The following is a 60,948-nucleotide window of genomic DNA, read 5'->3' on the forward strand; positions in this document are numbered from 1 at the left end:
TGGCATCCTCAACCGGCTACACTTGGGCTGCTCATGCACAGATCTGCAGAAATGCAGAAAGGGCCTTTTATGGGTACACTACCAGAAAGGTCAGGATTACACATAGCACTCGTGGATGGTCTCTCCTCAGGGATTTGTGTCCTTTCTGAATCTGAACATACATTTTCCTCTAATGCCTTACTGTTTTCTTCCAGCTCGGCTTTTACACGTAAAAGTATTTGAACACCACTTTTGGAGTCTGAATGACAAGGTCTTGCTTGGTCATGACTGACCTTACAAGAAGATGCCTCAGTGACAGTTGCAGAACTAGCACTCATAGAGAAAGGCGAAGGCCTCATTCTTTCCTGCCACTGCGTGTGTAAAATGGCATGATGACAATTTTATTTTTTTCTGCAGATAACTTTGCCTGGATTACAGGTCTTTTTTCTTTACCAAGGTAAAACTTGTTTTGTTTTTTTTACATATTTGCTACCCTGACTTAAAAACACTGCACTTTTACATAGGCTTTACCAGATGACGTAGAGGGATTACTATCACCATGACTAGTGCTAGCAGCTGCTTGATGCTCCTGGTCTTCTGTGTACTGCTGTGAATCTATTTTGATAACACAGTACAATGTGACTGCAGATTTAGACCAAGCCTGTCTGCCCTATTATTTCTATTTCAGCAATGACAATTAGCAATGGAGCAATGGACCTCTCCTGAATGTCACTGGAAACTTTGAAGAACACTGCTACCCCCTCCTCTTTCTTTTCTGCCTAAGATGCTGCCCAACTGCTCTAGAGACTGTGCTACCCCTTCTGTGTCCCCCTGTGAAATGGTCCCTGGATCGCCGCAGAAGGCGGTACTTATAGAATCCAAAGCTCAGAGAGCCGAGATCGGACAACGTAACAATGACGTTTTGCCTCGTTATCAATTCAGAGGACACGCAAAAGTGGCTCGGTACTCGGATCTGCGAAGTTCATTTGGGCTCGGTTCTCGGGGAACTTCTCTACTATTGATACTTTTTTTTTTACATGAAATGTTCTTATGCTTATTGTCCTGTACATACAATGCAGTACGCATAAGAACATTTTACTTGCAAATACATGTTCTGTGCTATCTAGTGTCATGCATCCGTGTAGTCATCACTGCACATACACCTGCCCTGTAGCTAGTGCAAATTATACGACTAAGAAACATGTACTTAACTGAAACCCAGAATGGCATCTGCGCTAGCACGGCCTTACTGTACATTGCCTACGTCCGTAAGCCCCTTTTCAACCCCGTCCTGCCCTTCAAGTTGTAGGCAGTTGCGTCATTTGCACTCGGACATGGATTGCATGCATTTGCGTTCACTGGCGCAAGTTCTGTTCCGGCAGAGCTATTTCACGCAAGATATGGCACGTAAATGGACTTATGCCCAAAGAAGAACCGGGCTTGTTTTGTCTTTATTCTTAGGATGTGGGCTGTCTTAACTTCATAATAAGTTACACAAGCAAAATTATTTTATTTTTCATAAGGAAAAGAGGATGTCTGGGCAGCACAGTGGCTTAGTGGTTGACACTTCTGCCTCACAGCACTGGGGTCATGAGTTCGATTCCCGATCATGGCCTTATCTGTGTGGAGTTTGCATGCTCTCCCTGTGTTTCCGTGGGTTTCCTCCGGGTGCTCCGGTTTCCTCTCACACTCCAAAAACATACTGGTAGGTTAATTGGCTGCTATCAAAATTGACCCTAGTCTCTCTCTCTCTCTGTGTATGTGTTAGTTAGGGAATTTAGACTGTAAGCCCCAATGGGGCAGCGACTGATGTGAGTGAGTTCTCTGTACAGCGCTGCAGAATTAGTGGCGCTATATACATAACTGATGATAGTGATAATAATTTCTGTGTATTAGTAGGTGAGAGGTTTATGTATGGAAAAGTAAAAAGTGTGTACCTTGTGTCTGTGTATTAGGAGGTGATAGTTGTGTCCTGATGTCTGTATATTAGGAGGAGGTGTGAGTTATAGATCCTGATATCTGTGTATTAGGAGGTGATAGTTGTGTCCTGATGTCTGTATATTAGGAGGAGGTGTGAGTTATAGATCCTGATATCTGTGTATTAGGAGGTGAGAGGTTTATGACACTGATTACTGTATATTATCAATTTTTGTAAGTACAGTACAAAATATAATTTTGTATTTCTTATTTCAACAGGATAAAAGACATAATTAGCAGGAAATTGGATATTATCCTAAAAGAGGACGTCCTCAATCATCACAGTGACCTGCTTCTATAAATAACATTACGTCCATTGTAAGGAAGAAACCTAAATCTCGCCAAACAAGAAGCACAGATGGAGTACAAGCTGGGTCTGACTTCCGCCGACTCTGGTGACGATTATGAACTTGTAGATGATACTTATACTGACTTCGACGCTTACGCCCATGGATTTTACCTTAATCCTGAGATTGTGTTGCCTGAAGCTGGAGTTACAGCAGAGGCAGGGATTGGAAGGGTAAAAGTTCATAAGAAAGGGGTTGGATTTGAATCCAAAATTATAAGTGTATCGGGTAGTGCACGAGCCAGTCTGGGGACCCTGGAGGCCAAGGTCGGAGCAGAAGTAGCAAGTCTGTCTGCCTCCACTGATCCTCTGCAGGTTCAACTTGGAAGAGTAAAAATTGATGTGGGTAAAGTTGGTGTTGGTGCCACGGCACTCAGAGCGTCGGCTGGTGTAAAAGCTAATGTGACAGGACTAGGGGCTATGGCCAAGGCCGAGGTATTAAGTGTTTCTGGTACAGCAGGACCTGTCAATGCCAAACTTGCACTTGGGTTTGACAGTGGGGTGGGAATTGGAGAAGACGGGTTGGATGTAAGATTCTTGGGAACCGGTTTGAGAGTGGGCAGAACTGTGAGTGTTTCTGCCTTTAATTCAGAGGTGGGATGTGGTGTGTCTTAATTCTCTACCCTCCGGCCATGCTGATGGATATCAGTGTTAAAATGCTTGACATCCCTCCTAATTCGTACCCCATTTCTTCTCCTACTTCATATTCTCCCCCTGCTCTCACCTGCTGACCTTTGCTTTACAAGTTGTCTGTTGTATTGTTTAACTTTGACCTATGTATGAGCATAATATTGTAGGGTTTATTGGCATCTTAAGAATGATAACATTAATTCTGACTGGTTATAAGTAATACAGAAATGAAAGTTGCTCAATCAATTTATAGGCTATAGCAGGTGCGTGAAAGGGTTATAAGTAGAGATGGGCGGGTCCGGTTCTCCGAGAACCGAACCCACCCGAACTTTGGGTATCCGAGTACCGAGCTGAGCAGCTCGGTACTCTCCCGCCAATTCCGAATCCAAATCGAGGCCGAACGTCATTGTGACGTCGTCGGATCTCGGGACTCGGTTCTCGCGATACTTCAACTTTATAAATACACGCCTCCACAGCAATCCATCGCCATTTGACAGAGGGAGAGAGCAGGGTGTAGTCATAGGCTAATTAGAGCAGGGACAGAGAAAGAATACAATATTGTTCTTGCAATTGCTCTAACCAAAATCGCTAGTGCAGAGAGGAGGATAGAGGTTTATTATTTTTTCTTCATATTTGGCACTCCCCAGCGCTTTTGGGTTGTCCCCCATAATTGTGCATTAATATTTCTGGCTGTCAAAAGTCATATCTGTCAGCAGTATCTACTCAATAAATGTTAGCACTCCTCAGTGTTTTTGGGGTGTCCTCTCTAATTGTGCATTAATATTTCTGGCTGTCAAAAGTCATATCTGTCAGCAGTATCTACTCAATAATTTTAAGCACTCCTCAGTGTTTTTGGGGTGTCCTCTCTAATTGTGCATTAATATTTCTGGCTGTCAAAAGTCATATCTGTCAGCAGTATCTACTCAATAATTTTAAGCACTCCTCAGTGTTTTTGGGGTGTCCTCTCTAATTGTGCATTAATATTTCTGGCTGTCAAAAGTCATATCTGTCAGCAGTATCTACTCAATAAATTTTAGCACTCCTCAGTGTTTTTGGGGTGTCCTCCCTAATTGTGCATTAATATTTCTGGCTGTCAAAAGTCATATCTGTCAGCAGTATCTACTCAATAAATGTTAGCACTCCTCAGTGTTTTTGGGGTGTCCTCTCTAATTGTGCATTAATATTTCTGGCTGTCAAAAGTCATATCTGTCAGCAGTATCTACTCAATAAATTTTAGCACTCCTCAGTGTTTTTGGGGTGTCCTCCCTAATTGTGCATTAATATTTCTGGCTGTCAAAAGTCATATCTGTCAGCAGTATCTACTCAATAAATTTTAGCACTCCTCAGTGTTTTTGGGGTGTCCTCCCTAATTGTGCATTAATATTTCTGGCTGTCAAAAGTCATATCTGTCAGCAGTATCTACTCAATAAATGTTAGCACTCCTCAGTGTTTTTGGGGTGTCCTCTCTAATTGTGCATTAATATTTCTGGCTGTCAAAAGTCATATCTGTCAGCAGTATCTACTCAATAATTTTAAGCACTCCTCAGTGTTTTTGGGGTGTCCTCTCTAATTGTGCATTAATATTTCTGGCTGTCAAAAGTCATATCTGTCAGCAGTATCTACTCAATAATTTTAAGCACTCCTCAGTGTTTTTGGGGTGTCCTCTCTAATTGTGCATTAATATTTCTGGCTGTCAAAAGTCATATCTGTCAGCAGTATCTACTCAATAATTTTAAGCACTCCTCAGTGTTTTTGGGGTGTCCTCTCTAATTGTGCATTAATATTTCTGGCTGTCAAAAGTCATATCTGTCAGCAGTATCTACTCAATAATTTTAAGCACTCCTCAGTGTTTTTGGGGTGTCCTCTCTAATTGTGCATTAATATTTCTGGCTGTCAAAAGTCATATCTGTCAGCAGTATCTACTCAATAAATGTTAGCACTCCTCAGTGTTTTTGGGGTGTCCTCTCTAATTGTGCATTAATATTTCTGGCTGTCAAAAGTCATATCTGTCAGCAGTATCTACTCAATAATTTTAAGCACTCCTCAGTGTTTTTGGGGTGTCCTCTCTAATTGTGCATTAATATTTCTGGCTGTCAAAAGTCATATCTGTCAGCAGTATCTACTCAATAAATGTTAGCACTCCTCAGTGTTTTTGGGGTGTCCTCTCTAATTGTGCATTAATATTTCTGGCTGTCAAAAGTCATATCTGTCAGCAGTATCTACGCAATGGATTCAAAGCAGTCCACATATGATCTAAATGAGCAACCAGGTTCTGTCACCAGTCCTGATGTTAGTGTTCCCAGTACGTCATCTGGCCAAGGCGATGTCAAACAACAGAGTGTTTTCAAATTAGTGCAAAAAACAAAAACCAAAAAAAAATTACTGTATTGAAGCGAAAAAGAAGTGTAACTGAGCAAAAGTTAAGTGACGATAAAAAAAAAATTGCAAGCATGCCATTCTACACACGCAGTGGCAAAGAGAGAATGAGGCCTTCACCTTTGGCTATTAGTGGCAGATCCCAAAAAGTTACCCAGCCTACAATTGGTGCACAACTACTGTTACGCGTCAAAGCCGAGCTGCAAGATAACAGTGAGGCATTACAGGAGAATATTTGCTCTGATTCACAAATGACAACAATCCCTGTGGAGAGTCCATCCAACAGTGGGATGTCTAATCGTGACCATTCTGTTAGTCTACCCATAAAGAAGGGCCCTTTCAGCAGTTCTGCTGATATGTGCCTGAACAGCCCGAGTGTAGCCGGTGATACACCAAGTGAGGATGACACTTTGTCTTTAGAAGAGGATGTGGGGGAGATTTGGGTATCCGACGATGAGGATGCGGTTGATTGTGTAAGTCCTGCAGCAGTGTGGCACCAGTGGGAGCAGTTCTGGCATGTGAGGTTCTGGCACCAATATGCACTTTCCAAACACAAGCAGGGATGACGCAGGGGGCAGACCACAACAGTTTGACATCTGGGCTGGTTTGAAGGATTTGTCAAAAAAATGTGTGACCTTGACCATAATTCCAACCAATCCTACTATTAACATGCAAAGGATGGTGGAGGGCCTATCAGGGATTAAACTGTATTTTTCATAATTTTCACTAATAATGTTTGGGTGTAATATACACCCAAAGACGAGTGCTCAATTGCTAAGAGTCATTGATGGAGAGGAAGACAAGCAGGCTTGTCTGTAGAATTTGCAGGCAAATTGTGCTGCGTTATATAGGTAACACCCAAAGAGAAGAGCTCCATTGCTCCATTGCTAATTGTAATTGCTGAAATAGAAATAATAGGGCTGACAGTCTTGGTCTAAATCTGCAGTTACATTTTATTGTACCATAGCTCACTGCGAAACTGGAGAGGTGGCAGGGTTTAGTGATAATCTTCCTCCAACAATACTAATTCATCCCAATATCCCAATATCATAGAAGTCTGTGTAGTATGATGTAATTGCTGATAATGGCCTTCCAAAGGGAATGACTAGTTGATTTTAGGGCAGAGCTGTCACGGTTTTTGGGCAATTCTTTTACAGCACAGCAAATATCAAAATGTTTAGCGGACTCATCTGCATCACCACTGGGTGTCTTGGGAAAGCAATTTCTTTTACTACAAGCAGTTGCCAGAGAAACTGAAGGAGAAGACGTCCCAACAAGATGTTGATAAGTCTGGGATCCTTGCAAAGAAAATTAAGTATTTCATCTACAATTAAAATATAGTTAGCACATTTACTTTGTTTTATTGCACACTATAATTTTATGTAGCACCTTTTCAAAATCTATTATTAAGGCAATCACTTGACTCAAGCTAACCGTGTCTGCACTTTCTTCACAGGTAACTACTTCGCTGGACTAAAGTATATTCCCCTCAAATGCTAATCTTCTTGCAGCTGCTGTATTCTCCTACATGCTGTTGCAGAAACCACAAATTGACCCTAAATGTTTATGGACACAAACAGCATCTCCTGCATGTCATTTTTCAAAAGTTCTGTAACACCAAGTTGATAGTGTGTGCAAAACAGGAAATGTGATGGAATTCAGCCCCGCTGTAATGCTGGACCAATATTGGGGTCGTAATCAGAAATGACATATCCTCAGGAGACTCCAAGCAGGATTAGCCATCTTTCAATGACATCCCTTAGTTTTTGGAACAGTTTGTCAGCTGTATGCCTCTTAGTGAAGCTGCTGATACACAGAGTAGCCTACTTCTCAAAAATGTGATGTACCTGGGTACATGCTGCTGCTGTCCATGCTGGGGAAGGCGAATGACCAACCCAGTGGGCTTTCACAATCATATAATATTTTGTTTGCCCAGTTACGCTTGTACACATATCTGTGGTTAAGTGTACAGTGGGTAGAATACCATTTTGTCACCCAATAATGACATTTTTAGTAAACTTTCGGTACAGGAGAGAATTAGCTTTTCTAGTAAAATGGTATAGTGATGACATTTGCTAACAGGGACATAACACCTCAATTAAATGTCTTAAACCAACTGTATTAATAGTGAACATTGGACGCAGATCTAACACTAGCATAGTACCCAGGGCGTCTGTGATCCGCTTTGCGACTGGGTGACAGGTTTCATTCTTGCTTCCTCTTGCAGAGGATTGTTTAACTGCCAATTGTTGGGGGGAAGACTGCAGGTGCTGGGATGTAGATGAGAGAAGGGAGGTAGATTATGCTGGAATGCTTGTTGTTATTTTTTTTTTAACCGAAGTTTCTGATTTTCCCAACAGTTTTCCAATAACTCGCTGAAAAATGACGAAACATGGATGAGGATCCCAGATGGTTAAGGTCCCTACCTCTACTGAGTGTGGCTTTCAAAATGCTACAAATGGATAGACAACTCTTGCCAGGATTCGTGTAAAAATAATTCCACACTTAAGAGTGGATTTTTGGTCTTATGCCCAGGCATGACAATGGCCTTTTTGTTATCACTGGCAAGAACTGCAGCAATTTTTCTTTTCAAGTGTATGAAAATCATATTGTGACATAGGAGGTGTTCAAAATTGAATAAAAAATGACTGGAAATTAGTGTTACTGAGGTTAATAATAATGTAGCTACAAAATAATACCTAAATTATGTTATTTTAGCACCAATAAATGTAATTTTTATAACAAATTGCAAAACAAAACCAAACAAAACCAAAACCAAAACCAAAACACGCAATGGCGGTTTTGCAAAACCAAAACCAAAACCAAAACACAACGGTAATCCAGATCCAAAACCGAATCCAAAACCAAAACACGGGGGTCAGTGACCATCTCTAGTTATAAGTAATGTCAGTAAAGAATGCAAAATGTAATCTAATAAAGCATTAAAGATAAGCTGGTTTAGAGTCACTGAGCCTTATTTTTGCAAGTACCCAAAACTGATTTAAGTGGCTATATTTTTTTTACAAGTTGTGTTACTAAACGTCACTCACATTGGTGTCTTTATGTGTAGTTGGTGAAATGGCATAATTATGACTCTGAGATGAGATGGTAGGAGAACGCACTTCTGTCCTAATTGTCCTGAATGTGGCGGGACATCCTGTTTAGTGGGCTGCGAAAGGGGTGGGGTGTAACAGAATAGTGGGTGAGTTTTAACAAAAATCTATCATTTGGGGCTGGGCTTATCTTATCCCACTTTGGAATTCTAAATGTTGGGAGGTATGGGAGAGCTAATTTTGGTGTCAAAACAGGTGAAGCAGGGCCGGGAACAAATGCTGTGACCATGAAGGGGGGGCATGGTATGACTGTAATTACACCATATTCATCATGCTAAAGTCCCAACAGAATGCACTGACACAGCAGAAGAGCAAAACAATTGCAATGCAGCATATATGAGAGTGAGTGCTCATACCACAGTCCCAACTAGCTATACACTCATACACCACCCATGCACCCCTGTTTTATCTGATTTTCACTGATTTTCTAGTAGCCAATCAGGAGCTTTGCTTATTGTACTTTATGGGGCTCATGTTAAGTTGAATGCAAATTGCATTCTTGGCGATTTACGCTGTTATTACCTCTGCGCGAGGGTACGGAGCACTAATTTTGAAACTAGTAGTGTGTGCGCTTGCACAGGTGTAAAAAAAAAAAGGCATTATATACGCCAACAGCACAATGTGCGCTCAACCTATCTTGAACCGCTATAGTGTGTTGTAATATTTTGTAACAGTGCTAATGGTGCATGTGGCGCCCTCATATCTGGCATCAAGAGGGCACCAACCTTGTCAACGGACATCTTACTCCATATATTTAGATGCTTTGGGGCAGTACAGAATATTTTCCGGGCCGTGGTCTGGAGCCGCAAGTTTACATATTAGTGATCTGCAAGAGCTCATTGTGTTAGTACATAGGAGTGGGTTGTATTGAATGTGTACATGCACAACATTGCATCCACTTTCCTAGTTCTATCAGTGGCGGTACTGTTGATTGAGGAGACAGGATGCCCAAAAAAGTGACATGTGATGGATGTATGGAGGCTGTGCCAGTAATGCCAATAATAATGGGTTAATTGTATATTTTGTAGGGATGTGCACCGGCGACTTTTGAGGTCTCGTGTTTTGTGTTTTGGATCCGGATTTTCGTTATTTTTGAGGTTCGGATTTGTCTCGCAAAACACTTGACGAAAGGTCTCGGTTCGGATTTAAGGTATTGGATTCGGATTTTTTTTGAAAAAAACATAAAAAGTTTAAAAATCAAGTTTTTGGGCTTATTTTCACTCCTAGGCTATTATTAACCTCAATAACATTCAATAACAAGCATTTCCACTAATTTACAGTGTATTCTGAACACCTCACAATATAGTTATTAGTCCAAAACGTTGCAACAAGGTATCTTTCTGGACTGCGTAGAGGAGTGGGTCACCACAATATATATTAAAAACCCTGAACTTTTATGATTCGCACCAATAATTGTACCTGGACTGCGTAGAGGAGTGGGTCACCACAATATATTAAAAACCCTGAACTTTTATGAATCGCACCAATAAATGTACCTGGACTGCGTAGAGGAGTGGGTCACCACAATATATATAATAAGAAAACCATCAACTGGTTTGATTCGCACCAATAAATGTACCTGGACTGCGTAGAGGAGTGGGTCACCACAATATATTAAAAACCCTGAACTTTTATGAATCGCACCAATAAATGTACCTGGACTGCGTAGAGGAGTGGGTCACCACAATATATATAATAAGAAAACCATCAACTTGTTTGATTCGCACCAATAAATGTACCTGGACTGCGTAGAGGAGTGGGTCACCACAATATCTTAAAAACCCTGAACTTTTATGAATCGCACCAATAAATGTACCTGGACTGCGTAGAGGAGTGGGTCACCACAATATATATAATAAGAAAACCATCAACTTGTTTGATTCGCACCAATAAATGTACCTGGACTGCGTAGAGGAGTGGGTCACCACAATATATTAAAAACCCTGAACTTTTATGAATCGCACCAATAAATGTACCTGGACTGCGTAGAGGAGTGGGTCACCACAATATATATAATAAGAAAACCATCAACTGGTTTGATTCGCACCAATAAATGTACCTGGACTGCGTAGAGGAGTGGGTCACCACAATATATTAAAAACCCTGAACTTTTATGAATCGCACCAATAAATGTACCTGGACTGCGTAGAGGAGTGGGTCACCACAATATATATAATAAGAAAACCATCAACTTGTTTGATTCGCACCAATAAATGTACCTGGACTGCGTAGAGGAGTGGGTCACCACAATATCTTAAAAACCCTGAACTTTTATGAATCGCACCAATAAATGTACCTGGACTGCGTAGAGGAGTGGGTCACCACAATATATATAATAAGAAAACCATCAACTTGTTTGATTCGCACCAATAAATGTACCTGGACTGCGTAGAGGAGTGGGTCACCACAATATATTAAAAACCCTGAACTTTTATGAATCGCACCAATAAATGTACCTGGACTGCGTAGAGGAGTGGGTCACCACAATATCTTAAAAACCCTGAACTTTTATGAATCGCACCAATAAATGTACCTGGACTGCGTAGAGGAGTGGGTCACCACAATATATATAATAAGAAAACCATCAACTTGTTTGATTCGCACCAATAAATGTACCTGGACTGCGTAGAGGAGTGGGTCACCACAATATATATAATAAGAAAACCATCAACTTGTTTGATTCGCACCAATAAATGTACCTGGACTGCGTAGAGGAGTGGGCACTGGGCACCACAATAAAATATATAAAAAACCTTCAACAGGTCTGCATTACACTACACATACGGCTGCTCCTCCATCCTCTCCATCATATACATGTTGGAGTTTTAGCATGTGACAACCTCTTGTTTTTGATAATGTCAGTGCATTTTGAATATTTTTCAATTTGCCCCACACCACTGAATGTACTTTATCTATGATACGCATCTATCTATCTTGACTGCGTAGTGTGGTGGCCCCGGTACACAATTTGGTACCGGGGCCACAATAAAATAAATACACCCTCCACGTGTCAGAATTCCACCAAACAAGTATCTGGACTGCGTAGTGGGGTGGCCCCGGTACCCAACTTGATACCGGGGCCACAATAAAATAAATACACCCTCCACGTGTCAGAATTCCACCAAACAAGTATCTGGACTGCGTAGTGGGGTGGCCCCGGTACCCAACTTGATACCGGGGCCACAATAAAATAAATACACCCTCCACGTGTCAGAATTCCACCAAACAAGTATCTGGACTGCGTAGTGGGGTGGCCCCGGTACCCAACTTGATACCGGGGCCACAATAAAATAAATACACCCTCCACGTGTCAGAATTCCACCAAACAAGTATCTGGACTGCGTAGTGGGGTGGCCCCGGTACCCAACTTGATACCGGGGCCACAATAAAATAAATACACCCTCCACGTGTCAGAATTCCACCAAACAAGTATCTGGACTGCGTAGTGGGGTGGCCCCGGTACCCAACTTGATACCGGGGCCACAATAAAATAAATACACCCTCCACGTGTCAGAATTCCACCAAACAAGTATCTGGACTGCGTAGTGGGGTGGCCCCGGTACCCAACTTGATACCGGGGCCACAATACCTCCTCCAAACATGCTACAGACAATTCGTCATTGAGATCCCATTAAGTATGTTAAAGACAGACAGGGTCCAAGTGTTATTAGTTGACTTTGTAAAGAAAAAAACTGTCCCTGTTGCACATAGTCGTGCAATGAAGACTTACTTTTTCATTTAAAGGCACGATCTTTCAAGTGTAGTGTTTGTAAGTCTAAGTCATATTATACTTTTGGTAAAATTGGTTTTTTTGGTTCCTCTTTATGTTAATTAATTAGTAATAGAATTAAAGTAGGAAATAGAATTAAATAGAATTAAAGTAGGAAATAGAGTGGTATAGAGTTGTAGTGTGGTATAGATAGAGTGGTCCACACAATATAATAATAAAACCCTCAACTGGTCTGAATTCCACCAAACAAGTATCTTGACTGCGTAGTGTGGTGGCCCCGGTACACAATTTGGTACCGAGGCCACAATATAATTAAAAAACCCTCCACGTGTCGGAATTCCACCAAACAAGTATCTGGACTGCATAGTGGGGTGGCCCCGGTACCCAATTTGATACCGGGGCCACAATACCTCCTCAAAACATGCTCCAGACAATTCGTCATTGACAGACCCCAGACAGACAGGGTCGTAGTGTTATTGTTTGACTTTGTAAACCCAAAAAAATGTCCCTGTTGCACTTGCACATAGTCGTGCAATCAAGACTGACTTTTTCATTTAAAGGCACGATCTTTCAAGTGTAGTGTTTGTAAGTCTAAGTCATATTATACTTTTGGTAAAATTGGTTTTTTTGGTTCCTCTTTATGGTAATTAATTAGTAATAGAATTAAAGTAGGAAATAGAATTAAATAGAATTAAAGTAGGAAATAGAGTGGTATAGAGTTGTAGTGTGGTATAGATAGAGTGGTCCACACAATATAATAATAAAACCCTCAACTGGTCTGAATTCCACCAAACAAGTATCTTGACTGCGTAGTGTGGTGGCCCCGGTACACAATTTGGTACCGAGGCCACAATATAATTAAAAAACCCTCCACGTGTCGGAATTCCACCAAACAAGTATCTGGACTGCATAGTGGGGTGGCCCCGGTACCCAATTTGATACCGGGGCCACAATACCTCCTCAAAACATGCTCCAGACAATTCGTCATTGACAGACCCCAGACAGACAGGGTCGTAGTGTTACTGTTTGACTTTGTAAACCCAAAAAAATGTCCCTGTTGCACTTGCACATAGTCGTGCAATCAAGACTGACTTTTTCATTTAAAGGCACGATCTTTCAAGTGTCAGAAAGAGAGAGAAGACACAGGAGAGGAGAGTTGTAGCTGGGGACCTGGGGTGGAAGCTCCCAGGCTCCCCCAGCATTGCCTGGAAGTCTGAGCGTGGTGACTGAGCCAGGGCAAGGAATGTGTGCCCTGGATGAGGGGGAGAACTCCATGCCACTATAGTGAACCCAAGAGAGAGGGGGACACTGCACATGGAAGAGGCCCTGGAGTGAGGGCTGCTACAAGAGGCATGGTAGCTGTAGTGTCAGATCCTGAGGCTGAGAGTACACAGAGTGACGTGTCAGAGCACAGGAGACATTATCCCCGCAGAGGAGGGATGAGCTGCAGTTGAGAGGTCTGCTGTTGAAATAGGACATGCACACTTTAACAAACCAATCATTTCAGCGACAGGGCCTACCAAACAACTTTGACTGAAATGATTGGTTTGTTTGGGCCCCCACACCAAAAAAGCTATTCATCTCTCCCTGTACAGACTAAACAGGCTCTACTGAGGCAAGATGTCGTCCTCATCCTCAACCTCTGATTCCTCTCCCCCTACAGTGTCTACTTCCTCCTCATCACACATTATCAATTCGTCCCCGCTGGACTCCACAACCACAGGTCCCTCTGTAGTATCTGGAGGGCAGTGCTGTACTTCATTGAGGAATTGATTATTCATTTTTATAAACATCATTTTTTCAACGTTGTGAGGAAGCAACCTCCTTCGCCGCTCACTGACCAGGTTCCCCGCTGCACTAAAAACTCTTTCCGAGTACACACTGGAGGGGGGACAACTCAGGTAAAATAGAGCCAGTTTGTACAGGGGCTTCCAAACTGCCTTTTTTTCCTGCCAGTAACAATATGGACTGTCTGACATGTCTACTTGGATGGTGTCAGCAAAGTAATCATCCACAATTTTTTCTATTGTGACAGCATCCAATGCAGCGAGAGTAGACATGTCTGCAATGGTTGGCAGGTCCTTCAGTCCGGACCAGATGTTATCAGCATCCCCGCCAGTGCCTCTTTTGGGAAAACTGAGCTTTTTCCTCGCAGCCATAGATGTGGAAGAAAATGAGGGTGGAGCTGTTGGCATGTCACGGTCCTCTTCAGAGGACAATCTCCTGACCAGCAGGTCTTTGCACCGCTGTAGATTTGTGTCCGCCGGAAACAGAGACACAACATACGCTTTAAACCGAGGATCGAGCACGGTGGCCAGAATGTATTCCTCTGACTTTAAAAGAGTGACCACCCTCGGATCCTGGCAAAGCGTACGAAGGGCTACATCCACAAGAGCTACATGCTTGCTGTAATCGCAATGGCTTACCAGCTCCTCCCTCACTTTCTCCAGCTGCTTCTGCAACAGCCTGATCAGGGGAATGACCTGACTCAAGCTGGCAGTGTCGGAACTGACTTCTCGTGTGGCAAGTTCAAATGGCTGCAGAACCTTGCACAACACGGAAATCAGTCTCCACTGCGCTTGACTCAGGCGCATCCCCACTCCTTTGCCTATGTCGTAGGTGGCTGTGTAGGCCTGAATGGCCTTTTGCTGCTCCTCCATCCTCTGCAGCATATAGAGGGTGGAGTTCCAGCGCGTCACAACCTCTTGTTTGAGGTGATGGCAGGGCAGGTTCAAGCTTTTCTGATGTGCCTCTAGTCTGCGGTAGGCACTGGCTGAATGCCGAAAGTGTCCAGCAATTTTGCGGGCCACCGCAAGCATCTCCTGCACACCCCTGTCACTCTTGAGGTAATGCTGCACCACCAAATTAATGGTGTGGGCAAAACATGGGACGTGCTGGAAATTGCCCATATTTAATGCCCGCACAATGTTACTGGCATTGTCTGACACCACAAATCCCCATGAGAGTCTAAGTGGGGTAAGCCACTGGGAGATAATTTCCCTCATTTTCTCTAATATGTTGGCAGCGTTGTGCCTCTTATTAAAGCCTGTAATGCACAATGTTGCCTGCCTTTGCATGAGCAGCCATTTTGTAGATGCTGCTACTGATGCAGCTGTTGCTGTTGCTGCGGAAGGGGATGCATCTACCCAGTGGGCTGTCACAGTCATATAGTCCTTCGTTTGCCCAGAACCACTTGTCCACATGTCCGTGGTTAAGTGGACAGTGGGTACAACCGCATTTTTAAGAGCACTGAGGACACTTGATCGTACTTCTCTGTACATTTTTGGTATCGCCTGCCTAGTGAAGTGGAATCTCGAGGGGATTTGGTACCGGGGACACAATACCTCCATCAACCCTCTAAATCCCACTCCACTGATGGCGGACACCGGGCGCACGTCTAACACCAACATTGCAGTTACAGCCGCAGTTATACGCTTTGCAATAGGGTGACTACTATCGTATTTGGTGGTCATGGCAAACGACTGTTGGACGGTCAATTGTTTGGTGAAAGACTTAGCGGTCTTACGACTTCCCCTCTGGGAAGATGACCGACTAACAGCAGCAACAGCAGCAGTGGCAGTAGTAGGCGTACCGCTGCAGGATTCCTCGGATGAATCCCGTATTGAGGAGGACTCAGTCTGGCTGGTGACTTGGGCTGCAGGACTGAATCTGATGGAGATTGTGGAGGAAGTTGACGAGGAGGGTGTTGCTGGTGTGTATCCAACTGGACCACGGGATTTAGGTGTCCCTGTACCGATGAGGGTCCTAGCCCCAGTTCCTGAACTAACCACTGAACTATGAAGGTTATTCAGGTGACGTATAAGGGAGGATGTTCCTAGGTGGGCAAGATCCTTACCCCTGCTTATTTGAGCTTTACATAAGCTACATATTGCCATACATTGGTTGTCTGGATTTGGATAAAAATAACTCCAGACCGAAGAGGTGCATTTTTTGGTCTTCTGACCAGGCATGACGATGGGCTTTTTCATCCCATGGACATCAGCTGTTTCCCCCCCTGGTGCCTCATTTACAATAACCACATCACCATCCTCATCATCAAGTTCCTCCACAGCGCCAGCTACATCATCAATAGCCTCCTCCCGAGCCACCTCTTCCCGTACAGTGATGGGAAGGTCAGGCTTGACAACCACCAACACGCTTGGACTCGCCTTGGGGATTTGTGATAATTTCTCTTTAGAAGGCAGAGTTGTTTGCTGTTTTGTTGCTGACAGCATAACTCTCTTCAATTTTTTGTAGGGGGGGGGAGGAGGAGGAGGGCTAAGATCCGTGGGTGAAGCTGAACCACTAGTCATGAACACGGGCCAGGGCCTAAGCCGTTCCTTGCCACTCCGTGTCGTAAATGGCATATTGGCAACTTTACGTTTCTCCTCAGATGATTTTAAGTTTCTCTTTTTGCTACTTTTTCTTAACTTGGGCTTTTTGGATTTTACATGCCCGGTACTACGAGATTGGGCATCGGGCTTGGAAGACGACGTTGATGGCATTTCATCGTCTATGTCATGACTAGTGGCAGCAGCTTCAGCATTAGGAGGAAGTGGGTCTTGATCTTTCCCTACTTTATCCTCCAAATTTTTGGTCTCCATTATATGTAGCACAAGATACTGCAGAATGTGTGAACTTGGTAATATTGCAGTACCAATGGACTTATAATGCTGGATTGGTTTTGCAAATTTGGTTATAATTATTATATATATTTTTTTTTTTTAAATTTTTTATTTTTTTTTACTTTTTTTTTATTTTTTACAAACTTGGGAATAATGGGGAAATAACTATGCCCTTAGAAGCACAGAGCACAGGACACAGCACCACTGGACTGAACAGGACACGGCACAGGACCCAGCAGCACTACGGAACTCAGCAGGACAGAGCACAGGACACAGCACCACTGGACTGATACTGCAGAATGTGTAAACTTTGTAATATTGCAGTACCACTGGACTTTTACTGCTGAATGTGTGAACTTGGTAATATTGCAGTACCAATGGACTTATAATGCTGGATTGGTTTTGCAAATTTGGTTATAATTATTATATATATTTTTTTTTTTTTTAATTTTTTATTTTTTTTTACTTTTTTTTTATTTTTTACAAACTTGGGAATAATGGGGAAATAACTATGCCCTTAGAAGCACAGAGCACAGGACACAGCACCACTGGACTGAACAGGACACGGCACAGGACCCAGCAGCACTACGGAACTCAGCAGGACAGAGCACAGGACACAGCACCACTGGACTGATACTGCAGAATGTGTAAACTTTGTAATATTGCAGTACCACTGGACTTTTACTGCTGAATGTGTGAACTTGGTAATATTGCAGTACCAATGGACTTATAATGCTGGATTGGTTTTGCAAATTTGGTTATAATTATTATATATTTTTTTTTTTTTTTAATTTTTTTATTTTTTTTTACTTTTTTTTTATTTTTTACAAACTTGGGAATAATGGGGAAATAACTATGCCCTTAGAAGCACAGAGCACAGGACACAGCACCACTGGACTGAACAGGACACGGCACAGGACCCAGCAGCACTACGGAACTCAGCAGGACAGAGCACAGGACACAGCACCACTGGACTGATACTGCAGAATGTGTAAACTTTGTAATATTGCAGTACCACTGGACTTTTACTGCTGAATGTGTGAACTTGGTAATATTGCAGTACCAATGGGCTTATACTGCAGGATTGGTTGTGAAAATTTTGTGGTAATTAAAAAATATTAAAGTAGTTTTTGGTATTTTATAAAAAAAACTTTTTTCTATTTTTTTAAACACAGGGGAATATTGGGGAAATAACTATGCCCTTAGAAGCACAGAGCACAGGACACAGCACCACTGGACTGAACAGGACACAGCACAGGACCCAGCAGCACCACTGACCTCAGAAGGACAGAGCACAGCACACAGCACCACTGGACTGATACTGCAGAACACAGCACAGCACAGCACAGCACAGCACTAAACAGCACAGCACTAAACAGCACAGAACTAAACAGCACAGAACTAAACAGCACAGAGGACCACCTAACACACCCTCCCTCTACCCTGATCAATGCCCGAGTGAAGATGGCGGCGACTAGCGGGGAATTTATAGGATCCGAGTATCGCGAGATCCGACAACGGGATTATGAGTCAGAGCCTCAGTTTCACTTTTGAATTTGGCGCCAATACCCGGATCTGTCTCGGATCCGACTCGGATCCGCAACGTTCGGGTGGGCTCGGATTTCAGAAATCCGAGCGCGCTCATCCCTAATATTTTGCATTGTAAAATGTGTAGATTTAGAAAATCTAAAAAAAAAACTAAACAAAGACCCCCCCCCCACCTTCCCTCCCTAAGGTGTTGCCAACACCAGTGCTTATAGTCACAGGAAAAGAGGGGCAACAATGTGGGACCCCCTCCCTTCCAGGAGAATGTTACCAACATTAGGATATAACAGGATGGGCTGAGGTCACTATAGCAAGAAAACCCACATCATTGGGGTCCGACTGCTATAATGTCCACAAGTGTTTTTTTTTTTTCTTGGCTGATGAACTACAGTACCCAGCAAGCCTGTCATGCCTTATGTATTTGTAAAACTACAAATGCTAGCATACCTATGGCTGCTAGAGCATACTGGCACTTGTAGAACTACAAGCACCAGCATGCTCTGACATCTGGGGGCCTGTTGGGCCCTGTAGTTAAGCTATAAAAAAAAAAAAAAAAACACTGAAAAATAAAAAATACACTCTCGGTGAGAAAATACCTTCACTACAAATAAAAAAAAAACACCCTCACACACCCTCGCTATTGACATTATTTCTCACTTACATCCAGGGGGCGCCCTCTTCTTGCTCCCAGTCTTGCAAACCAGAGGGTTAAAAAAAAACAAAACACCCCACAAGAGAACTATTGCTTACAGGAGCCACGCCAAGTGTGGCGGCCTCTGAGCCGGTCAATCTAACCAATAGGGAGCGGCAAGGCCCTTTTCTGACGTCCGTCTGGGCCCTCCCCCGTACAAATCCCCAGCTTGGCTCTGATCCCCTGTAAGACGGCTTTGATAAACTGCTCATGCCAGTGCTGGAGATTCCCTCTGTGCTCAGGTTGCACAACATATAAAGCATTAGTTTGGTGCCTGTATGCAGCGGTAGTCATCACATTCCTGGGACCAGAGAAAGATGGGAAAGAAAAACAAGATAAGGGAGGGGGAGAGACTGCTTGCACTGTATGAGTTTTAACAAAAAATTAAGCACAGAGTTCTGTCTTTGGTGAATTAGTCTGTATTCCTTCTCACAAAAATCCCAGAAACTGTATTCAGTTAGGTTCTTAAATTAAAAATATATCCAACAACCCACCAACAACTTGTCACAATCGGCACTTACCTGAACCTGTGTGATGTGTAAGTGATTAATCTCAGCATGCCAATGTAGTCTGTCCAAGGATTAAAGCACTATTTTTTTTTTCTATGATATGCTTGCTATTAATTCCAAAATTCTGCTACCACCAAGGTTTGCTTTAAGATCTGAACTCTTATAGGAAGCCTCTGGTTGCTCTCTGACCTATCTCAAATTACAATCAAAACTTTAATTCAATCAGAGTTATCGTTCGCCAATTAAATCCCTGTGTTTCAGTTATGGAGCCCTTTAATAACCGAGCTATCTAGCACATGAATTTATTAAGAACACAACAGCAGAATGTTTTTAAATTGAAATTAATATGGGGAAATAGCCACAATGCTTAAGTTATACAAAAAGTGAATACCACTGCTATGACATACAGTATTAAAATTAAGCAAGCAAGTTTCTCATACAATAAAAAGTACAAATATAGAAAAGAACGTGCACAATTCCCTATGTGTTGCAGGAGGATGTAGAAACATGGACCAATTCCTTTAGAGTAACAAAAAATGAAAGGGAAAAAGAAGGTGCTACCTAACATATTATTAGAGATGTGCACTGACCCCGAGTTTTGGTTTTGGATCCCTATTTTCTTCTAAAATCACATAATTTAGTTCTTTTCTTTGTTCCTACATTATTATTAACCTCAATAATATTAATTTCCAGTCATTTCCAGTCAATTTTTGTCCAGTGACAAGAGCACTGCTACCCCTGTTTCTGTGTGAGCAATGGTGCTGGATCTCCTGGGGAGGGAGGTACTTATGGAATCCAAAACCCACGAGATCCGACAATGTAACAATGATGTTTCGCCTCGTTTCAGATCTGAGGACGCGCAAAAGTCGGCTCGCGAGCATACTCGGATCCCCTAAGTTCGGGTGGGCTCAGTTTTCAGAAAACCAAGCCCGAGCATCTCTACATATAATAGGAACAACAACACTAAAGTAGTTGATATAGAACAAATAAGTTCTATATCTCATAAGATGGAAAGAATAGAGCGCAATCCCGTTTTTACTATGAGGCATAAAAAAAATGTTTTATTGACAACTCACATTCAAACAAACGTATAAAATCACTGAAATACACAACCTATGTGAAATACAAAGCTTGTACCAGATGGTTTAACTCATGAAGCATCCACAATGAAACAACAGCTCACACGGAATGAAGCTGCCGTTTTAGGCTTCTCACAAACCTATTCACAGTTCGAGTAGTATACAAACTCTCCCCTGCTAGCACACCGACGCGTTTCAACTCAAAGAGATTCTAGTACTCTACATTTATTTTTTCTCATGTAGATTCCTCCCACTTCCCAACAAATCTGTCTGTACATTTTGTAAAATTGTAGCTGGATTTATTCATGACTTTAATTGAAGTACCAAGGATGCAATACTTTCAAAAAAAGAACTTCCCTCTTTCACTAAAGGGTACCACTATCAGATATTGCCCCAACACAAGGGGTTCGATACTCTTGCCTGCCAAATTAGGGGATCCCCGCTGGTGCCGGGTCCGTCCGTTGGCGGTGGCCATCTTGATTCCGGTTCTGCGCATGCTCAGACCCGTCCTGTCAGATAGAACTCCTCCCCTCTGCTCCCATTCATCCAGCTTGTCATCACCTCACTATTTAAGGCACCTTGGCCAACACCCAGTTGCCTGTTCTTTGTTTGTCAACCCTGACTGTGTGAAGACTTGGCCCCCTGGCTCCAGCTTACCTGTTCTTGTATCTCTGCATGACTGAATGAGCCCTGCTCATTCCTGGATATCAGCTCACAGAGTTACCATCCTTTACAGCACTTCAGCTCGGCTGCACCAGTTTGTCTAATCTACAGCTCTCAGCTCATAGAGCTCTCCTACCAGTTCCTGTATTTCTGCACGTCTTACTCAGCTCTGCTCATTCCTGGATATCAGCTCACAGAGCCTACTATCCTTTCCAACATCTCATCTCTGCTGTTCAGTGTGACTAATCTACAAGATTTCTGCTCACTGAGTCCCCTACCTGTACCTGTATGTCTGTTTGACAAACCCAGGAACCATATTCCCTGTTGCGATTCGTGACAACCACTGTTTTTTTTATAGGCAGGGTGAGGTTGGTTCTTTTAGAACTACCCCGTCATATCTTGCTGTGTACAGATTATTGAATTGTGTCTATCTCATGCTCCATAGTTTAAAAGTGGGGAATCCTTTATTTCAAATGAGTTAAATTATTGAATTATTTCAATGTCCTAAAAGGAGACAGGGGACAAAATCTGTGTATTTAGCCAGTGCTGCCTACAGCAATTGCCCTCTGGTGGTGTACCAACGCAAGTGTACTTTTTCCAGCGCATGGGACAAAAGTCGATAGTTGCCAACTCTTCCAGAATGTAGACTTTTAACTTTCTTGGATTCCTCCGGCCTCCCGAAAAAGTGTAAGCAAATCTCCCAGGGTGGCGATGGTGAAAGGGATTGGACTATGATACGAATTATGTTACTGTGCCCAGAACATTAATGTGCAATGATGCGGTTTACATCATCACATAATGATGCAATTTGTGTCTCTGTGGCCCTCCCACCTCAACTTTACAGATCTGCCCTGTGCATCTCCCAGAGGACAGATCATCATCATCATCATTTATTTATATATTTATTTATATAGCGCCACTAATTCTGCAGCGCTGTGCAGAGAACTCACTCACATCAGTCCTTGCCCCAAAAGAGCTTACAGTCTAAATTCCATAACTTACACACATACACACAGACTAGGGTAAATTTGATAGCAGCCAATTAACCTACTAGTGTGTTTTTGGATTGTGGGATAAAACCGGAGCACCCGGAGGAAACACCTGAAGAACATACAAACATGGTCGGGAATCGAAATCATGACCCCAGTACTGTGAGGCAGAAGTGCTAACCATTAAGCCACAAATCTAAAAATTCATCAACTGCAGGATTATTATACTAACTGTGGCAGCCTACAAAGTGTATAGAGGGGCTGTCAGTATACCCCACAATATAAAATTTGAATAATAAAAAAATATACAATTCACATGATAGGCGCTACACAATAAACCACATTAAATGATTAATAAAATAAACTATACAAGCAGAAAGGATGAAAATATCAATATGAGTCCATGTGGCATTCCTTGTGAATCTTCTGTACCAATTGAAATCTTCAGAACATGCAAAATAGAATATATATATATATATATACAGTAGTAAGTCAAAACAAATAAATATCTCTTCAAATAGTGAACTCAAATCATATATAAAACATGAGGCATGAAGCCCATCAGGCCATTGATCAAATTGCACCTTGTGGTATAAATCTATGTAAACCACAAAACAAAACATCCAGTGATGTGAGTGAAAAGTTTCAAAAGCAAAAACCACCAAGTGGCATAGATAAAAATATTTTTCAAGCACCGGATTTGTGGGGATCGTCTCTGGGATTTCCCCTTATGTAAATGTGCTTACTTGACTCCTAAAGTAATAGGCGTGTGTTAATCCAATACCAAACTTCTTAAAGAACTGGAGACTTTCCACTGGTCCTACATAAATCCTCAGAGACTTTAGATGGAGGAGGACATAGTGCGTTATCTCTCTTTAAATGGTCTTTAACAAATTTAAATCAAACACACAACATGAACTTATGAAACATTTGCCCTTGAAGACAATATAGTCCATCTACCTGGATCTTGTGGTTTCCTAACACTTGGAGAGATAGATGGTGGCCAGACTGGGCATAGAGGACTATCTCATAAGCGGATACTGGTAAGAACAGTGCCTGAACGTGAAGGGCTTAAGCTCATGAATTCACTGTGGTCCGTTTTGAGTTAGGTACGTTACAGTCAAAGCAAAAATATTTTACTATCAATGTAAAGAAATGGATTGATTTCCTCAAGTGTCTATGAACTGGAAAGTCCAGTTCTTGTCCTGGTGCTTGTACAAAGTAAGCAAATAAACAACGAAAGCAAAGCTTCATCTTCCCTTAGTTCCCGTCATGACGCAATCCTGGGTATGGTGGTAGACTGTGCTGTGTTTAATTCTTTGGCTCTCAAGAGAGACTATGTCCTCACAACGGCTTCAAAGGTAACCTTTTTCTTGAGTGTCATTTTAAAACTATAGGAACTTGTTAGGAATTGTATTCAGCTATGAAATTAAGGGGACATTGCACAGAACTTATTTTAGAAACAATGCTGGGTTTATAGAACTTTATGAGACATTCTTGGTAAAAAGCAAGGTCAATACTAATGGTACAATGGTTGCTTGCTGCAAAGAGATAGAGGCCCTGATTTGTCTTTGAATGTAACCTACAAGCACCAGAATGCACATGAGTGCAGTGTATATTGTGCATTACAAGTGTTGCCTCAATAATGAAGGTCTTTCCAGATAAAAAAAACCTATTCAAAACTACCTTGAAAAAAAAAATTGTATTTCTTTTAGGTCTCTGCTCTCCAATACCTAAACCCATGGCTAGACCCAAGTCTCGGTCTCAGGACCATGGTGGAATTCAAGAGTTCCACCAGCAATTGGCTGAGTATAAAATGTATGAGCTGAGGCTGATTTACAAGTATTTCAGGGACGATCTGATCTGCATTGTGGAGTCTTTGAGCACTCAGCGCCTCCTGACGGAACTAAGATCGCGCACTAGACTTAAGGCAGAGGTAAGTAACCAAAAGGAAATATTACTAAGTCAAAAACATAATAATTTACTAGCGTATCCTGCAAATCTGCAGTAAAACCAGAGCAGCCAATCAGAAATTTGTTTTTATTTATCTTGTGCAAGTTTCACATTCAAAGCAAGTGTCTGATTGGCTGCTACAGTTTTACCGAGGTTTTTTGAATATTGTCTATTGCCGGCTAGGGGGCCGTGCACCGTCAACACTTTCCCACAGCCTTCAAAGTAGCTGTTGGCGATCTCCAGTTCCCACTATAGTCTCATTGGGTCAAACCCTCTATCGCACTGCTTGTAAAAGTAACTCCTGCTATTGGCAAGTCATATCCCGATATAGGAGAACAGCCAACACTCCTTGAACAAGTAAAAGTCCTAATGCATTTCTATACAGTGTACCAGTTTCATATTTTTGATGATCAGATCCAATAGGTAGTTATCCTTCGACTGGCCAATCGAACGGTAGAGGCTGAGGTTGATTAATCACCTGGACCTATATCTCAAACAGAAGCTATATTCAAATTTGGGTACGTTTGTATATACACAGAACACAATATATTCTATATTTATTTTCAATGTGTATATAAAACATATAGATTCACAGAACACTATGTGACAAAGGGAGGTGTTTGCCACAGGCTTCTAAAAGAGGAGTTAGGTATTTATCTGGAAATCTGCAACAAAAGGGTGCAGAGTTACACATTTGTACAGTAGTTCACCTAAGATAAAGAGATAACGGTTATATTAATAAATATATTTATTTATTCAGCACCAGGAAATAGTAAGAACACTTTTTTTCCTTTAAAAGTTTTTATTAAATTTTGCAAAAGTTTTTAAGGGGTACAGAAATAAAAAAAAAGGCGGGGGGGAGAGGGGAGGAGGGAAGGACAATAAGCAAATGGGTAAAAGGGGAGGGGGGTACATAGTGGGTAAGGAGCCACAACAATATATCGGCACCTTTTAACCAAAGAAGATACATCAAAAACCCTTTCAATGCGTTATATTGGGCACATGAATGTACAGTGTGGCCCAACCTAATGTCATCCAAGTAACCAAAGGCATATACTGTACACAACTTTAATTCTTGAGCTCTCCAGATCCGTCATACTCTATATATTTAAGGCCTGAGTTTTTGTAAGAACACTTTTTAACAAATGTCTGATTAACTTATATTTTAGAACATAACTTCAAATAAAAAACATGTAGAAGCAGATTAGTGCCAAATATTTTTACAGCAACAATATTATGGCATAAATCTGAAAAAAAAAAAAAAAGGCTAAATAAAAATCAAGACTATGATAACCCTGGAAATTCTTGCTTAGCATTGACAGCTTGAACCACTTTTATCACAGTGTACCCATTAGCCTCATGTACAGCCATAGTGATTTATATAATGTCAATCATACGCCACAAGCTCTCACAGACAACTTAATTAGCACTAAAATACTTAGAATTCGTGGAAGACAGAAGCCAAAAGAGGTAAAGTGTAAGGTCCTTCCCTAAAGCTACTATGTATCTCAGAGGTGGATCCGGTGAGCTGTGGGCCCCGGTGCAGAAAGGCGGGGAGGAAGGAACCGGGGCCCCCGACCATCTGCATCTGCCATTATCTCTATGGGCGCCGGTGCACGGCACCGACTGCACCAATGGTAGTTCCGCCACTGATGTATCTGATTAATGGACAAACTGATAGAAGATTACATATTTATACCAATCACTGCACTCAGCACTTCTGCTAAATGTCCAGACAATCAGGACTTATATACTTTTGAGATGTTTTTACACTCAAATTTTGCAATTTGTCTGGTTCTAGAACTACGCAACAATGAAAGAAGATCTCGGAGTCACCAAATATTCTAAGAGGTTGGTACAAGACATTTTCGAGGAAGGAAGAGAAGCTGTGATAGGATTTTGGCAAAGTCTTTATGCACTACATAAGGATCATCCACATCCTAATTTGACTGGAATTTTGAAAGAACTGATTCATACAGGTAAGATAAAAAAACACAATTATTTGAAATGATGTATTAGGTCATGCCATTGTGATAAGTGGGTAAAGGGAAATTTGACCTGGAATAGTCTTCAAAATGAATGTATATATTACGGGAGCTAAGAAAGTTCGGCTGTATTTTAACATATGTCCCAGAGGTAAGAATAAAATAAATTTATGCCAAACATTGGGTGTCACCTAAAATAAGGTAGAAAGATTCATAGAGGGCTTTTGTTGGATTAACTGAAACACAGACAAGAGGTAAACCAGAAAACTGTTCGGTAGACAAAGCTATGAAAAAAGAAAATCATGCCAGAAACAGACCGTGGTTGACCTCATCAGCATCATTTTGTAAATCCAACTTATTTCAATGAACTTGTTAATAAAAAGATAACTTGGTCTATATTTACCTAATATCCAATCGCTCCACAGGAAATCTTGCTAATCACTGAATAGGCAATGGGCTACACCTTTCCAAAATAAAAATTGCAAAAATATTGCATTCTGCTCCTATAACTCCCTAGACCCTGATTTAAAATTCACATATATGGAATCCCTATAGTCAGGACAACTAAGCAAATAGGTTTTATGGCCATTTTCCCAGTGATTGTTCTGAAATTGTATAAATACTGTAACTATGGCATACATTTTGGAAAAGTATATTGTTCTGTTGTATTTGAGTTTTTCCTAGCTAACGGACATCAAACAGATCACTATCCATTTTAATATTTTACCAAAATGAATGACTATATATCCTGAGAAAATAATAAAAATGTAACAAGATCTGAAGCCTTGAATACAGACTTGGTCACCTCCGGTCTTTCTGAGATTATTGACCTCTCTTGTCTTTAGGTCATACGTTGGTGCAGCAGATCCTGCTGGATAAATATGGACACCAATTATCTCCAGAGCTTAAAGGTAATTAGTCTAATTGTTACATAAAATTAAGTCATCTGTACAATGTCACTTGATAGCCAAAAAATCTGCATCAATACCCAACATTTAAGTATGCATATATTAAATGAGATTGACACTACAGAGTAATAATAATTTTGGTATAGAGGTGGGTCGTGCTTGATTTGGGTGGAGAATGCTATAGAAGTGGACTCAAATCCGATCATTTATGTGCAAAAATAAAATTTACCTTCATGATACATTTGGCATATTGAATTTTTGACATTTTTTTTCTTTGATCCTTAATGTTTTCACCTTATCTCTTTTTAGTTTATTTAAAGCCCTTTTTGCGTCCTAGCTAAATGTATAATTTCAAATATACATGTGTCACAAATCGGGATCTTAGCCGCACTTACCTCATCCGCCGCTGTCATATCACGGCTACCTGGGTCCCTTCTGGTCATCTGCAGCATTCCCGTTCTCCACACCTTCATTTGTAAACAAACACATACTGTCTGTCCTGCAGCATGGGCGCGGCCATCTTGGATGCAGTCAGGTGATCATTCCAAACCAACCAGATTCAGAAGCTGTGATCACATGAACTGATCAGCCAATAGTTGTTTGGGACATCCTATTTAAACCTGCTGCTGTGATCTGTTCATTGCCAGAACAACACACTTCTCTCCAGAGGATAGTTCTTGGCTCCAGTGTTCCTGACTGCATTACAAGTGCAGTGTTCCTGACTGCATTACAAGTGCAGTGTTCCTGACTGCATTACAAGTGCAGTAATCCTGTCTGCACTCCTAAGTGCAGTGTTCCTGACTGCATTACAAGTGCAGTGTTCCTGACTGCATTACAAGTGCAGTGTTCCTGACTGCATTACAAGTGCAGTAATCCTGTCTGCACTCCTAAGTGCAGTGTTCCTGACTGCATTACAAGTGCAGTGTTCCTGACTGCATTACAAGTGCAGTGTTCCTGACTGCATTACAAGTGCAGTGTTCCTGACTGCATTACAAGTGCAGTGTTCCTGTCTACATTTCCAGACTGCTAATTCCCCTGCTATATTCTACAATCAGCACGAACATGAGCAAGAAGTTCATCCAGGCTGCTAAGTTCTGTTTCACTCCTGCTCCAGCTAGTCCCAAGGGTCCCGAATCGGATCAAGAAATTCAGACGATCGTGACAGTTTGTTCTGGCCCAATGGATCCGCTAGGGGAACATACCCCGAGGGAGGACTCTGTCCAAATATTAGCTGAACGCATTGAGAGACAAGAAACTAACCAGGGGCAAATTTTGAGATTGCTGCAGGATGTTTCTACACGTATGGATACCTTGCAGTTATTCCGCAGTCAACCATCCCATACTCCGCCTGAGCCAGTAATACCTGCTTCACTACTTACTTCATCCAGACTCCATCTTCCCACGCCAGCTAAATACAATGGCGATCCGAAGAATTGCCGCAGGTTTCTCAACCAGTGTAGTATACACTTTGAATTACAACCCGGAAATTTCCCCACTGCACGTACCAAAACTGCTTATATTGTTTCGCTACTATCAGGGCAAGCTCTGGCATGGGCATCACCGCTCTGGGAAAAATCTGACCCAATTTTATTTGACATTGATAGCTTCCTGTCTACCTTCCGCAGAATATTCGACGAGCCTGGAAGAACAACGTCAGCCGCTTTAGATATTCTGCGCCTTCGGCAAGGGCAGCAGTCTGTGGGCCAATATGCCGTTCAATTTCAAACACTTTCCTCTGAACTATCTTGGAATAACGATGCTCTTGTTGCGGTTTTCTGGCAGGGCCTGTCTGACGACATTAAGGATGTATTAGCGTCTCGGGACTTACCTACAACGCTAGACCAATTGATTACCACCTGCAATCGGGTTGATCTTCGGTTCAGAGAAAGAACTCTAGAAAAGAGGAGGCTGAAACACCCCAAGTTCCACCCTATTCAACGGGTCCGTGTACCGTCTCCTTTCCCTGAAGGACCCATGCAATTAGGCAAAGCACGTCTTTTACCCACCGAGCGAGAACGGCGAGTTAGAGAGAAACTTTGCTTATACTGTGCCAGTTCCGGACATCTGTTACATCATTGTCCTCGTAAGCCGGGTAAACACAACCTCCTAGCTGACAATGAGGAAGTGAGCCTAGGAGTGGCTCTTCGCTCCCCACAAGGCAAGGACTGTATTATCCCAGTCACTCTGAAACACGCTCAAGGCTCCCAATACATTTCAGCCCTGCTGGATTCTGGAGCAGCTGGGAATTTCATGTCTGCCAGATTAGCTGCTGAACTAGCCATTCCACTAGAGAAAATTCCAGTGACCATCTTTCTCTCTGCGGTTGACGGTAGCCGTATTCCAGGGGGTACCATTACGCATCAGACTTCTCCAGTGACGCTCCAAATAGGAGTTCTGCATTCCGAGTCTCTTACCTTTTTGGTCATCCCAGAAGCCACTAGCCCTGTGGTTCTCGGGTTTCCATGGCTTCAAACGCATAACCCCCATATTGACTGGTCGACTCCACAAATCCTGGCGTGGGCTCCAACTTGTTTCGGGTCCTGTTTACAACGTGTTCTTCCACATTGCTCCACCTCTGATAAGGAAGTTTTGCCAGTTCCTTCTGCCTACCAAGAGTTCACAGACGTTTTCAGTAAGCAGGCCGCTGAAACTCTACCACCTCATCGGGATTGGGACTGTCCCATTGATCTTGTTCCGGGTAAAACCCCACCGCGTGGCAGAGTCTACCCTCTTTCTATCCCTGAGACAAAATCTATGTCTGAATATGTAAAAGAGAACTTGGAAAGGGGCTTTATTCGCCCATCCTCTTCACCGGCAGGAGCCGGGTTCTTTTTTGTAAAAAAAAAGATGGTGGATTACGTCCCTGCATCGATTACCGAGGTCTCAACGACATTACCATCAAGAACCGGTATCCTCTGCCCCTCATCACAGAGTTATTTGACAGAGTCAAAGGTGCGCAAATATTTACGAAGTTGGATCTCCGCGGGGCCTACAATTTGATCCGTATCAGGCGTGGCGATGAATGGAAAACCGCCTTTAACACCAGGGATGGGCACTACGAATATCTTGTCATGCCATTCGGTCTGAGCAATGCTCCAGCGGTTTTTCAGAATTTCATAAACGAAATCTTTCGGGACTTACTGTACCATACTATTGTGGTATATTTGGACGATATCCTCGTTTTCTCCTCTGATATCCAGTCCCATCGCAGACATGTTAAAGAGGTCCTCAGCCGTCTCAGAAGGAATAAACTGTATTGCAAGCTTGAAAAATGCACCTTCGAAGTTGAATCCATTCCATTCTTGGGGTATATCATCTCGGGCACCGGTCTCCGTATGGACCCAGAGAAGGTGCAGGCTATTCTTAACTGGCCTCAACTATCTACACTAAAGGCAGTACAGCGATTTCTGGGATTTGCTAACTACTATCGAAAATTTATTCGTGTCTACTCTACTGTAGTAGCACCACTCACCGCCCTCACCAAAAAAGGAGCTAATCCTGCCAAGTGGTCTGAAGAAGCCCAATCTGCTTTTCAACTTCTGAAACAAGCATTTATTTCTGCTCCCATACTGAGGCAACCAGATTTAACCTGTCCATTCTACTTGGAAGTTGATGCCTCATCTGTCGGAGTAGGGGCAGTTCTCTCCCAAAAACCAGCTGATGAGCAATGGCATCCCTGCGGGTTCTTCTCCCGAAAATTTTTACCAGCTGAACGAAATTATGCCATAGGGGACAAAGAGCTGCTTGCCATCAAATTGGCACTTGAAGAGTGGAGACATTTACTTGAGGGAGCTCGTTATCCTGTCACAATATACACGGATCACAAGAATCTGCTCTACCTTAAAACTGCACAGTGCATGAATCCACGTCAGGCCCGATGGGCACTATTCTTTTCTCGATTTGATATCCATGTCACCTTCCGTCCCGGTTCCAAAAATCGCAAGGCCGATGCTCTGTCACGTTCTATGGTAAAAGAAGAAGATTCCATCATTGTGGATCCACGGCCTATTATCAGCCCACTCAGCATCGCAGTCAGTAGACCTGACAATACACCTCCCCAGGGGAAAACTTTTGTTCCTGAGAATCTGCGGAAAAAATTGCTCCAATGGGCACATTGTTCCAGATTTGCCGGTCATGCTGGCATCCGCAAAACTCAATCTTTCATATTGAGAAGCTACTGGTGGCCTACGCTTCATCAGGATGTTCAGCAATTTGTTTCCGCATGTGGCAGCTGTGCCCAACATAAAAGTTCAAGACAATCTTCAGCTGGTCAACTTTTGCCTCTGCCTATTCCCACCAAACCCTGGACCCATATTTCTATGGACTTTGTTTCCGATTTGCCCAATTCTAATAATTTCAATACCATCTGGGTCATCGTTGACCGATTCTCTAAAATGGCGCATTTTGTTCCTCTCCGTGGACTCCCATCAGCACCTATCCTGGCTCAGCAATTTATAAAGGAGATCTTCCGTTTGCATGGGTGTCCTGAAGAAATCGTCTCAGATAGAGGAGTTCAGTTTGTGGTGAAATTCTGGAGATCCTTGTGCCAAGCACTACAGATCAAACTAAACTTCTCTTCGGCCTATCATCCCCAATCCAACGGGCAAACGGAAAGAGTTAATCAAGACCTAGAAACATTTCTCCGTTTGTACATATCCTCTTCTCAAGACGACTGGGTAGATCTGCTTCCTTGGGCAGAATTTGCTCATAATAATCATTATCACGAATCCTCTGCTTCCACTCCATTTCATACGGTCTATGGCCTACACCCCAGGGTACCTTTGTTTACTCCACTTCCTACAGCCTCAGTACCTGCCTCTGAAGTTTTCCTAAAGAATTTTTCAGGCCACTGGCGCCAGGTACGGGAATCTCTACTTAAAGCGTCCCAACGCTACAAAATTCAGGCCGACAAAAAGCGACGAGCCATTCCAAGCTTGAAACCCGGAGACAGAGTCTGGCTGTCTACTCGCAATCTACGCCTCAGAGTTCCATCTATGAAATTCGCTCCTCGCTTTATTGGACCGTTTAACATCTCCCGAGTCATCAATCCAGTGTCCTACAAATTACATCTACCATCTTACCTCAGGGTACCCAACACCTTCCATATCTCTCTCTTGAAACCACTGGTGCTAAATCGGTTTTATACACCCAAACTGGTTTCTCCTGAAGTGCAGACTGAACATGGTGACGAATATGAAATTAAAGAGATCTTGGACTCTCGGTTTCGACATAAAACCTTACAATATCTAGTCGACTGGAAAGGCTATGGTCCAGAAGAGAGGGCCTGGATCAAAGCTTCTGATGTTCACGCTCCATCTCTCATCAAAAAATTTCACCGCAAGTTTCCAACTAAGCCCCAATCTAAGTGTCCAGTGGCCACTCGTAAGGGAGGGGGTACTGTCACAAATCGGGATCTTAGCCGCACTTACCTCATCCGCCGCTGTCATATCACGGCTACCTGGGTCCCTTCTGGTCATCTGCAGCATTCCCGTTCTCCACACCTTCATTTGTAAACAAACACATACTGTCTGTCCTGCAGCATGGGCGCGGCCATCTTGGATGCAGTCAGGTGATCATTCCAAACCAACCAGATTCAGAAGCTGTGATCACATGAACTGATCAGCCAATAGTTGTTTGGGACATCCTATTTAAACCTGCTGCTGTGATCTGTTCATTGCCAGAACAACACACTTCTCTCCAGAGGATAGTTCTTGGCTCCAGTGTTCCTGACTGCATTACAAGTGCAGTGTTCCTGACTGCATTACAAGTGCAGTGTTCCTGACTGCATTACAAGTGCAGTAATCCTGTCTGCACTCCTAAGTGCAGTGTTCCTGACTGCATTACAAGTGCAGTGTTCCTGACTGCATTACAAGTGCAGTGTTCCTGACTGCATTACAAGTGCAGTAATCCTGTCTGCACTCCTAAGTGCAGTGTTCCTGACTGCATTACAAGTGCAGTGTTCCTGACTGCATTACAAGTGCAGTGTTCCTGACTGCATTACAAGTGCAGTGTTCCTGACTGCATTACAAGTGCAGTGTTCCTGTCTACATTTCCAGACTGCTAATTCCCCTGCTATATTCTACAATCAGCACGAACATGAGCAAGAAGTTCATCCAGGCTGCTAAGTTCTGTTTCACTCCTGCTCCAGCTAGTCCCAAGGGTCCCGAATCGGATCAAGAAATTCAGACGATCGTGACAACATGTACTTTAACATGAGGGAACACATCTTAATATTCTCAGAAACCTTCACAGAATGTAAGCAATTAGCTATTTTGCAGGTACAACTATATGAATAATGTTTAGAGGCTACTTTACAAAGTCATAAAACATATCTAATTGAAATAATGTACTAACCCAAAACCAATTACACATGTCTCCTTTCTTACCAAACTTCTCCAGAATCTCAGAAAGAACATAAGCAACACTTGCTGAAGAAAACTCAGAATCTCGTGGAGAACAAACCTCCGGGATCTACCCAGGAAGTGCAACACTTCTATATTTCTGAACGTTTTGTGAAATTGATTGTTGTATCTACTGATCACTTCAGACAGCGTTCTCAAAATGAGCTCGTGGAGACAGGGGAGAAACATGAACGTTATTTAAAGAAACCACGAGATGAGCTGAAACATCTTTACTTCAACAGGCTGTTCCACTGGTGTCATGAAGCACAATGTGTGCCATGTAGTGTAATGGTGAGCGGAGTACCGGGAATAGGGAAGACCACACTGATGCAGAAGTTTGTCTATGACTGGGTGACTGGAAAACTCTACCAGAGATTTGCTTTTGTCTTCTTCTTCAAATTCCGGGAACTAAACAGACTGGATAAGGTCAGCTTGGAGACAATGATCCTTCAACAATATCCATATCTACAGAGACAGCTTGGAAACATCTTAGGGGATCCAGCAAAGCTACTCTTTATATTTGATGGCTTAGATGAAAGTACTCGCCAAATGGATTTCAGTTCAAACAAGGTTTGCAGCAATTCAAAACAGGTAGAAGATCCAATCATGATTGTGGGTTGCTTATTGAAACAATCTCTTCTCAAGGGTTGCTCTGTGTTAATGACCAGTCGTCCAACCAATTTGGCAACAATTAATACTGATGTTTTCCAGCGAATAACCGAGATCATGGGATTCTTCCTTTGGGAAAGACAAACGTACTTTGAAAATTTCTTCAAAAATAAGATAATATCAGAGAAGGCGTTTCATTACGTGCAGGAGAATGAAACGCTATACACATTCTGTTATATCCCATCCTACTGTTGGATCATTTGTACAGTATTAGCAAGTTACTACAAAGTCCAACCAACAAACACTGATCAACTGGTGTTAATATTGCCCAAAACAGTGACTCAACTCTTTGTGACTTTCATTGCCAACATTCTGTCCAATCACAGCCTGGATAAAAATGGTGCCCGGGAACTGATGACATCTATTGGGTGGATGGCGGAACATGGAGTAATGAATCACTTTATTGTATTTGATGAACGAGATTTGGGATCATTCAAAGTGGACAGTGCTTCCCAACTCTTGTCAAGTTTTATGATGGAATCTGATCAACCTCCTAATGTGACCTTCACCTTCTTACATCTCACCCTCCAGGAGTTTTTTGCAGCATTGGTCCATTATCTTGATTATTGTCCTGAAAAGCTGCAAAAATCTCTAGCGAAATCCCAATCTTTTAAAGACTGTCGTGGTGAAGTATTTGTTCGTTTTCTTTGTGGTCTCTCGGATGTCTCCACAAAAGCTGTTTTGAAACCTTATCTAGGACAATTCAGCAGTCAATCATCCGAACAGGTCATCAAATGGCTTCAATCACGTCTTCCCGAATTAGATCATCTAAATTCAAATACATGGGACAAAAGGAAGGCTCTGAATTTACTTACCTATTTCTTTGAATCTAAAAATAAGGCTCTTGGATTAGAAATTCCTGGATCAAAGAGAAAATTAGATTTTACTGGTTTCCATCTATCGCCTCTTGATTGCACAGTGTTGTCGTTTATCCTTGAATCCTGCAGAAAGACAGAAGAGCTCAATTTAAGCAGATGTCTTATTGCAAACGAAGGATTGGAGAGACTTGCTCCAAATCTACATACTGTCGTAGACCTCAGGTAAGAATTAGGATGGATGTGGAAAAGAAGCAAGCAGTCCATATTATTCATATTTTGCAAGTATAATTATCTAAGTGCCTAGAAACAAGTAATGATGCATTTTTAATTAACATGCAATACTTGCTTATAGATAAGAAGAGACTTTATCTGCGCTCCCTTATGTAGGGAATGGGGGGATAGGAAATGCAGCCAAATGGAGGTAATAGAAAACCACTAGTCCTAAAGTAATTGTACAAAAAAAGAAGAAAATCTCCAAGGGGCAAAAGGTCGTGGAGGTGGCCAGGGGACGGTGATATAGTATACTAGGCAGAAAGTTGTGTATATGAGGGACATTTATTCCCATCAACAATTGTACATAGACAGTATACACATTTATTATGCACAAAAGCTTTGTACCTTCTGGCCAAAACTCATAACTAAATTTATAATCAAATACAATGCCTGCAGATAAGGTGCCAGAGTATTCGAATAGTAATAATGTAGTGAAAGAAAATAAATCAAGAACAAAATAAAAAATAAAAATATAAATCAAGAGAAAAGAAAAAGAAATGTAACAAAAACCAGAATGCATATGCAAAACACAATATATATATATATATATAACGCTGATAAATAATCTGAAAATAATGCTGGGGACACAGTTCCTATAAAGATGGCCAATGAACACATAGTAAATATTGCACTCTAAACGGTGCAGTTGTCAGATGTAAATAATGGGCCTGATTCATTAGCAGTCTTATCTGCCGATTTTGTGCGGATCATATGGATAATCACTCTGCTCATGCCCAGAACAGGGAGATAAGTAAGAAAATACGTCACTGAAATGAGTCACGGTCTTAAGTTAAGACCGCAAACGTTCTTAACTGCTCTTAAGAAGCTCTCCAACCTCTTAAGAAATAAGGGTGGGGAAAGGGGCGAGGAATGGACGGAGATCGTAGTGTATTAAGAAGAGTAGGCGTTTACCTCCAGATCCGTCGGATAGATAAGAAGCAGTACTTAGAGTTTTCCTTAAAGTCTTGCTTATCACTTGAGGAAGCTCGGGGTCATGTTTAAGTCCAAAAGCCGAATAAGCCACAACACTACTGTTGAAAAACCATAGTTTACTTAAAATAACATTAATCACAACTAAATATACACAACATACACCTGCATGCACTTCTCTCATAACAAATCACTGTAATTTGTTTTTTTATTAATATCAATGATTATACAATTTACTATTTTACCCCAAAATCCATGCTAGATACACAGTTTTAATCAATTGCAATGTAAAGTGGTTAATGTATAATATAATAACAGTAATAATAATAGCAATGATAATAATAGTTAGACTTGTTTGTCCTTTTTGGGGATTCTGCAGATTTTTGGGGTGACTTATGAGTTTTTTTTACTTTTATCTGGATGTCTAAACTGTGTGCAATATGTTGTGAGTCATAATAATGTATCTCTATTTTAAAATGTGGTTTTATTTGGCTGTGGCATACTTTTTCACATGCTTTATTGCATGTTATTTTTGCCTTGGCTTGGCTGTGTATCTCTTATCTGTGGATATTTTCTATTTGTTTGGATTAACTTTATTTTGCTCAGCTGCTTGTCTCTGTTGTAGCTCCACACAAATAAAACATTTTGGAATATTCCCCGACATGGGTCATGAATCGAACTTATGACCCCACTATTGGCAGGTGGAATGACTAACCACTAAGGCAACGCGCAGAGGGAAAAAATACATACATTATATAGACTACAATGACAAGCACAACAATACACCATGGCTGCAAATGCTATAGCTTCTAAATATAACATATGGAACACATATTAGTGCACCAAACACAAAAAGCACAACACCACAGGTACTGTGTTGGCAACCTCTAGTGTTAGTGAGAAACAATAACAATAAGATTTACACACACACATTCGTATTCTCCGACAAGAAAGATGTGTAACCAGTAATGTTTGCTTTGGTAACAAATGTTGAATGTGACTTCAAGAGCTAAGAAATCACAAGCATAAATAAACACAGGTGTTACAATACTCAGTATGAACAAATGATGAGGAAAATCCTAGAGTAACCTATTATAAGCAACACATAGGAGGAAACCCACAGAGATATGGGGAGAATATTCAAACTCCACACAGATACAGGATTCGAACTCATGACCCTACTGTTGGCAGGTGGAATGGCTAACCACTATGATAACGTGCAGATGGAAAAATGCATTCATTATTTAGACTTGAACGACAAGCACCATGGCTGCAAGTGCTATAGTTGCTAGACAGTGCTCCTAGCAAACATACAACCAAACAGAGGCACTAGTGGTAACATCAAGATTTAATGAGACACAATAAGATTTGCAAACACATTCTTATTCTCCAACATGAAGGATGTGTCACCTATGATTTTGTTTTTGGAATAAATGTTTATGCTAATTCAATGGCAAATAATTCACAAGAAAAAATAAACATAGACAGTACAATACTCGGTATGAACAAAACAAATCCTAGCGTACTCCTAGATACGGCCGTGACCCATGATTCAAATTCATGACCCCACTGTTGGCAGGTGGAATGGCGCACCACTAAGGCAATGTGCAGATGGAAAAAATACATACATTATATAGACTACAACGACAAGCAAAACAATACACCATGGCTCCAAATTATATAAGTGCTAGATATCACATATGGAACACATGATATGATTGTTTTATGTGCTCAAAACAAACATACAACAAAAACAGGCACTAGTGGCAACCTAAAGTGTTAATGAGCATAATTAAATGAACAATTGCACACACCTTCTTATTAACTGGCATGAAGGATCATGTATTTTTTTAACTTAAAATAAGAATCTCTATGTAAATGCATCTCAGAATAAATCACAATCATAAATAAACTCAAACATTACGTTAGCGTAGTGTATCCTGCATGATTCTGCACTGGGCATGCCCAGATATGGACTTTATGTCAATAAGCTCAATTGCAGGTAATTAATTTCCGCACGCACCTGGCACATACAACCCCTTACGACTTTATACGCGGGAAAGGACTATCGTAATCCATGTACAGTAAGGGCGTGTTAACACAGATGCAATCAGACTTGAAATATGCCCACAAGCTCCACACAGGTAAGGCCCAGGTCAGAATTGATCCAATGACCCCCAGCCATATCTTAGTTGCATACGGTTGTTGTGTGATAGCTTCTGGCACACATAAGTGCAATTTTTGATTCAAACACTATGCCGTATCAGTCATCACTATTAGCACAGTGGCTCAGTGGTTAGCACTTCTGAGTTTGATTCCCGAATGAGTTTGATTCCTGACCATGGCCTTATCTGTGTGGAGTTTGTATGTTCTCCCCGTGTTTGCGCGTTGTTTCCTACGGGTGCTCCAGTTTCCTCCCACACTTCAAAAACTTACTGGTTTGTTAATTGGCTACTGACGTGGGGCAGGACTGATGTGAATGACAAATATATTATCTGTGCAGCGCTGTGGAACTGGTGGCGCTAGATAAATAAATAGTGGTGATGATGATGAGTCGGCACTTACACCTGACCTGTAGTGGGTGCCTACATTAGTCCGCCCATTGGCTCCCCCGTTCCGCCTCTCAAGTTGTAGGCAGTCGTGTTATTTGCACTGGGACGTGAATTGCATACAATTGCACCCATACACGTAATGTTAGTTTCTGTTCATGTGGAGTGCGGAATCATGCAACATACACGAGACAAAGGGACGTGCGTCTAAACATGAATCAGGCCCGTAGTGCTGCAAAAAGTCTTATTATATATAGTTGTTTCTTTTATTTCCTTCTGCAGGTTGTGCAATAATGACCTCACCGACAGTTCATGTCCTCTGTTGGCCTCAGCAGTGAAAAGTAACAAGTTCCTGAGGACACTTGATCTGTCTGGTAATCAGCTTGAAGGTCCTCACTTCTGTGACTTGGTGACAACTCTGTCCAGTCCAACATGCCGGATAGAGGAATTAAAGTAAGAATAATAGATACATTTTAAGTGTGTTTTTTTTAATTAACAAAACATATTTGCCCAACTAATAACATCTGAAGGCACACACATAATAAATATGCTTTATAGATAGCATAATGTGTATCTGTTGTCACAATGTGTCCTGAATATGATCCCACTATGCTGTTAGTGATGGGTTCTGATTAGATCTGAGGTGCAGAGTCAAATGTGACCTCACAATTTCATCAGAGAACCCCGTAAAGCAGAGATAAGTTTCACTGCAGGGAAGTGTAAATGTACAAGTGGTGGTTTGGGCGATGTAAGAGATGTAATTATACAGCTTAACAATCAAAGTAGTAGTAGAAGTGTTGGTTTGGTATGGTATAGCACAATATATCTTTGACTTCAGCTGCAAGGAATCCACTGGTTTCACCCTCTCGATCTAGCAGTAGAGGAATCATAGTTAATATGCTGGCCAGTGTGAGTGGAGGAAGAATTGGTGGAGAAAGGTATAACAAGCTGTGGTCAGATCATAAAAAAAATAATCAGAATCAAGAACAAACTGGGTCAGTACCAGAAGGTCAGTCACAATAATGCTAAACACAACACTGTTCACACAACCAGAAAATAGTCTGAGCAGGTTTAAATAGAGAACACCTGATATCATAGTCCGAATGCCTGCAAGTGAACCCTGCCCAGAGATACTCTGGGGTCTCACAGCATTGCCTTCACCCATTTCCAGCACTCGGAATATGAGAATGCAGCCCAAACAGGATCCACCGCATCCACACTGGATCACCAGGGTGGGTGTCACATCTACTTTTAAAGATTTTAGAAACATATGTGCATTAAGCAATGATTTAATCATCATCATCATCATCATCACCCTAACATACACACAGACAGACAGACAGAGAGAGAGGGACTAGGGTCAATTTTGATAGTTTAATTCATTCGACCATTAATACGTCGGAGCACTAGACATTAAATTACAACATATTCCACATTACGTGCGGGGGATGAAAGAAGTGGGACCTGGTCCCACCTCAGATAGTTGCTCAAGAAACCATACTGGTGTTTATGTACTTACAAGGAGGGGGAAGATACACTGGGCCAGCATAGTATATAGGGATTGCAGCTGTAGGGCTCCAACTTTACAATTGCTTCAACCTATAGGTGGGACGGTGTTGCAAGGCCGCTCCACCCTTTCTAGGCCCCCATACACTGTTTTTCTGTTTGGGGCTTCTCGGAGCATCATTTTGTATCAAACGGCTTTGGACTGTGGGCTTAATTTTCTCACAACATATGTGCGGTGAAATGAGGTATTAATATCACCCTAACAAAATGTGGATTATTGCATGTACTTTTCTTTTAGCCCTTGCTTTTGTTCCCCAGCTCAACAGAATACCACTGTAGTGTCTAATTACATGTAGCTCATTGTAAATATGTATATTGTTTATTGTATCTTGCTTATATTGCATGGAAGCTGTTAGTCACTATAAAGTGAAGCCAGGTGGGTTATAGGCAAGGATCAGGTTGCAGGATACAGGTGAGGGGGAAGGTCAATTTGTATCCATTGTTCTCAACATGACTAGCTCAGACATTATGTCTAGAGCCCAGCAGGGGACCTTTTGTGGAAGTACAGCTCATCCCCATTCCCCCTCCAACCCCCTGATTCAGCACCCACCAATGTTTAAGAAGGATAGACCCAGGGTTATGGCCAGGGAAGGAAAACCACTGTGGAAATTAGTCCCTTGATATAAGAAGCCACTCCAGAGGATATATTTATTCTGGAAGCTGCAGTCTGGTTAGTTTTAGAGTTGCCGTTCTCTACAAGTAAAATACAACGGCAGATCCATGGGTCTTCAAGTCAGGACAGCCAGGTGACTTAACTCCTTAAGCTAGTGGGGTAAGGGACAGATAATGTGGTAAACCTGCCTGGCATTTATTTACTGTGTGTATATAATAATCTAGTGATTGTTTTTATTACAATAATTGTATTGCTTTACTTTCTAAGTGCATTTGCCTGAGTGACTGAGAAGCCTAGTAGGTACTGGGTAGACTTCCCTGGCACAGTAAGGCACCCGTAGGTGGCCAGCCAGCGTGAAGTGGGTAGAACTGGGCCAGACAGATAAACCCGGTTTCTTCACAATATATAAATCAGTTTCAAATAATTCATCATGTTTACTGAACTCTTATGCTGGCCTTATATTGGCCATTATGGCTGCTCAACCAATTGTTAGTGCCTGGCTCTCTGTCAGATATATATTTAGAATGTCCATCATGATGGACACTGCCACAATCTTGTGATCTCCCATCTCTGCACTGTATCTATCTTCTCCAAACTGGCCTGCATGCTCGCTGACAGACTCCTTTCCTTCAACCTCACCTTGTCTCCTGCACCCCCCACTGACACCGACATTTGTACACACATGGAGACTTGCTCCCCTGCTGACATCCCCCACTAAAATCCTGCCTTCTTACTAATATTGCCCTCCCACACCAAGCAAACCTACTTTAAATCCATAATTTTTACCCAGTCTACCACACCTTGTCACCTCTTTGCCACCATCAACTGATTTTTCTGCCCACCACCCTCCCTTTTTTCCTCACTGCTCATGACTATGCCACCTACTTCAAAGGCAAAATTGACACTATCCATTAATCACTATCCATCAATCACCTTCTCCTTCACTCACCTACCCACCTTGCCAAATCAATCAACCCACAATCACCTTCTCCTTCACTCACCTACCCACCTTCAGTCCTTGGTCTCCTGTTACTGAGGACAAGGTAATTACACTCTTCTCTTCCTCATCCCCTTTTATCTGTCCCCTCGGCCCAATTCCCTCCAAACTCCTCCACTCCCTCTCCCATAATGGTTGCATTCAACCAGCTCACTTCTTCAACCTGTATCTCTTCACTGGCTCTTTCCTTTCCATCTTCAAACATGCACTTATCTCTCCTATCCTCAAGAAACCTCTCTCTCCAGCTACTGCCCCATTTTGCTCCTCCCGTTTGTGTCCAAATCTACTCGGGCAGCTTGTCTACCACCACCTACACTCTTCTAAATCGTCTGCAACTGGACTTACTCTTTCTACATTTTACTGAGACTTCCCTCACTAAAGTTAACCCATGAACTACTTGTGGCTTGACAAGGGGTCACTTCTCCTTACTCATCCTCCTTGACCTCTCTGCCACTTTCAATGTCAACCACCCTCTTCTTCTCGACACTCTACACTTCCTTGGTCTTTACATCATTGTTCTATCTTGTTTCACCTCCAGCCCTTCTGAATACTCTTTCAATGTTTCTACTACTATCACATTCCCTACTCCACTTCCTTTATCTGTTGGGGCCTCTCAAGGCTCTGTTCTCAGCCCTCCACTTTCCAACCTTTTCTTTCTGATATGTCCGACTGCCCCTCTGCCATCACCACTGTGTTTCCCAATACTACCTAAAGCTCAACGTGTCAAAAACGGAGCTCATCATGTCCCTCCCATGTGTCAGTAATCTTGATCTAGTCTCCCTCACGGTTACAAAATCAAACTCTCCCCTTATCGCCAAACTTGGTGCCTTGGTCTTAACCTCAACTCGGCCCTCAGCTTCACTACACACATTCAGTCTCTTGTGCTTCCTCCTTTCAAATATTGGCAATATATGCTCTTTCTCACTCAAGACATGATCTAAACCCTTATCTACTCTCTCATTATTTCCCACCTTATCTACAAGCTACTGCTTTCTGGCCTTCTTGCCAGTTATCTTTCCACTCTACAATCAGTCCTAAATGCTATGGCGAGACTGATCTTCCACTCTCGCCACTCCACATCCCCTGCACCATTATGCAAATCTCTACACCGGCTGCCCATTATCTTCAGAATTCAATTGAAGCTACTCACCTTCAAAGGCCTCAACAACTTCATCCATTCATACAACTTTGACCTGGTCACAAGATCCACTGCCATTTCAAAACATTTCCCATGCGGGGAACTCCATTCCCCGCTAGAGCAAAGTCTATTCTTCTAGTAGTGACTATATTCAAATACACCATACCAATTTAGAAGAACAGACTTGTGGATAATGTTATTTACAGTGCATTACTTTGAGTCAATGCTTTATTATCTAATGCACTGGTCAGACCCATGAATGTTACATATGTGTATATACAGTATGCATTTACAGAAAGCATATTTATTGCATGTACATTCAGTTGCATTGATTTGTTGGTAAGGTAATCAATGGCCCATGAACAGATATTTAAATATAATTTTTGGGGATTTCTTTTTTGTTGTGACAAGGTTCTGTAACATTTTTCATTTACCTTCTAGGTTGTGTAATGCTGGTCTGACAGACAAATCAACCTCATCGTTGTCATTGCTAATAAGTGAAAATAATTTCCTGAAGAAGCTTGACCTGTCTGATAACAAAGTGGAGGGTCCTCACTTCAGTGAGTTAATGCGAGCATTGTCAAGCACAGACTGCAGCATAGAGGATATGCAGTAAGTGAAACTGACCTATATAAGATTGAAAGATAAGTTGGAATGTGACAGTTATGTATACTAACCAGGGCGTAAACTTACCAAACTGCCGGTTTGAAAAAGTGGAGATGTTGCCCATAGAAACCAATTTCTTACTATTTTTTGGGGATTTCTGTGTGGAATAAGCTAAGACTTTGCAATTGTGTTTTTCGTCTTGTACTTTATTCCACTGCAAATCAAAAAATAGTTTTTAATTTCATCAACTTTCTGGAGGAAATATTACATCATAGGAAAAACTTCACGTGTGCCAATATTTTTGGTCATGAGCGTAAGGGTGATGTGTGGCCCGTTCGAAGGTTAGTGGGCCATTCATTCTGCAACTCAAGTGTTACAGATGGCATCATATTGGTATAAAAGACATGTACTGAAAGAGGGGAAAATGTGTTTTATCAATTTAAATTTTAAAGAGAGTGATTTCTCTTAAACATAAAAAAGGAGAGAACGGCAGAGGCAACACTATGTGTTGACATCTCTGAGGAGGAGGTGAAACTTGCCCTTAGCTCCCAGAAGCCTTCTAGAACTCTGGGACCTGATGGACTCCCTGGGGTAAATGTATGAACATGCGGGTTCTTCAACACCCACGTGTTCATCGTGTTCGGCGATTAAATTTCAAGCGGCGCTGCATTGTAAAGGGAAGTTTCCCTTTACAATGCAGCGCCGCTTGAAATTTAATCGCCGAACACGCTGAACACGCGGGTGTTTAAGAACCCGCATGTTCATACATTTACCCCCCTATGTCTTATTACAAAACTTAAATTACTCTCTAAACTTATAAAATTCTGAACACCATAAACAGTTTTACATTACATCGGCAATGACTGTTGACATTGCCGATTTAGATACACAAAACTCCAAGTAGATATGCTAAGTGTAGTAAATACAAACTGCCGGCATTGCTACTATTCGGTATATGCCACAAGCATGTCGGCAATCTACACAGTCATTATGATGGTAAGTCTGCATTTTTTATTTATTGCCATTCTGCATATAGGAGTTTTTCTGATTACATACTTTATTTATTATTGTTAATTAGCACCAAAACCTTTTAAAGTCTAATACATTTTAGACATATTTGATACATGTTTGCATTGCATATTGCCAGATCACTTACTTTTATTATAGAAATTAACTAAAATTCATTGAGTGGTATAACCTGGTTTGCAATGTGCATTAAAATGATGTCACAAAACACACAAGGTTTCTTCAGTGGCGAGTATACGGAAATTATATTAAACAGTGTCACAAAATATTAATTCTGTTCTTGCACAGAAATGGAGTGGTTAGCTCATAACATATTACTAAGTACTTCATATAGTCCATTCTTATATTATTATTTAATATGTAGGACTGTTTTCTCTCTCAAACTACCTCTCCACAAAACATACACTTGCGCGTTTCATTACTTTTATGTTGAGTGCATGATATAGATACTGATGTTCAGAGTTAGATTTAAATTTCATTACCTATTAACCGATACATTTTTTAATCCCTCTGGATATAGACTGAGCATCGTATATATTTGTTCTTATGTTTTTCAGTTTAAGCAGCGAAGGCCTTAGAAGGAGTTCTTGTTCTCACTTGGTGTCGGCAATAAACAGTAACCAATCTCTCAGAAATTTTGACCTATGTGATAGTAAACTGGATGAATCTAACTTTGGTGCCTTGATGACAGCTCTTTCAAGTCCAACATGCAAGATAGAGCGATTCTTGTGAGTGTTACAAATCCATATAAACTATAGGAAACATTGTATAGTAAATGTATTTTTCTCTCGCATCCTATGAGGGACACCGGAGTCACAATTGGGTATAGACGTGGTGTGAGGAGCTCTGGCACTTTAAAGCTTTAATGGTAAGCTCCTCCCCCTCTATACCGTTAGTGACTAATGCCATTATCAGCAGTCTTCACTGGCCTGCCTCCAACACTCAGCAGGTCACTGTTTGCTGACCTTCCGAATCCTTAGCAGAATGCAGCTGGGCTCAGCCTCAAGCTAGAGATGACATAACACCTCTCTCAGGTGTTGGCACCTCAGTGCCCGAGTACCAATTGTGTCCAACCTCAATACTACTATGTGAGTCTACTATTTAATATAGAATATTGTACACAAAGAAAAGCATTTCCATATATATTGTATCTGTAATCTCATATATTCTGTGCATTTTCCCTCCCTCATTTCATTATGTCTTTGAATGGTAATGCTTCTACTGTCCAAGGAGCCTTGTGTCCAGCTTGTGAGGTAGAGAAGGGCCCTGCCAGAGGTGGGGCAACTGGTCTGGGCACAAGGTTCCATGGTTCAGGCCACGACCGAACAATTAACCACCAGTAGACAGCAGAGCAAGGACACTTTCTCCTCCGCTACTATTTCTGAATCTGAGGATGTCGGACTTCCCCAACCCCCTTCTCAGGGTCCCACAGATGTGGATCCAAGTATTGCGACAGTAATAGTATGGGCACAGGAAATGGCCAAGACTGTTCAGGGATAGGCAGAGGTGTCATCATCTTAGAAATGAATTCTAAAGAGTGGCAACAGAGATTCTACATCCACTGCTAGATCCCAGAGATGCCCGCTATCAGTGACTTCATGTTCCAGGATTGACTCTACCTTGGATTGTTCTTCCCAGGAGTGACCCAGAGTCATCCTCTGTGGCGGAGAAAGATGCAACTTCTTCTCAGGGTGTAAAGGCTATAATCAAGGCGGTCCAACATTGCGTGAACCTTCAGGACAGTGAGGAACCAGTAGTGAAGCCTACATCCCTATTCAAGCACCAAAAGAATGTGGTAGTCACCTTTCCATCCTCTACCTATTTGGAGGATCTTTTGTGCGAGTACTGGGGTCATCTATATAGCAGGTTTCAGGTATCTTGCAGGCTTCAGTCTTCGTACCCTCTATCTAGTATAGATACACACAAGTGGGAATGTCCACCCAAGGTTGATGCACCAGTAGCACGCATGTAGAGATCCACCATGATCCCTGTTCCAGGGAAAGCTACTCTGAAGGACATCACAGTCAGAATGGTAATCGTCTAATTTTTCAACAGTAGGGGCTGTGCTCAAGCCGTGGAAAAGTGGATTAACAAGCTGTAGGAGAGTCTACAGTTTGAAAGACCCAGGTCCAAGTTGTTTTTACTCTCGGAACACATCTGTGATGCTACAGAGTACAAAGGAGAGCTCAACGTTGATGCCGGCCTGCCAGGGTCCAGGATCACGGCCTCAGCGCTGGCTGCTCTCTGGTTGCGAATGGAGAGTCCTTCTTTGGGGGAGATTTTATTTGGGATAGAGTTATAAAAACTTATATCTGTGGCCACAGGAGAAAAACCTAATTCCTCCCATCAAATGCCCCTGCGTGGCCTTCCTTTTGATCCTTTTGTCCCCAGGAAAATCCAGAAGCCAAGCCATCTCTAGAGTTCATCTTTTGTTACCTCAAGGAAACCAGCAGAGATGGAATCATAGGCGACCAGGTGCCCAGCAGGGGCATTGTCTCCAGGGATTTTGTGATAAACCCCATAAGTTCTCCTTAAGTTCTCCTTAGGGAGATTTTTGACCACAGATCCACCAAGAGAGCCTAAAAAAATAAGGGCCTTTAATGAGGCCATTCAGAGTCTCCAGACTTCCAGAGTTATCCCTCCGGTGCTGGAAAAGGAAAGATATATAGAAACAAGGGGGGGTCCTTCAGACCAGTCCTTGAACATCTATTTACAGGTGGACAAATTCAAAATTAAAGTAGCTGAGGTCTGTAATTAAAAGTATGGAGCAGGGGAGATCATGGTATACATGAACATCAAGAATTCTTATCCGACCATACCTATCTGGGAAGGACACCTGTCCTTCGATTTGCTTTGAAGTCACAGCACTTCCAGTTCAGGGCCCTTCCTTTTGGATTATGTATGGCCTTGAGGATCTTAACAAAGGTCATGGCCATCATGATGGCGTCACTATGGTCCAGGGGGATAACTATGCTCCCATACCTGCACAACTTTCTGATAAGGGTGAATTCCCTGGCGTTACTCCTCAGACATGTAACAGAGATGGACTCTAGAGTTACATGGGTGGATATTGAATTTCAAAAATCAAACCTGGCACTGTCACATAGAATGGTTTTCTTGGGGGTTATTCTTCGATACCCTCACACAATGGATGTTTCTGCTGTTTATCCCTTCAAGATATGGTGAAGTCCCACTTGATCAGAAATCAGGTGTTCGTCCACATTTGCATGAAAGTCCTGGCCAAAATTGTCTCCTCTTCTGAGGCAATCCAATTCGCCCAGTTTCACTCAAAGGAGTTCCAGAACGAACACATCACAAAGTAGACCAGATCCTACTTACAGCTAAACTCTCAATGCATTGCTATGGTTCCCAGAGTGTGCCAGTCCTTGTGGTGGTGTCCGAAGGGAAGCCACCTCACCAGTGGACGTTCATTCACCGTCTGCTATTGGATCCTTCTCACAGCGGATGCCAGCCTAAGGGCTTGGGTGTTAGTTGTCCTCGAACAGCATTTCCAAGGTCATTGGATGCTGGAGGAGTCCAAGCTCACTAATAATGTGCTGGAGCAAAGGTCAGTAGTAAAGGCACTGACCAAGGCCCGGGCCACTCTTTTAGGAAAATCAGTCAAGATCAACTTAGGCAATGTTATGGCTGTTATATATCTGAATCACCAAGGAGTCACCTGGAGCTCCCAGGCTATGAGGGAGATGTCTTGCATCATGCGGTGGGCCAAAAGACATCTTCAGGTCATCATGGCCAGGGTGGGCAATTCGTCAGGATATTCATCTAAGGGAGTGATCAATCCACCGGGTCGTTTTAAAACAACTAGTGGATCGGTGAGGATAGCCACACATCGTTCTGATGGTGTATCAACTCAACTACAAACTGAATGTCTATGGTGTCAGATCTAAAGACTCCAGGGCATTGTTCGTAGATGCCATGGTGGTACCTTGGGACATCCCACTAGTCCTACCTCTTCTCTCCAATGGCCATGCTCCCAAAGGTCTTTAAGAAGATAAAAAGAGAAGGAGTCCATGCAATCCTCATGGCCCAGGAAGACCTATAAGGTCCTGGCACTCCAATCTGTTCCTCATGCTGGATGCACCTGCATTGACTCTTCAACTGCATCCAGACCTTCGCTCTCAAGACTGATTCTGGCATCAACATTTAACACAGCCAGTTTTAATGAGGTGGACTTTGAAGCTGGCATACTAAAAGCTAATTGTCTCTCAAAGAACATGGTGCAGACCATGCTGTTAGCCTGGAAGCCTTCTCTGCCAGGAGCCACCATAAAATCTGGAAGGCTGGCATATCCTGGTGAGAGCAGTAAGGGTTCCCAACATTGGTTTTTAGATTTAAAAAGATTTTATTTTTGACCGCCCACGGCACTCCCTTATTGTGCATTGTCTACATTGGTCCAACCCATTCCCTCCCCCATTACACATCTCATGTCATAGGCAGTCATATGATTTGCGTTCATACATGAATTGCAGGCACTTGTGTTTATTGGCGTAAGGTCCACAGACCTATTTCAGGCAAGGTACTTCACAAAAATGGACGTACATCTGAAGAATCAGACTCATAATGTCCTTTACGTAGCTGCCCTCGCTACACTTGACTGATTCCATTCAGCTTGGCAAGTTTGGTTTTCACCCTTTGATAAGTTTGAGCAATAGTTGGCAAAATAAATAAAGTTAATCTTTAATTAATTGTAAAGATAGACCCTATAAGCGAGGACCCTAGTATCATTAATGTGTTCACAACTTGCAATCCAAAGCGTTTTTGCACTGTGCATACATTTATCTATTTGATTAATTGTCAAAGAGAATTAAAAATGTTGCCAAAATTTTGTTTTAAAATAAATTTCTAATTATTTTTAAAAAAGTTAAATATGTTTGAGCAACTATTTTTAATATTAATGTCACTCATTGTATTGCTACAAATATGACGCAAGTAAATTAGTGTGTGCTAATCACTTGATTAGTAATATTATCTTCATCATTCTATGTGCTCTTTCTATTTTTCTCCAGTTTCAGCGGTTATGGATTTACACAGATATCTTGCTCTCTTCAACGTCCATCAGAAAATGACCCACTTTTAGAGAGGAAACTCCATATAACGCTAGACATGGAGGCAGAATTTTGGTTTCATTATCTGGTTACAACTTTGTACTGTTCAACGTACAAGATAGAGAATTTAATGTGAGTATGACTGTCTAATAACAGAGCTATGTGCATTCTGGACTTCTCATTCAGGGCCTCATTCACTTTGGAACGCAATGTGAACGCAATTTGCATTTTAAAAAAATTGGGCGTTAATTGCATTCACGTAATAGCGTTCTGTTACAGTTTTGCTACCTGCTTCTGTGTTTTGTTGGTGTTTAACCTTGGATTGCTTTCCTGTGTATGACCTCTGCCTTTTCCTGTACTCTGAACCTTTGCCTGTGACCCTGACCTTCTGCCTGTACTCAGACTCTGAACCTTTGCCTGTGACCCTGACCTTCAGCCTGTCCCTGGATTCTGAACCTTTGCCTGTGGTCCTGACCCAGCTTGTACCAGACATCTCCGCCGGCTCACTGTCAGGCCAGGTAGACATTATCATCTCTGTCCAGTCCGCAGACCACTGGCCTGTCCCTACTCCATGTATTACCTCCTGTACCTGAGTGCTGCCGTGTGACCATAAACTTGTACTACACTGAGTATAAGTCCTGGGGGCATCCGAGTACCTGTGAGCATAACCAGTCTCTACGGGAAAGGCGACTATAGGTGAAGACAGACCTCTTTTGCTAGTTCTACAAGTTTATGTCGCACTGGTGGCCATAACAATAAGTACACTCTGGCTATATGTTATATGCTGTATGTAGACAGACAGAACAGACTGCAGGATACACATTGCATATGTGCAATTTTAAATCCCATCAGAACGCATGAAAAAAAAAAAATCTGTTAAATAAATTAATATTTCTTACTAGTATAATTATTAATAAAAATACATTAAGAAAAAAAATATTTTTTTCCATGAAATACATAAATCAGGATAGTCATAATATATATTGTACATAAAATGCATGTTTACAATTGCTCTCACTTGCAAACACATGTTCTGGCAGCATACGTGTCAGTCATCACTATCAGTCGGCACTTCCATGTGCACTGTAGCTGATGCTAATTATACGGCTAAAATACACGTACCTAAGAGATGCTCAGAGCTTGAATCGGATGGATGTGTGTGTGCTCGAACTTGTCACACCCTTACTGTACATTGACTATGTGCATCCGACCCTTCACTCTCCCGTTCCACTCTTCAACCCGTAGTCATTTGCGTTTGGACAAGAATTGGTTACTTATAATTAATCCAGATGAAGCAACCGCCAATATGTTTCAATCAGCAAAAATCCCTCCTGACCTAATATTGCAGTCCTAATTCTCCCTGAATCCATTATTCTTCATCATTTTAATTAACGGTCGTAATCCTGGATACACTTTTCCGCTAAAAATGTGCTTAACCCTTTCCTAAACATATCAATTGAATCTGCCATCACAAGCTTTCCTGGCAGTCAATTCCATATCTTGACTGCCCTTACTGTAAAGAACCCCTTCCTTTGCTGGTTGTGAAACTTATTATCCTCTAACCTTAAGGGATGACCATGTGTCCTATGTATGGTCCTTGGGATAAAAAGTTCACAAGAAAGTTCTCTATATTGAGCCTTAATGTATTTGTACATAGTAATCATATCCCCTCTTAGACGCCTCTTTTCTACAGTAAACATGCCTAAACTGGCTAACCTTTCCTCATAACTTAATGACTCCATACCCTTTATCAATTTTGTCACTCTTCTCTGAACACCTTCTAATTCCAAAATGTCTTTTTTACAAAGTGGTGGCCAGAACTGTACTGCATATTCAAAATAAGATCTTATCAACAAATTATATAGTGGCAAAATTACACAGTCTTCCCTTGCATCAATGCCCTTTTTATGCATGTCAATACTTTATTAGCCCTTGCAGCTGCTGCTTGACATTGAGCACAAGTCTACTGTCTACAAGCACTACCAAATCCTTCTCCATTATAACTCTTTTAAATTTATCCCATTTAATTTATAGATTCAGTGCTTGTTTTTTTGTTTCGTAAATGCATAACCTTACATTTATCTATGTTAAACTTCATCTTCCATTTGGCCGCCCAATCCTCCAGTTTATTCAAATCCCTCTGTAGAGAAACTACATCTTGCTCTGATTTTTATACCATGCAAAGTTTAGTGTCATCTGCAATAATGGAAACTTTGCTCTCTAAACCATCACTAAGGTCATTAATAAATATATTAAAAAGGAGTGGCCCCAGCACGGAACCTTGAGGTACACCACTTAAAACTTTTGACCAATCAGAAAATGTTCCATTTATCACAACTCTCTGTTTCCCATTCTCCAACTAGTTTTTGACCCAAGTATAAATGTTTCCTAGACTTAGTTCCCCTAATTTGTAAACCAACCTCTTGTGTGGCATTGTATCAAAGGCCTTTGCAAAACCTAACTCGACCACATCTACTTTACTACTATGGTCTCATCAACTTTTTCGTAGAAACTATTTAGATTAGTTTGACAATACCTATCCCTCTCAAATCCATGCTTATTTCCACTAATAATCTTATTGTGAACCAAGTAATCCTGAATACTATCCCTTAATATACCTTCCAATAGTTTCCCCACTATTGATGACAGGCTTACAGGTCTATAATGCCCTGGTTGTGATCTCATTCCCTTTTTAAACAATGGCACCAAATCTGCTAATTACCAGTCCCTTGGTACTGAGTCTGATGAAAATGAATCTACGAAAATTAAGAAAAGCGGTCTAGCTATTTTTGCGTTTAGCTCCATAAGAACCCTTGGGTGAATGTCATCTGGACCTGGAGCTTTATTTATCTTAATTTTATTCAGTCGTCTTTGGACTTCTTCCTTAGTCAGCCAATTATTAATTAATGGAATGGTTGCATTTCCATTTGTATGTATTGTTCCTACCATTTGTTCCTCTCTAGTAAATACTGAAGAAAAAAAGATGTTTAATACCTCTGCTTTTTCCTTCTTATCATTAATCAATCCAGCCATCTCACTTTTTGGGGGTCATATATTGTCTTTTTTTAATCCTTTTGCCATTTATATAAATAACTTTTTAGGGTTTGTCTTACTTTCATTTGTAGCTTGTTTTTCATTTTCTAATTTAGCAAATCTACTTTTCTTTTTGCATTTTTTATTACAATCCATGTAGATACGAAAGGACTCCCCAGTCCCTTCAGACTTAAACAATTTAAATGCATGCTTCTTCCTTTTTATTTTTTCTCTTACCTTTTTATTTAGCCACTTTGGTTGAGTCTTAATTGTTTTACATTTGTTTCAAAAAGGAATGAACTTATAAGGGCTAGATTTACTAAACTGCGGGTTTGAAAAAGTGGAGATGCTGCCTATAACAACCAATCACATTCGAGTTGTCATTTATTTAGTACATTCAAGAAAATAATAACTAGATTCTAATTGGTTGCTATAGGCAACATCCCCACTTTTTCAAACTCACAGTTTAGTAAATATACCCCCTATGTGTATGTTTCCAAGAACATTTTAAAAACAGCCCACCTTTCTTCTGTATTTTTTCCTTCAAAAACTGAGTCGCAATCTGTGCACTTTTTAGACTCCTTAGCATATTAAAATTTGCCTTTCTAAAGTTTAAAGCCCTAGTTGATCCCTTATACTGTTGCTTCTGGAAACTAATTTCAAATGAGACCATATTATGACCTCTGTTGCCCAAGTGCTCCTTTACTTGAATATCTGATATTACGTCTACATTATTTGTTATGACAAGGTCCAGTATAGTCCAGTTTCTAGTTGGTTGCTCTGTTTGTGACATGCAATGGTATTTTAGTGTCATCAGAAACCGGTTGATCCAAGCTGTACCACAAGTCACAGTACTCCAATCAATGTCCAAATAATTAAAATCCTCCATAATTAAAACTTGACCCACTTGTCTAGACTTTTCGGTTTGCTGTAGAAGTTGGGCTTCCTTAACCATACTAATATCTGGCGGTTTATAGCATATCCCTATCAGCAATCTCTCTGAGATTTTTTTCCTACACTGGATATTTCCACCCACAGTGACTCTATATTATCACCAATTTTCTCGTAAATAACTTCCTGTACACTTGGTTTTAACACTGGCTTAATATAAAGACATACTCCTCCTCCCCTTTTATATAACCTATCTCTCCTGAGAGTATAGCCCTCCAAGTTGACTGCCCAGTCATGTGTATCATCCCAATATGTCTCAGTTATACCTATAATATCATATTGCTCACTCATTGCTACTAGTTCTAACTCCCTCATTTTACCTGTAAGGCTTCTTGTATTTAGAGGCATACACTTAAATCTATTGCCTCTCTTCGTTATTCCTTTTTGCATTGATATAACTGATTTCCTTATTGGATTTAACAAGGACCTATGCTTATGAGCTATGCTTCCCTTCCCTCCCCCCTCTCAACTCCTTGACTCTTGTTAAATTCCTCCTTACTACTCTTAATGTCTATCCCATATATAATTGCTTGCCCCTCCCTGCAAAGCCTAGTATAAAATCTCCTCCAATCTTCTACCCATCCTCTCCTCTAGCACAGCAGCCCCCTCCTCATTCGGGTGCAATCCATCTCAACAATAAAGATGGCAACTGACCGAAAAATCAGCCCAGTGCTCTAGGAATCAAAAACCGTCCTTCCTACACCAATCTCTTAGCCACGCATTAACCTCCCTAATCTCTTGCTGCCTCCCTGGGCTCATTCATGGCACAGGTAGTATTTCTGAAAATACTACCTTGGATGTCCTTGCCTTAAGTTTGTGACCCAAGTTCCTGAAATCATTCTTTAGTACACCCCATCTTCCTCTAACTCGGTCATTGGTGCCAACATGCACCAACACCACCGGGTCATTTCCAGCCTCTCCCAACAATCTGTCTGCTCGATCTGCAATATGTCGAACCCGAGTACCCAGGAGACAACATACTGTTCAGCATGCACAGTCCCGGTAACAGATTGTCCTATCTACCTTCCTAATAATTGAATTCCCTACCACCATGATCTGTCTTTGGGTGATATTGGATTCTGGCCTGTCCTTAACTCCTCACATTCAATTCCTTACAAATCATGTGGTCTCCAAATCTCTCCTGCATGTGCCCTTACCTCACTAATGACACCACTAAAACAGTAATTTATGTTCCTGTTGTCATTTCCAAAGCTCTCCACAATCCTGTAAATATCTGTTCTCCCCACTTACCACTCTATCCATGCTCTGTGGTCTGTCAATGACCCATACCTATCATCCTCCCTTATCACCAGCTCTCACTTCTGTCTCCAGCAGTTTACCCATGCTGCATATATACTTTGGAATGCCTATCATCTCCTGGTATTATAGCCTTAGTTTAGTAAAGAACCCCATCCCCTTTCATGTACTCCTGCCATCGATGATTTATTTACTCAGCATCTTCAACATTGACTCTATACTGTCATTTGTCTTCATTTTTAATGCCATTTATCTCTGTGCTACATACAAACTAGCTGGGTAACTAGTTCAAAACACAAAGTTTGTTCACAAATGACTGGTCCACTGCTCAAAACAAGCATGTCAATCCTGTCTCATATCTCTCTGGTTTGTTAATCAGTGTATGCTTTTTCCCTTTGTTTTTCCCCGATTGTACAGCACTGTGGAATATATTGGCGCTATATAAATAGAGGATAATAATTATTAGATGACTATCTGTTGTGTAGAACACACAATCTCCATATTAAACTGATGACAAATGTACTGTATAACAACCTACTCTTGTGTCATTCCTTTCTCTCCTCAGTGTGAGCTTCCATTGCAACAGCCCAATAGATTGTTCTATTCATGCTCTCCCAGCAGCTGAAATGCCTTCCCAGGTGAAATATAAACTGGTTTTATATACACGCAGGTACTTTTTTGAGGTGGTCTCAGTGCTGTTTGATTATACATGCAGGATAGAACATTTATGGTGAGTATTTCAGATTTGTACAAAACTGGCATATGTGTGGGTTAGGCATTTTATATATGTATTTATTGTTACATATAAAGTCAGAGGTGACACAATGATGAAAGTCAAGTATGATGAAGAGGTATAGACTATGAATAACATTGAGAGTCCCGTTACTATATTATGATTACAAAGAAAGATGCGGTGTGAGAAAGTCCAGAGGAAGTGAGTGACACATGTAGGGAGAGGACAAGTGGCCTTTCAGGGCGTTAGGTCTGTGACCTTTGTGGGCACAGGTTGTGCATAATTAAGGCCATGGACCAAATGAAACCTGTAGGTAAAAATCGTGAGATACGTGTGTGTAAACATTGTTGGCCAGATTCATTAACGAACATAAATGCTGATACATGACATATTTTGCATTAAATGGCACTGCGCATATCTAGAGGTGGACTATACACCAGTGAACGCAAGAACATCCGATACATCTTCAAATTTAAAGGGCACCATCGACAGCCTACTTTTTCATGGTCGGAGTGGGGGAGGGGAAAGGGAGTATGCACGTGGTCAATGTAAAGTAATTTTATGTACAATAGACATAATAACATCCTGATAAATGTATTTCATAGGGGAAAAATATGAAAACATTTTTTATAATGTTTTTTCATTAATGACTATATTACAAACAGATGACAATAATTGAATACTTTGTTATTATTATTTCTGTGTGTTCCGCTGGGACTTTACATGAAAAATTGCACAATACGCTGGTTTCTTGCGCCTTAATGAATCAGGCTCTGTGTATCTCCTTTCAGTGTAGGTTACATGAACCTTGTGGATAAAGGGTGTATAACAATTGTGGGTACAACTGTTTTTCTTCTCCAGTGTGAAATGTAATATCCTACAAGAGATGGATGTTTATCACCTGGCAACTAATATACGTCATAACCAGTCGCTGAGGAAACTTGACCTATCTGGTAACAAACTGGTTGGATCTTATTTCAATGATTTGATTACAGCTCTGTCCTGTCCGACCTGCAAGATAGAGGAATTAATGTGAGTATAGTGTGATTTCCTAGAGATTGCTGTTCTCCTGCTCAGTGATTTCCTAGAGATTGCTGTTCTCCTGCTCGGTGATTTGCCAGAGATTGTTGTTCTCCTGCTCAGTGAGTTCCTAGAGATTGCTGTTCTCCTGCTCGGTGATTTCCTAGAGATTGCTGTTCTCCTGCTCGGTGATTTCCTAGAGATTGCTGTTATCCTGCTTGGTGATTTGCTAGAGATTGCTGTTATCCTGCTTGGTGATTTGCCAGAGATTGCTGTTCTCCTGCTCTGTGATTTCCCAGAGATTGCTGTTCTCCTGCTCGGTGATTTCCTAGAGATTGCTGTTCTCCCGCTCGGTGAGTTCCTAGAGATTGCTGTTCTCCTGCTCAGTGATTTCCTAGAAATTGCTGTTCTCCGGCTCAGTGATTTCCTAGAGATTGCTGTTCTCCTGCTCAGTGATTTCCTAGAGATTGCTGTTCTCCTGCTCAGTGATTTCCTAGAAATTGCTGTTCTCCTGCTCTGTGATTTGCTAGAGATTGCTGTTCTCCTGCTCAGTGATTTCCTAGAGATTGCTGTTCTCCTGCTCGTTGATTTGCCAGAGATTGCTGTTCTCCTGCTCAGTGATTTCCTAGAGATTGCTGTTCTCCTGCTCGGTGATTTCCTAGAGATTGCTGTTCTCTTGCTCTGTGATTTCCCAGAGATTGCTGTTCTCCTGCTCAGTGATTTCCTAGAGATTGCTGTTCTCCTGCTCAGTGATTTCCTAGAGATTGCTGGTCTCCTGCTCGGTGATTTGCCAGAGATACCTAATCTCTAGCCCATAAAACAATATTAACATTTCATCTTCAGCATCAACTGACAATGAGATTCTTATCACTGTTGTGTCTCATGCAACCCATGAACTTTCGCTTACGCCGTAAATTGCAACTGGAATATTTTCCACTGCTCTGAGGAAACTGTATTTTCATTACAATCCAAAAGAAATTAGTCTAAGGAGAGAAACCCCAATATTACAATGTTATAAATTTCTTTTGATAAAAAAATAAATGTGTTGGGATTAGTATTGTCATTGTAAAATGCAAGAATATCACACTGTAATATTCCTGTTAAGGAGAAGTAGTATGTTACAAAAGTTGTACAAATGCTATGTAAACTTACAAGTGAGTGCAGTCTACAGCCTGAGCAGTGTACAGTCTGAGAAGTGTACAGCCTGAGCAGTATATATACAGACTCTATACAGCCTGAGCAGTATACAGCCTGAGCAGTGTACAGTCTGAGAACTGTACAGCCTGAGCAGTATATATACAGACTCTATACAGCCTGAGCAGTGTACAGTCTGAGAAGTGTACAGTCTAAGCAGTGTAGACAGCAGTGTACAGCCTGAGTAGTGTACAGTCTGAGCAGTGTAGACAGCAGTGTACAGCCTGAGCAGTGTACAGTCTGAGAAGTGTACAGCCTGAGCAGTATATATACAGACTCTATACAGCCTGAGCAGTATAGAGTCTGAGCAGTGTACAGTCTAAGCAGTGTAGACAGCAGTGTACAGCCTGAGTAGTGTACAGTCTGAGCAGTGTAGACAGCAGTGTACAGCCTGAGCAGTGTACAGTCTAGAACTAAACTGCATCTGCATTTTGAACTGTTATTGTACTTTCAGTCTCAGCAGTGTAACACCATTGAATGTATTTAGAAATGAGGGTGTGCGGAACAACTCCTCTGAAATGTTGTATATTTTAAAAGATTTGGTTGCCTTCTTTTTGGCTAAGCACTCCACCCATATAGCCATAGGTATTATTAAGCAGAGGAGAATAAAGTTGTAATTTAGAAGCACTAAATGTGGTAAGTCCCATTTTATAAAATTATAAATTGTTAGTGTAGGTACCCATCTGAATGAGGTAATTTTGACTTGGTAGATGGGCATCTGTGCCAAGGCCTTGGGTGGCAGAATTTTAGGGGTGGCTAAGGCTTCCCCTTGTTTCATCACTACCACATTTTTTGTAATCGTCTCCTGTCATCATATATCAAATATTGTTATAAGTACTAGTAGAATTTTTTTTTTTATTAAATGAAGGTAGGATGTTGAGCTTTGTAGCAATGGGATATAGGGTGGTGGGAAATTTGGAGAAGCAGCAAAAGCAGCCTAGTGATATGTCGTGTATATACTGTTATCTGTGTGTATGTTCCCCACAGGCTCCAGGAAACTGGTCTGGGAGATGAACAGGTTCTCAAGCTGGCTTCTTTGGGACATAGCTCAACCATCACACATATGGACCTGAGCAGGAATCTAAGTGTCGGATATAAGAACATCAAAATACTTATAATGAGCTTAGCTCACCTGAAGGAGATCAGGTAGGTGGAAGAAGACCGTGTAATTCACCAACTTGTTGTCATGTAGTCAGGGGCATTTAAAACATACAACAACCCTGGACGTTGCCTCACATTTATTTATTAACATTTTTGTATACAGCGACAGTGTTTTATCTAGCACTTTTTTTTCACAGGAATGTTTAATTTTATCTAGAAAAAAAATATACTGGTTACACTCTCCCTCCCGTTTCCCACAACGCAGACAGACACAGCCCTCACTGAGTGAAAGTGGAGAATGATTGTGAGGATTCCCAACACTAGCTCCAGATGACAGCTGTCAGAACACAATTACTCTGAGGATTCACAACACTAGATGACAGCTGTCAGAAAATAGTTCACAGTGACCGCTAAAAACACCTTCTCTCAATTCCTGTAACCAGCACTCTGCTAAGATCAGCAATCTAGCTGTAACCTCACTGCTTTCCTTACCCTGCAGTCAGCCCTTCAGTGAAAAGGTTAAGTCATTCAGAACAATTTATCTCCCCTGTTTGTAGCTTTTATAAAGTCCCTCAGTTCTACCAAACCGTTGCAGAAGTAAAGTTTTGTTTTGCATTACTCTGCTTGTGCATTAAAGAAAGCTTGTTTTATTTGAAGGTACATAACGATTCTACCTTTTCCAATCCTTCAACCTTAGTTTCGTCTCGCACAATTCTTCCATCTCCAATCCCTTGACTTTGACTTCGCCCATCACTATTTTACCTTCTCCATTCCCTTGACTTTGTTCATCACTATTCTACCTTCTTTAATCCTTTGTCTTCAGTTTGCACCACATGTCCAGTCCTCTCAGGACTAAGCAGCTTGGCCTGACGTGGTATGTCTCTGATAGCTACCATACCCCAGCCAAGTGGTTCTTTTCTGGTAGCTGCCAGCACCGTGACAATGATCAGTCTACGTGATAATGGTGGAAGATGTGCAGTGATGTTAGAAATGTAGAAGGTTCTGGGAGAATTTATTTCCCCTCTGCTTTCATGGTCAACAATTGTCTCACAAATCAGTGCATCACTATCTACATCACAGAACATCTAATCCTCCTTCACTTAAATGGACAAAGTATGCCAATGATCTATCTAGTTGGTGTTACAGTCATGGGTGAATTAAACATAACAATAGAGATGGTTTTCTTTGTAGAGGTTGTTAAATGTGGATTTAATTTAAGTTTAATAATCACACATACTGTAATATAATCAGTGGTCGGAGGTGAAATTTATAAGTGGTGGTATGGGAAATGTAAGTGGAGTTTTTCAACCAAAGCAGTAGGAGAATTGACGTTATGGGATGCCACCATATACCAGCTCTCTTCCACCACTAAATATAATTATAACACATTTATATTAAACATACTAAATACACTAACTTATATTTTATCCTCTTAGGATATATTTCAACACATTTTCTGAAAAAGAAAGAAAAAGTTTAAAAGACCTGGAAGGCCGGAGGCCAGGTCTGAAGATTTTTGTATGACTCCTGGGCATCATGTGAATGGATTAAAACACACTCACAAAAACTGCTAGGAGGTGTAGTAAAGAGATGGGGTTAGATTTACTGAAACCTCTAAAAAGGAAAAGTGGAAGTGTTACCCATAGCAACCAATCAGGTTCTAGCTATCATTTATCTAGTGCATGCTAGGAAACTAATGCTAGAATCTGATTGGTTGTTATGGGCAACACCTCCACTTTTCCTCTCAAGAACTTTTAGCAAATCTCCTCCATGGTGTTTTGAGGGGATAATGAAAGGTTATGGACAGGTACAGGTCCATAGAAAATAACAGGGTCCTCAAAATATATATTTGAGACTTGTTGTGTTTTTTAATTCCTACATGTGTTGTGTCAGTTACCTCAGGAGACCA

At 41.5% G+C, this 60,948-nt stretch overlaps 1 protein-coding gene and 1 long non-coding RNA gene across 2 annotated transcripts in view; both read left to right on the forward strand.

Annotated features, from left to right (window-relative positions):
* The window catches only part of LOC142109379 (uncharacterized), a 9,642-nt gene extending 7,324 nt beyond the window's left edge, over positions 1–2,318 (forward strand). Inside the window, exon 3 of the long non-coding RNA XR_012680359.1 lies at positions 2,176–2,318. This is a non-coding gene — a long non-coding RNA (uncharacterized LOC142109379). The remainder of the gene's footprint in view (positions 1–2,175) is intronic.
* A 21,675-nt stretch (positions 2,319–23,993) lies between these two features.
* Positions 23,994–60,563, forward strand: LOC142108382 (NACHT, LRR and PYD domains-containing protein 12-like). Its single transcript, XM_075192006.1, has 8 exons — positions 23,994–24,188; positions 26,007–26,184; positions 27,036–27,101; positions 33,498–35,208; positions 39,021–39,191; positions 43,494–43,664; positions 56,586–56,756; positions 60,476–60,563. Exons 1-8 carry the CDS (start codon positions 23,994–23,996, stop codon positions 60,561–60,563), a joined length of 2,751 nt encoding a protein of 916 aa, XP_075048107.1.
* Positions 60,564–60,948: the final 385 nt, after the last annotated feature.

Source organism: Mixophyes fleayi, chromosome 12, assembly GCF_038048845.1.
Source record: "Mixophyes fleayi isolate aMixFle1 chromosome 12, aMixFle1.hap1, whole genome shotgun sequence".
NCBI classification, from domain to species: domain Eukaryota; kingdom Metazoa; phylum Chordata; class Amphibia; order Anura; family Limnodynastidae; genus Mixophyes; species Mixophyes fleayi.

Excerpts from the sequence above, each read along its gene's own strand:
- LOC142108382 (XM_075192006.1), top strand. The coding sequence starts at position 23,994 with ATGGCTAGACCCAAGTCTCGGTCTCAGGACCATGGTGGAATTCAAGAG. Across the intron at positions 24,189-26,006 it reads GCACTAGACTTAAGGCAGAG|AACTACGCAACAATGAAAGA; the intron begins GTAAGTAACCAA and ends GTCTGGTTCTAG. Across the intron at positions 43,665-56,585 it reads TGCAGCATAGAGGATATGCA|TGTGAAATGTAATATCCTAC; the intron begins GTAAGTGAAACT and ends TTTCTTCTCCAG.